Genomic DNA, 72,089 nt, shown 5'->3' with positions numbered 1-72,089 from the left:
CTACCTACATTGCTTTCCAATTGGCCATAAGCTTCATGGGAAGAACGTGAAGCCTCCCAACCAATGTCACTCAAATGCAAACAATGTGAAAGTGGAAACAAATAAGGCTGTGGAGACAGAAGCAAAATTTCTTCCAACAAGTGATGGACCAAGGCTCACAGCGGAGGAATATAACCAATTAATGGCTATGATTCGGAAAAACAATGGTGGTAATTCACAACATTTTGCAAATGCCACAGGTATAAATATGTCATCATCCAAAATTATTCTAGATTGCCCACACTCAAATATGTGTTGGATTATTGATAGTGGAGCCATGGATCATGTGACTTCCTCAACTGAATTATTAGATCTGAAAAATTTGCTTAGGACCACTACCATTAGTTTGCCAGATGGTGGTCAAGCACATATTGAGTCAATTGGTTCATTGCATGTTACCCCCCATATTAAACTTGATGACGTACTCAAAGTTCCACAATTTCAAGTTAATTTACTATCAGTTAGTAAACTAACGCGGGCATTACAATGTATAGTGATGTTCTTTTCTGATTTTTGTGTTGTGCAGGACGTTACTACGAGGAAGAAGATTGGCCTGGGCAAGCAACATAATGGCCTCTACTACCTTGTACAAGACCAAAATCCAGCCTTGGCTTACGCCATTCACAAACATTTTGTTCTTTGGCATCAACGTCTTGGGCACCCATCATCCGGTCCTCTTCAAGTTCTTGCTAAAATTAATCCTAAAATCTATTTTGATTCCAAGCATGTTTGTGAAATTTACCCTTTAGCCAAACAAACTCGTTTGTCATTTCCATCTAGTTTCATTTCTTCTCACGCACCTTTTGATTTGATACATTGTGATATTTGGGGACCACATCGAATAAATTCTTATTCTAGGGCTTGTTATTTCCTAACAATTGTTGATGATCATACTCGATATAATTGGATACATCTCATGAGTTTCAAATCTAAAACACAAGGGATATTGCAACCATTCATTTCTTGGGTGGAAACACAATTTAATCGTTGCATTAAAACTCTTCGAACTGATAGTGGGACTGAAATTTCCTCTATGAAACAGTATTTGGATACTAAGGGGATCAATTACCATCATTCATGTGCTTACACTCCCCAACAAAATGGGGTGGTTGAGAGGAAACATCGTCACCTTTTAAATATGGGAAAAACTCTTCGTTTTCAAGCAAAATTGCCGTTTAAATTTTGGGGGGAAAGTATTCAAATGACTTGCTATTTAATCAATCGCTTACCTACACCCCTTCTTTCTCACAAATCACCATACCAACTTCTCTATAACAAGCTACCTTCATATCATCATTTACAAACTTTTGGATGTCTTTGTTATGCCACCAATCTCTTACCCACACATAAATTTGATCAAAGAGCTTGTCGTTGCATATTTGTTGGTTATCCTCTTGGTCAAAAGGGTTATCGGGTTATGATCTTGAAACCAATAAATTCTTTTCTTCCTGAGATGTTGTCTTTCATGAACATATATTTTCGTTCCACACTAATCCACAAGAAGAACAACATGATGTGGTCGTTCTTCCTTTACCACAAACCTCATATGAACCCATAACCACAGAGACAACCAAACCCCAAGCCGATGATCAATCTTTGTCTCCACCACCCTTACTTTCATCTCTTGAGTCTACCTCTAATGAACGTACACTTGATCTTGACACCATTGTGTCACCTCCACCTCCTGCTACTCGTCGTTCTAACCGCATCAAGTAACCAAATGTCCAACTCCGGAATTTTCATCTCTACTACACAGCCAAGGTTGCTTCCAGCCAATCTTCTTCCTTGTTAGGTACATGTCACCCTTTGACTCGGTATATTTCCTATGCATAACTCTCACCAAAATATTGGAATTTTGTTTATGCCATCACCACTCTTGTGGAACCTACAACTTATGAACATGCAGTATTGGATCCAAAATGGCAAGAAGATATGGCTGCAGAACTCCATGCTCTTGAACAAAATCACACTTGGACACTCACACCTCTCCCTTCTGGTCATCATCTAATTGGGTGCAAATGGGTGTATAAGATCAAATATAACTCTGATGGCACAGTTGAGCGATACAAAGCTCGGTTGGTGGCGAAAGGCTTCACTCAACGCGAAAGGATTGACTATAAAGAGACCTTTTCTCATGTGGCTAAGTTAACTACAGTTCGATGTTTACTTACTATAGCCGCTGTTCGACACTGGTCACTTCACCAAATGGATGTTCAAAATGCCTTTCTCCATTGATTTGCTTGAAGAAGTCTATATGCAACTGTCGCCCGATTTTCGTCGACAGGGGGAGACACCTATGGTATGTCGACTCAACAAGTCATTATGTAGGTTTAAACAAGCCTCCCGTAGCTGGTTTTAGAAATTTTCTACCACCATTCAACAAGATGGTTTCCATCAATCAAGGGCTGATTATTCACTTTTCACAAAGATCTTTGGTAATTCTTTCATAGTTGTGCTCATCTATATAGACAACATGATCATCATTGGCAATGATGAGAATGTAATTGAAGCTCTTAAGGAGTCTTTCCACACCAAATTTCACATCAAGGACCTTAGTCAATTACTATATTTCCTTGGTATTGAAGTTGCTCGTTCTACTGATGGTTTTTTTATATCCCAATGAAAATACACTCTTGATATCTTAGATGAAGCAGGCTTGCTTAGGGCCAAACCATTGTCGACACCTATGGAAGAAAATAATAAACTCCTACCCACAATAGGAGATTTATTGAAGAATCCATCCACTTACAGAAGATTGGTCGGACAACTCATTTATCTTACCATTACAAGGCTAGAGATAAGTTATTCAGTTCACATTTTAAGCCAGTTTATGCAAGAACCAAGAAAGCCTCATTTGGATGCTGCTCATCATCTTCTGTGGTATCTTAAAGGTGCACCTGGACAAGGATTATATTTTCCTGCCAAAGGAAATTTGCTACTAAGAGGATTTTGTGATGCAGATTGGGCTCGATGTTCGATCACAAGACAATCTGTGGTTGGATATTGCATTTTTCTTGGAGGAGCTCTTATTTCATGGAAAACTAAGAAACAGACAACACTGTCAAGGTCATTAGTTGAATTAGAATATCGAGCAATGGCTTCCAATATGTGTGAACTTACATGGCTCAAGTATTTGTTGGATGACTTGCAGGTAGAACACTCGCAACGAGCCAAACTATTCTGTGATAGTAAAGCAGCACTCCATATTGCTTCTAATCCAGTTTACCATGAACGTACCAAGCATATAGAAATCAATTGCCATGTTGTTAGAGAACGAATTCAATCAGGTGCCGTAGTAACTGCTCAGGTTCCATCATCTTGCCAGCTTGCTGATTTGTTCACTAAGCCACTCAATTCATCAATTTTTCATTCCCTTCTCAACAAGTTTGGCCTTCTTGACATACACACTCCAACTTGAGGGGGAGTATTATGGGAAAAGAATCAAGGATCCCATAATTTGAGGATGAGATTTGATTGTATATAGAAGATTATTTTTGATTGATTGTAACTGATACGTTTGCACATAGATTCCTAGAATAGGCTAACCAATGCTTTGTATATATGCATCTTCTTCCCTTAAGTTGATTGATTAAATACACAACAGATTTCCAAACTTCCAAAATACTCTGTTTTGCTCTGTTTTCTTTCAAGTTGGGATGGAGATTTTCTTGGGGAGGACAATTAGACGTTAAACCCATCTCAATTTTTTTTATTTAAAAAACAATGAAGTTTAACCAACAAAGAATGTGGTATACGTAACTGATCTGATTCTCGTTTTGCACCGTGTATGCTCTCTGGAGAGTCCAGATATCTTCCAGAAAATTAATCCATGTAGGAACAACAACTCCTTTTACTCTACGTGAAGCAAGGGATCTTGACAGCTCATCTTCCTATGATTTAAACAATGTTATATAAGATAAATAGATATTAATGATGAAAGGGATCTATATTCTGCTATGAAATACTGGTGTTGACTATGATACATGTGTTAGTTCTGAATGTATTTAACTTGAATACCCTTGCTTTCAAGCGTACAACAATTTGATTACTAGCTTCAGCAAACTGTTCGCTTTCTAACCGCATTATGAAGGCGTGCTCGGGCAGCAGTCAATGATACATTGACCTACACCGCGTACCGAGTAGTAAAATTGATGATAAACACCTAATTTAGAAGAATGAAGTCTACTCTAAACAGCAAAGATGATAAACCGTAGTCAATCAAGCAAGTTATCTCACAAGTAACAGGAAAAAATACCTGTTCTGGAGTTTCAGTCTTGTCCCTGCCACTACATATCATATGAAAGCCACCCTGTCAAAAGAATCCTACATAAGTAATATGGGATTCCCTAAAAAGAACCACTTGATAAACACACTACAGAATGAAGTCTGAAAAAATACATTACACAAACGACCTGCAGTAATGTTGCTCCTGTACTTCTATATTTACATGACTCACCAGAGGAGCTTGAACTTGAAACCCTCTTTGTCTTTCATTGCCAACCTGAGGAAAGACTTGAATGCGACTGTTGCTGCTTCCCAACTGAACAAGCTTATTAGAAATCCATGTAATGTGTCCAAGGTTTCCCGCTTGTGGTGCCTTTCTTCCAGAAGCAGGTATAGTGGGCTGCATGATCAATATAAATTTCATTTTTTAGTAATATGCACAATGATGCAGTAGTCCCACAATCCAAAGGCAAATGTATACCTGAAGAAGATAATCCTCAAAGGTTTGAGGCCAGTTGAACTCTTGAAAGAAAGTAAGAGTTCACTAAAATGATTTAAGCGAAAAATGAGATCAGGAATCGAGAAAACTATAAATAGAGCACTAGCCAATTAAATAGGATACTTTTGATTCTTACCTTATCATTCCTGCATGAACTACGCCTGTCTTTGGATCTTCTTTAACTCTGAAGAGGTCCTTGATAATTTCTGATCGATGAGGCTGTGCAGAAACCAAGCCCCTGTATGTAACCACTGTTGGCCAGTCCATTGATGCCACCACTTATGATTTATATGATTAAATGATTCAATTGCTATAGAAATTTAAACTCATTTCTACATGATTATAAAACATACAAAAAAAACGTAAACATAAAAAATGTATACAAAAAACTTTTATATTTAAACACCAACAAGAAACAAGATGGCAATTAAGAAATCCAAACAGATGCCTAAAACCAAAAGAACCTTTCTTTGTAAGTGTGTAGTACTTCAATTGGCAAAGCATTCAAATTGATGGGTAGGAAGATTCATTTCTACAAAAACATCAACCATGAACAAAAAAGTTTCATGTCAAAACTTAAACCATTGCATGAAAATCAAAAATGCCATTGAAACTTCCTCTATCCCAAACCAAAAAAGCCTAAAAAGAAAAAAAAAAACAATATTTGCTGAAATTGGAAGGGGGGCCTTGTTAGCCGCGTTGCCCTTGTTGAAACTACAACATTTGCTACATCATTTGTTGCATTTGTTGCATGTATTGTTGCATCAACTCCATTTGTTCCTGTTGCTGTTGAATTTCTTTTGCATACTTTTTTTTTTTCATGTTCTTGATGCCTTTGTTTGAAATGCATCAATTCTTCGTGTGTATCCTTAAGCTTTGATGCAAGGGTCGCATTTGTCTCTCTTATACTTGTGGCTCTAAAGAATGATTTAGGAGTTGGACCAAACCCTAGACCATGTACACGACCATGTCTCTCCGGGCCCATTACTTGTGTGTATATGTCATTCACCAATAGTGGAGTGGATAACACAACTGTGGATGGGGTGGATGTTGAAGACTCCTTAGTGTGTGATTGCATATGAGCCACCAAAAGCTCATCAAACTTAGCCTACAAAGAATATTATGGAAGATTAATTGTTAAAACATATAATGAAAATGTACCATAAATTTTTATTCTATAAGAATTATTAAAAGATAACTAATTATTCACCATAATTTCATGAGACAGTTCATCAACTGGTGTTCCATTCTTACATGTAATCGTAAGCTTAAACATCTCTATTCGATTAGGTTGTATGCCATCCTCCCTCAATTGACCCTATCATCCTCAATTATTACAGTATAATAAACTTGTCATGATGAACACAATACATTATTAAAAAAGATTTGCTAAACTTGTTCATAGTGAAGTTGTGCGAAACTTTTGGATCCTAAGTTATGATTGATTTTCTATTTAATTCTATTTTCCTCGTTCCTTTTAGAAATGACTTACATTTGACTTGCATTTAAAACAAATACATTACATAATATATTGACATTCAATTTAACATTGTATCATATGAACATTTTAATTATCCGTGCCTTTTCTGAGCTCCAAAAATGGACAAGCCACTTCCAATCAGCATCAAAGACAAATGGTGGTTTATGCATCAACATCTCCTCACTCGTATGCCAAGGGTCATAGTATTATGAAAATGTCACTCTCTCCATTTTCATATCAAACTTAAAAGTTATTTATTGTAATTCACCACAAAAAAGGGCTTAAACTATATTTTTTAGTAGTTGAAACTTTCAAGCTAAGCATTTATATATATTTATGCCATAAAAACCATGAGAGTGAGATAAAAGAAGAATAAATATCCCCCTGAATGTTCAATATTTAAATCTACATAATGCAAATATTTACAACATAATTACTAAATTAATCAAGATAAAAAGTCTATGCTAGCATCATAAAATTTTCAGGTACAAGAAACATTAAAATATCTTATCCATGAACTTGGGTTAGATTATTTGTGATCCTCATGTGACTTGTTAATATTCTGCAACAACTGAGAACCAATATATAAATTGTAAACAAATCATAGAAGTCCTTAAGAAATTGGTTGTAAAGTAATAGACTTAAACTAACTCTTACAGTATGCATCCACTATCAACAACTTATTAGTGTGAGTCTCTAAGATGTTATTAGAGCTTTTTCAATCCTCATTATTATAGGTTTTCCTTTTTTTTTTTTTTTTCTTTTTTTGTGTGTTAGGTTGGAAATGGTCACATTTGGAAAGATATACTTAACTAATTTTTTTTCCCCACATATGTTGAAACAATATTAAAGTAATTAACTTTATCAATTTGGCTTGTAATTACTTATTAATGTTTGTAAGTATGATTTGTCACATAATCAACAATTCATTTTGTTTTCGAAAATAAAATAGAAAATGTGAACATAGATAACCCAATTAGGCATGATTTGACACATAATTAGTAATTAATTTTTAAAAAATAAAAATAGAAAATTTGAACAAAGACAATACAATTATTTTCTAGTAGACTATGTCATGCTCCTATGTTGACAAATAAGGTTATTGAGGCTTTCGGTATGCACATCAATTTGTGTGGAAAGAAGGGATTAAAGGGAAATGAAGAAAATACTCTTATATATCCTTTAGATGCAAATACAATGACATACATTAACTTTAGGAAATGATATCAGTAGCCATTATTGTTGCTGTCTTTCTCTAGGAATAGTCCTCCACTTCAATGTGTATTAAAGGTTTTCAAATTGGGTTCAAGTGCCTTCAACAATGGAAAGAATGGTGCTATTGATGCCTTACAGAAAAATGAAGGAGAAAAAGATTCAAGATAACAGAATTGACAAAATTGTTATGCCAATTCAATGGTACGTGCTTGTTTGTTCAACTTATTGTTTTAATGCACATGAGAATTAACAAAATCAATATTGCAAATAGAGTTTCACATTTTTTTAATTAATAAATAGATTAATAATTAATAAAAAAGATGTATGAATTATAAAACTATATAATGAAGATTACGATATAGATGGTAAAAAAAAGGGAGATCACAAGTTGATGATGTACTATAGCTTACTTTTTCCATTTGCATCAACACTCTATAACTTGTCAACATGTGCTTGCGGAATAGTGAATAATGCTCAACTAAGTACATGTTTAGTAAAACTTAATACTTATTGCTTAGTGACTTAAGTTGACTTTAAGTTAAATTGTTCTTAAGTTGTTGATTTAAACCTTATTACTTGTTTTTTACTTTAAGTATTAAGGTTGTTTAGTAAAATTAACTTAAAATTTATTTTAAATTATTAAATTGACATATTTATCCTCATAAATTTTAACTAATATTTATATTTTCACTAATTTTAAATAATAAATTTATTTATTAAATATTTATATTTAAAGTATTGTAAATACATAAGATAACTATAAAAATATTTACTATAAAAGATGAGTTGTGAATATAGAGTTATAACTGTAAAATATAGTTTCACTAAACATGGGTAAATGAGATAAAAGAAATTTGATATTAGGAATACGTTAACTATTTTTACTTAATATTTAAAGTTATTATTATTTTTTATACTTTAAATTATGATATTAGGTTATTTTACCAAACATGCTTAATATATTTAATGACTTAAATTAAGTAATTAAGTCTTATTAAGTCATTAAGTTGATTTACCATCTAATATAAATATTATCCTTTTGGTATTAGCCATGATATTGTATTCATTTTAGTATAATAATGGGTTGAGCCAAGTAATTTTGCAATCAATAGTAAATTATTACAATAATGATATTGAATAACATTATTTCTTTTAACAAAAAACCAAACAAACCATCTCCGCTTCAAAGTATATCCATCAAAATAATAAAGAAAGAAGCAAAAAGGTAGAATATTGCATTCGCTCATGCATGTGCAACCTATATGCATGATGAGTATTATCATAACAATACAACAATCATGGCAAGATGATTACAAAATAAAGCAACAAATGGGAAGGCAAAGGTTGACATTGCTAGTCTTACATATTTTGTGGAAGACATGCTTGAATTAAAGAATGTATGATCGTTCTCTACATATTAACCATCCATTTACCTATCAATACAAAAAGAGCATGGAGCAAACAAAAATGTCAACTTTGAAAATTATTGATAACAATTAAAGAAAAAAAAAACTATAGTAATGATGTCAAACTATGTCAAATGAACATTTTTGCATACTTCTAAACAACATGCATGTAAAACTTAACAATTTTCCTACAAAAAGTAGTGCAAATAGTAGCATAGTTATGAATTCCATTAAGGGGCCAAGGTTTAGAAGCTTTATTTAGGGGGCAATGAGGAATAAAATTACTTAATTGAACATAGTAGTAAAGGTTGATTTCTTCCTTACCTAAGATGAACTTAGGCCCAAATATTGTAATTTTCTAGAGTTGATGCCTATAAAGAAACACCACTCACAAGTGTAGTGAATGTCATTGAAGCTTGGCAAATAGATCAAATACATAAGGCATGCATCTCAAGTACCATCCAACTAAATTTCATAATTGAATTGCCGAATTAACCAAGAGTAACAATAAACCAATCATAGAATACTTTTGTTATGGTCAAGATTAGTAGTCCTTTCCACTTCAAAGTAAAACTTAATAAATATTAAATTAGTATAAATAATAGAAAATTTAACAGGGATTAAAACAAAAAGTTTATTAGTTTTAAACTTTTACCTATAACATAACTTCACATATCATATTTAAACAAAGAGTGAATTAGTAGCTGCACAACATTTCACAATTGCTTGAAGGTTTGCGAGTTGCAAGGGGTAATGTATTCATTGTAAACTTATTCCAGTAACCAAAGTGATTTAGTTTTAGCATTGAAGCTATTTGAATAAAATACTAATAGTTTAGAAAGTTGAATATAATCTAACATTTGAATCAAGCATGGGCTTGAACATAAATAGTAATAGGCTACATATTTCGCATAATAGTTGAAAAGATATTGAAGCCAATTACCCAGATAAAGTAACAACTATTTTATAACAACAATCAAATAATTGCTACAAGATTAGTTAATCACTTTCATTGAAATCCAACATGGCACCCAAGCACTAATGTGAAAATCATCAAACCCTAATAACATAAAAAGTTTCAATTACAAGGTGCTTGAAGATTAACAAACTTCGGAACATCAATTAGTAAATGTGTCTCATACACTTAGCATGTTGTTCTACTTCCTACAAGAATGAAAAAACAAGATTTGTAAACAAAGAATGGTAATTTTGTAGAAATTAGCTCCGATGTAATAAACCACAAGAAGTATTGAAAGTTCAAAAAAGAGATAAGAGTGATGGCTCGTCAGCAAGTGATGGCAACCAAAGAGATGTATTTGCATCTCAATAACATGTCAACAAGTGACTTGAGACATAGATATATTCAAAGAAAATTGTAATAAAATGTAACGAAATAAAAATATTGGTAATTTTTTAATTTTTGAATACAAAAATATTAAAATAAAATTTATTTAATATAAGAAGTCTAATTATTGAAAATTACATTTTTGACATTTTATTAAATAATAAGAAGACTTTTTTTTATTTTATTAAATTCAAAATGTCACAAAAGCAAAAATTTTAATTTTATAAAAATTAAATTCCATATAAGCATATAAATTTTTAATAATTAATTAAATTATTGATATTGTATATAATTTTTTTTAAACCCTAAGATCATATCTTTTCTTTCATCTGTCCTCTCTAGAATTGGATTCTCATAAAATATTCTCACTCTAATTTTCAACATCTCATATGCAACTTTAATTTTATTTGTTTTTTGTTTCTTGTTTTTTAAGAATTCTTATTTGTTTTGACTTGATTTTTTTAATCAAAATCACTTAATTTTTTCTATTTTAATTTATATGTTTGATTTTTTTTCTAAGTTTAATCAATATATTCTTGAAATTATTCCATTTTCATTTTTCTTTAATTTAGTATTTTGTTAGTAACTTTTAATTATTTATTTATTTATTTGATGATAATATTTAGAAATTACTTATCTAGGGGAGTATGGATGAGAACCATAAAGCGAATAGTAGATATGATAAAAAGTAATTTTCTTCAACATCTTTATTGGCCAAATAAATGGAAATTTTATTTCTAAGAAAGTTCCTAGGAAAACTAAACAACCATTGTAAAATCTATATGCTTAAGGCATAAGAGAAACTTTAAATAAAATAAAAAAAACATATAAAATATAAAATACAAACTCTTGATTATTGATTAAAAGATATTTAGAAGAGAAATTTTCACTTTCACCTTTGACATCGAAGAAACTACTTTGTTTTTATCATAATAAGTAAAAAAATAGTTCAATTGAAGGAAGCAAAAGAAGTGAAAGAGTCGGTCTAAGTAAAAAGGAATCTACATGTAAAAGAGAAAGGAAGTAATGTAATTTTTTTGGGGTCTTTATATATCTTATGTAACGCCCAAGTTTTTTAAAAAAAGGGTAATTTAGAAAATTCATAATAATGATATTAAATTAATTAATTAATTAATTTAATAAAATAGAAGAGGGGTGAAAAGGTAATTTTACGAATAATACCCTAGGTATAAATAAAAACTTCTCTTCTTCCTGTTCTTTTTTGAATTGCGTTCCTATTCGCAGAGAGTTTTCAGAGAACGTGAAGTTGAGATTAGATTTCAAGGTTTAAAGAACAAACCTCTATAGGTAAGATTCTTAACCCTGGATTATTATTTTAGATTCATTAGTTAATTTCAAGCACATTAGATATATTTTTTTTGGAAAACCCCAAATCTAGATTAGGGGTATTTTATTTTTTTAATTCATTTTAATATCAAAATAGTGAAAATTTAAGATTTTGATTTATTGTTGGAAATTGGAAATTCTTAAGTTTTTAGAAAAAAAAAAAATGACTCTTTGGAATATTTCGCTTTAGACTAGGGTTATTAAAAAAAAAAAATATATATGAAAGACGCGTGTGCACACTGGTGGAATTGGAGAATGAAATATATATATATATATGTGGGTGTGTGTATGGATGGAGGGTGTTTCTTAGTTAATATATATATATATATATATATGTCTATTATTTTGTTGGCAATAATGGAGTGTTGTTGGGAATAAAGTTATGTTTAAAAAAAATATATATATGAGAGAATAGAAGTTTTAAATAAAAAGGAAGTAAAGTTTTTTTTGATATTATAATTATGAGCGTAAGTTAATAAATAACATAGAAATTAATTATTGAAATAAATTATAGTTTAATTAAGTTGTGTCCCAAGAAATAAATTTTAAAATAAATAAATAAATTCAGTTTTATATGAATTAGAAATTTATTAATTTTTAAAATATGAATAGATTAAATTACCTTTCATAAATTAAAAAAAAATATTAATTTGAATACCTAAAATTTTAGGATTGTCAAACCTATAATTTTAGATAAATACTAATAATTATTCCTCTTATATTTTGTTAGGTGAAGAGTAGATTTTCAAGATTTTTCTCTCCAAAGTTTTTGAGGATTTATTTTGAGGTAAGGGAAATTAATGCAGTTGTTAAATTCTTTTTTGAAACAATTTTTTTTTTTATATATATACATTATTTGAAAACGTTTGAGTTATATTATGTTTTATGCATGGATCAAACTTGTTTTGCATGAAAAGTATGTTAGAATTTTATATTATGTTTTTGAAAAATAAATGTGGAGATATTATATGTTGTAAATTTGAATAAATGAAATAAATATTTGACTCTGGTTTGTTTGGCCCTTGTCAACGGGATATAATAGTTGACTTTTGGCCTTTGTCAATGGGATATAATAGTTGACCTTTACATTTCTTGGTAGGGAATGTAATTGATTTGAACCCCAACCTTTAGGGGTTTCGGTTAGAGGTTACCAGTACTAGTAGTATTTGGTTCTGTCCACCTCAAAGGAACAATTTGAGGCTAGCCACCCATTTGAAAAGTCCCACCTAACAGGGTACCCTTTGATGTTTGATGACTAGAGTAAATAAATTATTGGAATGTTTTGACTGAATTTGATATGAAATTGTTTGAATCAGAAATAAATGCATACCGTTAGAAATTTTGAATGTATTGGAAAAAAAAAAAAATTTACTCATAGCTTTATGAAAATGATTGATTAGAATATTTCCTATTTTCCAAGTGAGTTTGAAATGTTTGATCCATGGACTGCATTAATGTTCCTTATTGGGCTGTGAGCTCATTCCCATTTGTTGACTACTTTTCAGGTACCCTTAGTTCGGGTGAGGAGTGATGGCTAGGCTGAGGAATGGTCATCATTAGGATTTGACTTAGGATTTTATGTTGGATTTTGTTTAACTATTAGTTGTGTTCATTTGGATCTTTTGGTATTTGGAAGTTATTTGGATATTGATCCTTCAAATTTTATGTTAGATCAAAGTTGAGTTTTGGAGATTTCGAAATTTGTTCTAGTACTTGAATTGTTTAAGTTTGCAAATATTTGGACAATGGATTTTGGATAGTGGGTGTTTTAGTTTTGAAATTGAATTTTGAGGATTTTAGATTTTGTTCCGCTACTTTGAACAGGTATTTGGTAATTGGTAACTTCCGATTACAAGATAATTGTTTGGGTCAGGTTACACTCTAAGCCTTTGGGTTTGAAGTGTGAAATGACCGTCACGCCCTTGGAGTGGGTCTTGGGGCGTGACAGAGTGGTATCAGAGCATTAGGTTGTGATCTTGATGGGAACTTGTTTAGTTTACCTTTGGGAATAAATGAGTGATGCATTAGTTTAAGTTTCAACTTCATCTAGTCTGATTCCTTTTATTCCTTACAATTCTGATTTGCTTATTTGACTTCTTAGTGACTAATTTAGTTATACCTGTTGCTTTATAGGACACTATGCCACCAAGGAGACCTGCATCTTCCCAAAACAGTCAGGCTAATGATGATATACCTCCTCCACCTGAGGCTTTGCCCCCTATGAGTACTGAAGGGCTTTATAGATATTTAGGGACTTTGGCTGGCTTGGTTGAGCGTCAGGCTAGAGCTACTGGAAGTAATGGTCAAGGACAATCCTCATCTACTAGGGGTAGCTCCTTTGACGACTTTAAGAAGTTGGGCCCCCCTTACTTTTCTGGTACTTCAGATCCAACAGAGGCAGAGGCTTGGATTATGAAAATAGAGAAATTCTTTGATGTCATTGATTGTTCTGAGGAGCAAAAAACCTCATATGCAGCATTTATGCTTGACAAAGAGGCAGACCATTGGTGGCACATGACTAAGAGGCTTTTGGAGGATTAGTGGCCTATTGTTTGGAGTCAGTTTAGGGAGGCTTTTTATAAGAAGTACTTTCCTGACAGTGTTTGGTGACAAAAGGTGGAAGAGTTTGTCCGTTTGGAACAGGGGGATTTGACTGTGGCCCAATATGAGGCTAAGTTTACCGAACTATCACGTTTTGCCCCACAGTTGATTGCTACAGAGGAGGAAAAAACATTAAAGTTTCAGGATGGACTGAAGCCTTATCTGAAGAATAAGATATCAATTTTGAAGCTTAGTGTTTACTCAGAGGTGGTAGACAGAGCCCTTATTGTAGAGAAGGATAATGAAGAGCTTCACCAGTATAGGGAACAACAAAGGAAGAGGAATAGAAATGATGGTGCTCATGGTAACCAAGCATAGAAAAAGTTTGCTCTAAGTAGAAATAAGAATAAAGGAAAAACAGCACAAAATTTAGAGGGGATTTGTCCTACTTGTGGCAAGAAGCATGGGAGTAGGTCATGCTATAGAGAGACAGGAGCTTGCTTTGGTTGTGGAAAATAAGGACATATGGTTCGGGATTGTCTAGAGAGTAGGAAGTTTGTATTTGGGAAGCCTAAGGAGGAGAATAAAGATGATAGACAGAAACCCAGGGCTCAAGGGCGGGTATTTGCTATGACTCATAGAGATGCTCAGGCTACGTCTGATATAGTGACAGGTACTCTTCGAATTCACACCTTATTTGCTAGAGCCTTAATTGATCCTGGATCAACACACTCTTTTGTTTCCGTATCTTTTGCTGGTTTGTTGGGTATGCCTATTGATAATATGGACTTTGAATTATTTGTTGCTACTCCTTTAGGAGATTTTGTTGTGCTTAATAAAATAATTAGAGATTGTTGTGTGATGATTGGGTATAGAGAGATGACAGTTGACTTAGTAATTTTGGACCTTCAAGATTTTGATGTGATTTTGGGGATGGATTGGTGAGCTTCTTATCATGCTTCTGTTGATTGTTTTGGGAAAAGAGTGACTTTTAGCATTCCTGGTCAGCCTGATTTTAGTTTTGAGGGGAAACATGTGGACAAACCACTGCGTGTGATCTCAGCCTTACGAGCTAGTTCTTTGCTCAAGAAAGGCTGTCAAGGCTTTTTAGCTTATGTTGTGAATGGGGAAAATGGTTTAAAGTTGGAAGACATACCCATTGTAAGGGACTATCCTGATGTCTTTCCAGAGGATCTACCTGGCTTGCCACCAGAGAGGGAGGTGGAGAGCACCATTGATTTGGCACTAGAGACAACTCCTATCTCTAAGGCCCCTTATAGGATGGCACCTATGGAGCTTAAGGAGTTGAAGATTCAACTCCAGGAGTTGTTAGATAAGGGCTTCATTAGGCCTAGTGTTTCACCTTGGGGAGTTCCTGTTTTATTTGTAAAGAAAAAGGATGGATCTATGAGACTCTGCATTGATTATAGAGAGTTGAATAAGGTGACGGTGAGGAACAGGTATCCCCTTCCTCGGATTGATGATTTGTTTGATCAGCTTCAGGGTGCTTGTGTGTTCTCTAAGATTGATCTTCGGCCTGGTTATCATCAGTTAAGGGTTAGAGGTGAAGATGTACCTAAGACTGCTTTTCGAACTAGATATGGGCATTATGAGTTTTTGGTTATGCTTTTTGGTTTGACTAATGCACCTGCTGCTTTTATGGACTTAATGAATAGGGTATTCAAGCCCTATCTAGATCAGTTTGTGGTAGTTTTTATAGATGATATTTTGGTGTACTCAAAGAGTAGGGAGGAACATGAGAGTCATTTGAGTATTGTATTACAGACTCTCAGAGATAAGCGATTGTATGCTAAACTCAAGAAGTGTGAGTTCTGGTTAGACAAAGTTTCTTTCCTTGGGCATGTGGTGACCAAGGATGGCATCTCAGTTGATCCTGGAAAGGTAGATGCTGTGTCAAATTGGAGGAGACCTACTACTGTGATCGAGATTCGAAGTTTCTTGGGACTGGCTGGTTATTATAGGCGGTTTATTGAGGGGTTCTCTAAGATTGCCCTACCTTTAACCAGTTTGACTCAAAAAGGGCTTAAGTTTGAGTGGTCTGATGAATGTGAACGTAGTTTCCAAGAGTTAAAGAACAGATTGGTGACAGCTCCTATTTTGACTATCCCTTCAAGTTCAGGAGGGTTTGTGGTGTATAGTGATGCCTCTCATCAGGGTTTGGGTTGTGTTCTTATGCAACATGGGAAAGTTGTAGCTTATGCTTCTAGGCAATTGAAGCCTTATGAACGAAATTATCCTACTCATGATTTGGAGTTAGCTGCAGTGGTTTTTGCACTTACGATCTGGAGACATTTTCTTTTTGGTGAAACTTGTGAGATATTCACAGATCATAAGAGCTTGAAGTATTTATTTTCCTTAAAGGAGTTGAACATGAGACAGAGGAGGTGGATTGAACTACTTAAAGACTATGACTGCATTATTCAATATCACATAGGGAAAGCGAATGTTGTGGCTGACACCTTAAGCAGGAAATCCGTTGGTTCCTTAGCAGCTATTAGAGGTTGTCAGAGGCAATTATTGGGAGATTTGAGGAGTTTGCAAGTCCATATGAGAGTTTTGGACTCGAGAGCTCTTGTGGCGAACTTTAGAGTGCAACCAGACTTAGTTGGGAGAATTTAGGCCCTACAAAAGAATGATTTGAATTTAGTGCAACTTATGGAAGAGGTTAAAAAGGGTAGTAAGCCTGACTTTGTTTTATCAGATAATGGGATTTTGAAGTTTAGGACTAGACTTTGTGTCCCAAATGATAGAGACTTAAGGAGAGGGCTTTTGGAGGAAGCTCATTGTTCTAGGCTTGCAATCCACCCAAGAGGGACAAAGATGTACAAAGATTTGAGACAGAATTATTGGTGGTTAGGTATGAAGCGAGATATTGTGCAATTTGTGGCTCGGTGTTTGGTGTGTCAACAAGTGAAAGCTGAGCATCAACGACCAGCAGGGTTTTTGCAACCACTTTCTATTCCCGAGTGGAAATGGGAACATATTACTATGGATTTTGTGACTGGGTTACCAAGGATCTTAGGGGGCAATAATGCAATTTGGGTGATTGTTGATCGATTGATAAAGTCTGCTCTCTTTTTTGCCTATGAAAGTTAATTTTTTTATGGATCATTTGACTTCTCTTTATATTAAGGAGATTGTGAGAATGCATGGTGTACCTGTTTCTATAGTATCTGACAGAGATTCTCGTTTCACTTCCAGATTTTGGCATAGTTTACAGAAAGCATTAGGTACTAAGTTGAGTTTTAGTACTGCTTTTCATCCGCAGACTGATGGTCAATCAGAGAGGGTAATTCAGGTCTTGGAAGATTTGTTGAGAGCTTGTGCTTTGGACCTAAAAGGTAATTGGGATGATTATTTGCCCCTAGTGGAGTTTGCCTATAATAATAGCTTTCAAGCTAGCATCGGGATGACACCTTTTGAGGTGTTGTATGGTAGGAGATGTCGATCTCCTGTTTGTTGGGATGATGTTGGAGAGAAGAAACTTTTGGGGCCTGAACTTGTGCAGTTGACTGTTGAAAAGGTCTCTTTAATTAAGGAAAGATTGAAAGCAGCACAAAGTAGACAGAAGAGTTATGCTGATAATCGCAGACGAGATTTGGAGTTTGAGGTGGGTGATCATGTTTTCTTGAAAGTTTCACCTATGAAGTCTATAATGAGATTTGGAAGAAAAGGGAAACTTAGTCCTCGTTTTGTGGGACCATTTGAGGTATTAGAAAGAGTAGCCACTTTGGCTTATAAAGTGGCCTTGCCCCTAAGTCTATCTAAGATTCATAATGTATTCCATGTTTCGACCTTGAGGAAATATATTTATGATCCCTCTCATGTTGTGGAGTTGGAGCCTATTCAAATTTATGAGGACTTGACCTATGAAGAGGTACCCGTTCAAATTGTGGATGTGATGGATAAGGTACTACGACATGCTGTTGTCAAGTTGGTAAAGATCCAGTGTAGCAATCATAGTATTCAAGAGGCCACTTGGGAGTTAGAAGAAGAGATGAGAAAAAAGCATCCTCAATTATTTCAAGACTCAGGTATGTCAAGTTTATAGGACTAAACTTTTGTTAAGGAGGGGAGGATGTAACACACAAGTTTTTTTTTTTTAAAGGGTAATTTAGGAAATTCATAATAATGATATTAAATTAATTAATTAATTTAATAAAATGGAAGAGGGGTGAAAAGGTAATTTTATGAATAATACTCTAGGTATAAATAGAAAATTCTCTTCTTCCTATTCTTTTCTGAATCGCGTTCCTGTTCGCAGAGAGTTTCCAGAGAACGTGAAGTTGAGATCAGATTTCAAGGTTTGAAGAACAAACCTCGATAGGTAAGATTCTTAACCCTAGATTATTATTTTAGATTCATTAGTTAATTTCAAGCACATTAGATATATTTTTTTTGGAAAACCCCAAATCTAGATTAGGGTTAATTTATTTTTTTAATTCATTTTAATATCAAAATAGTGAAAATTTAAGATTTTGATTTATTGTTGGAAATTGGAAATTTTTAAGTTTTTAGAAAAAAAAAAATGACTCTTTGGAATATTTTGCTTTAGACTAGGGTTATTCAAAAAAAAAAAAAAAAACATGGAGGACGCGTGTGCACACTGGTGGAATTGGAGAATGAAATATATATATATATATGTGGGTGTGTGTACGGATGGAGGGTGTTTCTTAGTTAATATATATATATATATATATATATGTCTATTATTTTGTTGGCAATAATGGAGTATTGTTGGGAATAAAGTTATGTTTAAAAAAAAATATATGAGAGAATAGAAGTTTTAAATAAAAAGGAAGTAAAGTTTTTTTTGATATTATAATTATGAGCGTAAGTTAATAAATAACTTAGAAATTAATTATTGAAATAAATTATAGTTTAATTAAGTTGTGTCCCAAGAAATAAATTTTAAAATAAATAAATAAATAAATTCAGTTTTATATGAATTAGAAATTTATTAATTTTTAAAATATGAATAGATTAAATTACCTTTCATAAATAAAAAAAAAAAATTTGAATACCTAAAATTTTAGGATTGTCAAACCTATAATTTTAGATAAATAGTAATAATTATTCCTCTTATATTTTGTTAGGTGAAAAGTAGATTTTCAAGATTTTTCTCTCCAAAGTTTTTGAGGATTTATTTTGAGGTAAGGGAAATTAATGCAGTTGTTAAATTCTTTTTTGAAACAATTTTTTTTATATATATATATACATTATTTGAAAACGTTTGAGTTATATTATGTTTTATGCATGGATCAAACTTGTTTTGCATGAAAAGTATGTTAGAATTTTATATTATGTTTTTGAAAAATAAATGTGGAGATATTATATGTTGTAAATTTGAATAAATGAAATAAATATTTGACTCTGGTTTGTTTGGCCCTTGTCAACGGGATATAATAGTTGACTTTTGGCCATTGTCAATGGGATATAATAGTTGACCTCTACATTTCTTGGTGGGGAATGTAATTGATTTGAACCCCAGCCTCTAGGGGTTTCAGTTAGAGGTTACTAGTACTAGTAGTGTTTGGTTCCGTCCACCTTAAATAAACAATTCGAAGCTAGCCACCCATTTGAAAAGTCCCACCTAACAGGGCACCCTTTGATGTTTGATGATCAGAGTAAATAAATTATTGGAATGTTTTGACTGAATTTGATATGAAATTGTTTGAATCAGAAATAAATGCATACAGTTAGAAATTTTGAATGTATTGGAAAAAAAAAAATTTACTCATAGCTTTATGAAAATGATTGATTAGAATATTTCTTATTTTGCAAGTGAGTTTGAAATGTTTGATTCATGGACTGCATTAATGTTCCTTATTGGGCTGTGAGCTCATTCCCATTTGTTGACCACTTTTCATGTACCCTTAGTTCGGGTGAGGAGTGATGGCTAGGCTGAGGAATGGTCATCATTAGGATTTGACTTAGGATTTTATGTTGGATTTTGTTTAACTGTTAGTTGTGTTCATTTGGATCTTTTGGTATTTGGAAGTTATTTGGATATTGATCCTTCAAATTTTATGTTAGATCAAAGTTGAGTTTTGGAGATTTCGAAATTTGTTCTAGTACTTGAATTGTTTAAGTTTGCAAATATTTGGACAATGGATTTTGGATAGTGGGTGTTTTAGTTTTGAAATTGAAGTTTGAGGATTTTAGATTTTGTTCCGCTACTCTGAACAGGTATTTGGTAATTGGTAACTTTCGATTACAAGATAATTGTTTGGGTCAGGTTAAACTGTAAGCCTTCGGGTTTGAAGTGTGACATGACCGTCACGCCCTTGGAGTGGGTCTTGGGGCGTGACATCTTAATTCAAATGAGAACAGTTAAAATAGACTGGGAAACAAGATATAACTCTCTTAGAAGATTGATTGTAAAATTACAAAAAAAATATTAAAGCCAACAAAATAGGAGAGGTTATTGGATTGCAAACCTGAAACATATTGTAGATGGAATGCTTGGATTAAGGAGAGCAAGAGAAGTCCATAAACCACTCTTGGGTGCTAGTCGTCGCTTTTCCTTTTCAGCATTTCTCCAAGGGAGTGTTCATGAGTGCAACTATTCTAGCAGTGAATTCAATTTGGGGCAGTCAGCAATAAAATTGTAAAACCAGAACAGTTGATACTTCTTAGAATTTCCAAAATGGTAACATGTTCAGACCCCAACTATTTAGACCACTTCTGAAGCTTGAAGGGCAGTGAGGTGCTGAGCCACTGGAGACAAACATTTTGCTACTACAATTCTGAAGCGACGACTGAAGTCTGGCAGCCAATGAGAGACACCTTGGTCTATGACAATCCTTGCTTTCTTATTTCTTCAGATGAGAAGGGTATCGTAGCCACATCACTGTCCACGTTTGCTTTGACCCGGCAAGAATTACATTTGCTATAAAATAATAGTTGACTTCATAAATTTTCTAAACATATAAAATGAAATATGAAGCAATAAGATCATTTTGACAAACAATTATTTATAAGCAATCATAATCATCAAAGTTCGTACAAAACACTGGCAATTCATATATGCTAAAATACAAGATTCAAGCTTTACTAATCTAAGAATTTTGTAAAACTGGTGATGCAAACAAAAAATAATCTAACTAATTTATCCAAAAGCTGCTAGTTAAATGTTTGCACTCTTATAGATGTTCAATTGTACTACTTGGTGTGTTAACCCATATGATAATTAGAAAAAAATTTATAAAAAACAGCGTATAAGCTCTTAACACATCCGTAGTAAAATAAAAATGATGCAATGTTCAAAATTAACCATCAAAGTCTTTTTTGCTTTATATGCTAATGCAAACTAGAATTATAAAAACCGAATGTAAAACAAAGCATATTGATAAAATGAAACCATAACAAATGAGATGAAAGGCTGGGATTTCATACCTTAAATAGCTTTCTATATGTTGTGCCAATGGAAGCTTTAATGCAAACAATATTAGTTCAAAGTCCAATTCCCACCAAATATCAATATTTTGGAGATGGGCAATCTTGGCTGATTTTCACCCCCATTTCGCTTTGACATTCATCTTTCCAATAAACATGGACAACAAGAGACAATAAGAGATTACGAGTGTCTGTAGGGATCTAAAGGAACAAATTTCTTTTGGCAATGATATCAATTCAGGGCAGTCATGAATTGGAAGCTCTGTAAGTTATTTAAGGCTACCTGTCGAGTCTATAAATGTTGTCAACCTAGAACAATCCCCAACAATGAGTGTTCATATTGTGCTGAGGAGACACATGTCTTCCAACAGTGATGTTGGTTATTTGAAGGTGTTTGTAAGGGGAGGCTGTCTATTTAGTCTGATAATACTACCAAACCACGACAGTCCTGAATTGTGTGTCTATAAATTGCTGAGCGAACATGTCTTGTGGCAGTGATGTCAGTAGAGGGAAAGGATGAAATTTATGCTTTGTTAATGACGTGAGGCTGCCTATCAAGTGTGCTAATGTTGCAAAACGCGAACACGTCATAACTGAGAGAGTTTGAAGCCTGGTAACTTGTCAAAGCAGATCAATCAGAAAAGATATCATATTATTTAGACAGCTTCCAAGGCTTCAAGGTTAATAAGGCGTCACTTATGACAGAGACATTAGGCTACTGCCACACCTCTAAACTTTCGATAATTTGAGAGAAACTAGGTGTGACAGCCATCTAGAGAAATATGAACCAAAGACAATTCTCACTTTTTAAGTACTTTAGAGAAGAGAGATTTTGAAGCCAGATCACTATCCCATATTGCTTTGACTTGGCAACAATTATACCTGCAATAAAATAATTAACCTAATAAATTTTCCCTACATGTATAATGCAAGTATGAAGTAAGAAGATCTGAATATTATTAGTTGATCATAACCATCAAAGTAAAAGCACTGGCAATTGGTTTCTTTAAAGATACAACTTCAAATTATATTTTTATAAGGATTTTATAAAAATGATAAGTTTTCAAAAGCAAAAAGAATATTGGAATTGAAGACCTAAAATATATTGCAGACAACACATCTGAATTAAATAGGGACCAAAAGTTCTGAACACTATTAGGTGCCTTAGCCATCCAGCAGATATGAATAATCACAAGCTTCTTAAGCAAGGTATAATCTGCAAGAAAATATTAAAATCAACCTAAGCATTTTCCCAAACTCGAGATTGCATTAGTGAAAAAGGATTGCATTATATATAGACACATGTAAAAGGGAAGCAAAGTAATGTAAAACTTTTCTCATCATATGTGCTAATGCCTAATGCATGAGAATCAAGTAAACAGTATATGACATTCTTAGAATGCTGACTGCAAAGTAATATAAAAAAATGAATCCACTAACAGGAAGAGAGGTTGGATCATGAACCTCTACATTGTAGATGGCATGATCAAAGGGCCCATGTGTCCTTGAATTATCCATCCATTTCTGGTAAATACCAAAATCAGAAACATGAGTGTTGAGAAGCTTATGCTTCTGGCAGTGATCTCAATTCAGGGCAAACAACAATTTGTAACTCATTAATAGTGATTTCAATCTAGAGTTGTAACATGTTGAAGCCTCCAATGGTAGAGATAGCAAAACAAGCTTCTAAAGTCTTTGGGATTTACATGCCAACCTCATCCTCATTATCTAGAAAATGAAACTCTCTACGACATTTATTTTGAGGTCTCAAGAATGATAAAAAGCGGTATCTGTTATCTCTTTTGTATTGATTTGAGAACATTACATCTTCAATAAAATCATTAATCTAAGATACCTTCCAACATGAATAATGCAAACACAAAGGAAATTAAACAAGATAGATATTATGCTACCAACTGTTTAGCTAGTAACAAGCATGATTTCTAGGCAAAAACCCCAGCTAAATTATAGTACATAACAACAGAGAGAACCCACATAATAAGTTTTTTGTTAGAGTGATATTCTAAAAAATAATGACGAGCACAACAATGGACTTCTGTTTTGTTCATTCTCATGCACACACAACATATACAAGGAAACAGAGAGGAAAATTTCTACTTTACATATTGCTAACTTGCTCAATCTGGTTACCGTGTTATTGCATATGAAAATTAACATCTATAATTACAACTTGAATGACACTCTTGACAGACTGATAGCAAAATGAAAGATGATGTAGTTACCAATACTAGGTAAAGGGTTACATAAAATAGATGGCAAAGAGACTGAAAGAGTAGGTCTAAATTGAAAGAAGAGCAGAAGTCCTTTCAAACATTTGTCAATCATGAGAAATTGCAAAGAGTAGATCTAATGGGATGAATTTTGAGCCATGAGAAAATTTTAAGCCAATCAAACATTTGTCAAAAATTTTAGAATGAAAAACTTAACATAATAGTTTCAGCATTTCATCAAATGGATAAAGTGTGAACATAAATAAGAAAGTCACTTTTGCTTTATATGTTACTAATACAATCTAGGATTATAAAAACAGAATTCATGTCCTTATAGGATATTGAATAAAAATGAAGCTAGAAAAAGGGTGGATTTCATTCCTGAAATAGCTGTGTATGGATGAAATTTTCACCAGGTATAAATTTGTGGGATATGAGCAATTTTGGGATACGAATTTGTGCAGACAATGAAAGATTTTGAGGGTATTCGGGTACATCTCTTCTGGTGGTGATGTCAATCCAGTGCAATCGCGAATATGAAGGTGCACAAAATCCAAAACAGCATTCAATGTTGGGAGTTACGATCATGGAAACACGTCGTTGAAGTGGCTCCAATGGAAGAGATATAATATCATCTATACTTCCAGTAGACACAAGTTGCAATGAAGAAGGGGAGACATCAACAATTGGTTTGAAGAAGCAAAATTTTTAGAACTTACTGATCTAATATTTAATCAAACACATAGGGTGCAAATATAAAGAATTACCAAAACAAAATGAAAACAGAGCACTTTGATTATAAGATTATGAAAATGAGAAGAAATGTCTAGGATTTTGGACCTGGAACAATATTATGTATCTGTTGCATCTCCATCCCTATCTCACAACAATGTCTGGGATATGAGAAATCTTGGGCCAGTCTTTCCCTGTTTCCTTTCGGCATCTTTCCTCCAGGTGTGGGCAATGGGAGATATAAAGCATCTGCAGGTTTTTGAGGGAACGCATCTCTTCGGGTAGTGATGCCAATTGATGACAACAAGTTAAATCAAGCACTTCAAGTGAAGTGAGGCTGCCTATGGAGTGTGGTAATGTTGCCAAAGCAGTGCAGCAATAAATTTTGAGTATCTAGAGAGAATGTATTTCTTCTGGTAATGATGTCAATTCACGGCACTTATATATATGAAGCTCTGCAAGTGAGGTGAGGCTGCCTATCCAGTGTGGCAATGTTGCCAAACCAGAACAGTCTCAAATTTCGAGCATCTGGAGGGTTTTGAGAGAAGGCATTTCTTGTGGCAGTGATGTCATCAATTCAGGGCAGTCCCACATGTTGAGAGTTTGGAGAGTGGAAACATGTTGAAGCAGCTGCTCTGAGAGAGATATACAGGTTGTATCATCTATGTTGCTAAGAGACAAAGACTTCAATGAAGAAGAAAAAGCAGAGACAAACATTATCGGACTCTCGAGAGAGATAGGTGCTCAAGACAAGATAATGAAACCACTTTTAAGGATGTCAGGCAAGGGCAAGGGCAAGGGCAAGGGCAAGGACAACGACTAATCTCTAACTGAGAGAGACAAGGAGATGAAAGTAGTTCCACGGATGTCAAGTTAAGGCAATCTTGGATTACTAATTGAGAAAGACAAGGAGATGAAGGCAATTCCAAAGATGTTAGGTCATGGCAATGCCTTATTTTTAATGTAGAAAGAGAAAGAGAAGAAGATGAATGCAATTGCTTGGATATGAGCTTATGACAATAAAATATGGTTAACGTAGAAAGAGAAGGAGATGAGTGCAATTCAAAGGATGTCAAGTTAGAGCATTCATTGACTTCTAGTTCAAAAAGAGAAGGAGATGACGACAATTGTATTGATGTCAAATTAGAGCACCGACTTACATATAATTCAGAAAGATGACGAAATGAGGGACATTGCTTTGCTTTTGACTCCATCCTCCACAATCCCTTCAACTTTGGCATCCAGTTGATTTTGAGGGATTGAAGAGATGGGAAAAACAGCGCTGCTGATGGACCCTCCTCCATCTCCTCCACCTCTTCCATATTATAAAGATCTAGAGACCGGAGAGAAGGGAGTTGAGAAAAGGGTGGTAGAATTTGGCATCTTGAACATCCCCAACTTTGAATTTTAATTAGGTTAGGAAGCAGGGAACCCAACCTATCATTCAACATCCAACTTGGAAACCTTCTATCCCCATAACCTTGTATAAATAGATCACTAACTCACCATTCTCATCCCACTGTTCCCATTCTAATCTCAAAGATCGAAGGTATTGTTTTCCTTTCAAAATTTCTCCTCTGGATACTGGTACAACATCCCTTACGTTTTCAAGATTTCTAATCCGTAACTCTCCTCTCAATTGGTTAACTCTTTTCAATTTACTTAAGCCACCAATTTTATGATCCCCCGCTTGCCCAGTCCCAACAATAAATAATGGTAGGCTTTGAATTAAAGTTAGCTCTCCTATTCCATGTGGCATATGAGTTGATTTTACACGCCAGTCATTATCTAAGTGCCTAAGATTCATTGATTCCCTTGTAAATTCTGGAAATCGTATCAAATTCAGACAACCCTTCACTTTTAGTGTCTGCAAATTCTTCAACTTTATAATAGAATTAGGAAGTACCTTAAAATTGTTGAAGGAAAGATTAAGATACCTTAAATGACTCAATTTTCCTAAACACTTTGGCACCTCCTTTAAACCGAAAGAAACTAAGCTCAATACACGTAAACACTTAAAACTTGGAATAAATGGATTTACAATTGAATCATCTTTAGAAAAATCTTCATAGAGCTTCAAAGAGGTCCTTATGGGTTTTGTTTTTAAAGTCTTTATCATAGGATTCAACGGTTCATACAGTGACACATGATGAACTTTTTCTGTAATGCTCATGTTACCCTCTCTCAAAATGAGCATCTCAAATCCTACTAGATGTGATTAATGATTGGTTGAACTTAAACATACTTTCTATAATTTCATGTATGCGAAACTTTAGTCTATTTATAGAAAACTTCAGTACATATAAATCTTTGCATTTTCTTTAAAGTATGTATTTCATCAAACATGAAATTGTACTTTTACTAATTAAAGCCTGTGGATTTGTGTATTTTAAGAAAGAATTTTGCAAAAAAAATAAATAAAAGGATAGGAAGTTAATGAATTGTAATAGAGAAGCAACCCAGTACTTGAAAAAGACAAAAAAAAAAAGAGAGGAAATAAGAAGTGTAAGGTAGACTTAAGAGAAAATATTGAAAAAAAAACTAAAGAACAAGAAGTTACATGAATTCTAATGTAGAAGTAAAAAAGAATATTAAAAAAAAAAAGAACAAAGAAAAAAACTAAAAGTGTGGTAAAAGGCAATGATATTCCTAGGGGGCTAATATAAAAAAAGAGTATTAACATTGCAACTTAACTTTCTAAACAAAAAGGTTTGAACTCACAATGATTTTTGATTAGGAAAATGAGAAACATGTCTTCGTAGCTATTTATATTGAGTTAATAATACATATGTTTCAAAGAACATAAAATGTTAATTTATAGCTTAAACAATGGGTATGACAATAGTATTATAGAGAACTAAGAAAGAAGAGACAATTTAGAAATTTATGTTGCATTTGGTTTGGGATATGTTATTATCATGTTATTATTATATATATTAAATTTGTTTTTTTTTTTTGTTTTTTATTATATTTTTATTTTAAAATAGTTTAGTAAAATATTTAAATATACTTATAATTAAGAAAATGGTTTATTTTAATATAAAAATATATTCACTTATGATAATTCATAGTATAATAAATTGTTGAGTCAATGGATGCTCTAATATTGAAATATATTAATGGAAGAACACAAAATAAAACAAATGCTTAGATTTTAATGTGGTACACCTAACCATGCTTACTTCCATATTTGAAAGATAATATTTCACTATACAATAAAAAATATTGTAAATACAAAAATAGATACAACCATTTCCCTACACTTTGTATGACTACCTTGAATTATTAGTCCTCTTACTCCATTGAGTGTCTCTCACTCTTTTTCACATTTCTATCCACAAAATATAGTTCTCACAAACCCATGTTCCTCTCATAATAGACCAAAATTATTACGTGATATGTTATAGAACTTTTTTTTTTTTTACCTTGGACCGACCATCCTAACATTTGCATACCGTGCCTATTTATTAGATCTTATGTTCACCCTATAGATTTTAATGTTTTTTAGGTAAGGACTCCTATGTACCTGTTAAGGAGGTAGGTCAACTTCAAAGAGCCAATCATTGGGCACCTAGCTCCAATGTTTTTCAGAGAGGGCATCAGAACTCAATGGAAATGATGCCAATTTTCTTCATGCTGATGATATTAGGAGGAATTAGATATCCTGTTGCATGTGCTGCTCTTGGGTCCCTATACATTATCAGTTTATATTTCTATTTCACTGGCTATTCCACAGGCGATCCCCAAAACTGCTTGAAGATCGGGTTTGTTTTCCTTATAATTTAATACTGTGTTTTCAATGGAAATCGTTTGTTTAGAATACTCCAGAGTTATGTTGTTTGGAACAAACTGAATTCATGCTGAAACAAAGATGGTAGACAGCTTGAGAGGCCTTGCTTTAGTTTGAGTCCCACCATTTGTTATGTCACACATTTATTAGGGGAAGATCTTCCTAACATTGTATACATAGTAGACTTCTCTTAATAGTATAGATGAGTTTTAAAACCGTTAGAGCCCATTGGATTTAGACCAAATAATATCTATACAATTAGAGGTTGGTCATTATAAATGGTACCAAAGGGTCTCACAATCCCATGTGATGTAATAAAAATTGCATCTGTATGAATGTGAATGTGATATCCCACACTAGTTAGAAGAAGTTTTTGGTACTAGCTATATGACCATGTTTGGTACATGAGACTAGAGGATGGAAATGAATATTTTATTTTCATTTATATTTTTATTTCTTGAATTTGAATGAATTTAGTGATATCAATTATTGTCATTGGATTAGGAATATTGTAAGGTTTGATTGATTATTTGTTTTCATTTCAATGTTAGGTAAGAATGGAAATGATAATGGAAAAAGAAATAAATTTAGAATAATATATGTACACATAATTTAAAATAATTTTTATTTTTATTTTTTAAAAAAACTCTCAAATCAAACATGGTTTAAAATATTATTTTTATTTTTATTTAGAAAAAAAAACATCCTTTGAGAGGTCTTTTATAAATAATAAAAGTTTCTTTGATAGTATGATAAGTAAATTAAACAAAAAAAATAATATATTTGATTCATTAATAAGTCTAATAGTTTTAAAAATTAATTTAAAAATCAAATAATAAACTAATAAATACAAAAAAATCTATGGATAAACATTAGTTTAAAATGATTCTATTGTTTTTTGTTTCCACAAAATAATATTTTTTTCAAATTTTTCACTAAAGAGATGAATTTCAAATTAAGTTAAACTTTGTATTGAATTTATTAATGAGTTTAATAAAATTTAAATATATATATATAATCACAACAAAATAATAGACTATTAAATGAATCAATATAAAATAAAAGATTCATTAAATGTAAAGTCATGACCTTACTATTTCCTCTATACATAAAACTATATTTTATGAATTTTCTCACTAGATAAATAAATTTTAAATTAAGTTAAACATAATAAACACTTTCAATTCTTTTATGAATATTTTAATTTTTAAGACAATTTAGAATTCCAAAAAATTTATTAATTAGTTATAGACTAGATAAAAAACTTTAGAATACACTATTACCGATTAAGTATTAAATGTGTATATATAATGAAAAACTTATGTATACCTTAAAAAATTAAAATTTATTTATTTTTAAATCCATTTAAAATAAAATCGTAGTAGTAATTATTATCTTATTATTATTATTGTTATTATTATTATTAATTTTTTTATAAAATAAATTAATTATGCTTTTATAAGGATAAGGATATTAATATCCATATTTTTAAAATATTTATAAAAAGTGAACTAGGCCTAGTGCCCAAATCTTTCTCTTCCTAAAAACGTGCTAAGGAATATAAATATATGATTTTATTAGAACATTAATATTAATATTTTATTAAAAATTATTCCCTGGTCTGGATGTTGGCCACTCATAGTGACAATACAAGAGGATCAGAATTGAAAATCAAGGCTAAGAAATGAGAACTAACAATTGAATAAATGAAATACAAGTTTACGAATAAACTACCTTACTTAAAACCAACCTTCATCTCCTTTGTATAAAGTCATTTCCACACTAACTCCACAAGCGGGTAGGAAGCAAAATTAGAAATTGAAGTAAGGAGCACAACTTAATGGTGGGGTTGGTGGAAGCTTTTCTCAACTTTACCAAGCAATTGCAATAGCTGTCAATCTCTCTTTGGCATGGAAAATACTTGGCAAGGAGGCTAAGGTAGCTGGAGCATGTGGCAACCCATAGTTGTATAAGGTAACAACTATTAGTTGGATGATGTAACAACTATGGAGTGGAAAATTAGCAACTAATACATGAAAGTATACTAGCTAGCAAAAATGTGATATAAACATACCAAAAACAAAGGAAAATATTAAAAAAAAAAATACATTAAACCCAAAATTAAGGACTTAGGAAGAAGGACTTAGGAATAAAATTGAGTAAAGGGATGAAACTAGAATTGGATATTAAATATGAATGCCTAATTTTAGGCACACAAAATGTAATTATTTGGTTCCAATCATTGATTGTTGTTATCATGGTAGCCAAGTGTCATACTTTTGACTAAAAATCATATGTTACATGAGAGAACCAAACATTTTGATGTTAGAATGCATTTTATTAGAGATGTGATTGAACAAGGTACTAATGTAATGAAAAAGATCCTTATAGTTGATAATTTAAATATATGATGACTAAACTTATTTCTATGATTAAGTTCATGCATTGCTCAAACTTAATTGGTATTGACATTACTTGAAGTCCCCTTAAGGGTGTATAAGAGCAAAGTAACATGGAAGACTTTTGAATTTATTTGAATATTGGGAATTTAAGCCAATGTGGAGATTGTTGAAAAATATTTCAAATTGTTTTGAGTCAATTTATAAGTCTTTAATATTTTCCTATTATGATATATTTATATAAGAGAATTTTCTTTTATTTTAAAGGAAATATCATATTATAAGATTTTTCTTTCAGGAATAGTTATCTTTGATAATTACATAATTAATTCTCTATGGAATATTCTTATATAATCAAGAAAATAAAGGAAGAGATTTTGATTTAAAAAAAGTCCTTTTTTAGCATAATTATGGGATTTGAGAGCTTTAGGATTGTAATCTCCTGTAATAATAGTGGAAGTTCTTCTTCATTTTCACAGATAAATGTAAGTTTTAGGCCGACCCACATAAATCATCCTACTTTATAAGTTTTCTATTTTTGTTCTTTTATTTCTTCTCCTTATTATTGTTATTTGTAGTGGTTTTTCCATAACATATTAAGATAGCAATTAAAATAGTAGTGAAAGTATGTGCAAAGAGAAACATTTTTTAACTTTTAGCTAGGATGTACTTGTTAAGAGTGATCCACCAGTAAAGTTGTAATGCAATATGATAATAAATACACTTCTCATCAATATCATCATTTTAGGTTAATAAAAGCATAAGAAATTTTCATAATATGTTTCTATAGAAACATGCTTTCATCATCATCATCATGTTTTCTTAGAAGTATGCATCTAGTAAGTGATTACAAAGGAAACACCATAAAAAAAGGAAAAATAATATAAAAAATTATAAAATTAAAATACAAACGCCTTACATTGGATTCAAGTATTGAAAATAGAAACAAAGCCATTGGAAGACCAAAAAACAATAGAAAGGATTAAAAAATATAATTGACAAAAAGCTTGGAAACAAAAATTGATGAGCTGATATTAAAGGGAAAATATGTTGTGTATGACTTATAGAGACTGAAACCAAGTCGCATTGGTTCATAAAACAAATACATTTCAAGGACATGCTAAACTCACTTGTTCAGCCTTTTAAGAGAAAATTAAAGAGCACCAACAATGGAAATTATGGAGAATTTTGAATTCACCATTCCTCTCTCAATCAACAATCTTAATTTTTATTGAAATAATACAATGCGGGGTTTTGATATATGAGGTTGTCTTCTAGTTTGCAAGTGTAACAAGTTAAATACACTTGTTCTTCTTACCCTTCATTTAGAGAAATTTCTCCTACATGGGCTACACCTATTGAAATAAGAGAAAAAAATAAACTTAAGATGATTTGAGCCTTCAAAAATAAAAAGAATAAAACAGTCCCTAGAGAATATAAAATGATTAAATAAAACATGGGGAACTTACTTTTCAACGTAATAATCATCTCTGAGATTCGCATTGCACTTGTTGCATTCTAATCTATCAATAGTACATATGATGAGATTATCATATCAGAATTTAAATTTGGACATAATATAATAGTACTAAAAGAACTAGAAAATCATTATCCATCATAAAGGCAATTGTAACCATCTTTAAAAGTATAGGAGCAGCATCCCTATATTGTGAAAGTGATCTACTCTATATTCTTTCACATCAAACATAGAAGTTGTTTATTTTTCTAACAAATAATCAAATGAGAATTTATTATTTGAAATCCACTATAGAAAATGATTAACATTGGGCTTAAATAATAATTTTCAATAGTTGAAACCTTCAAACAAATAATTTATATCAATGTTAGAAATATCATTACAATATGCTAGAAAGAGGATAAATATGCCCATAAATGTTTAAATAAATCTATAGAACTCTTATATAGATACTTGCAATATAAGTGCTAAATTAATCAAGGTAAACGTCCTTATTAGTGTCATAAAAAAATTTCAGGTATAAGTATAAAAACTACTAAAATACCAGACCCATGAACTCCAATCGCAAAACTTGTGATGCTTTTGTAGCTTGATGATGCTTTGGTACAAATAAAAGCAATATATACATTAAAAACAAATTGTAGAAGTCATTAAAAAATTGGTTGTAAAGAATAGATGATAACAAATATATATGATGGACAATGCATATAAAATTAAGATATCAAAGATAGAAAGAATGATAAACTCAAGTTAACTCCTATACTATACATCCACAATCTATAACATTCAATATGAATCTCCAAAACATAACTGGTGCTTTGCAATCCTCATTGTTATAGCTTTTCACACTGGCTTGGTAGTGATAGCATCTAGAAAATATACTTCTTAATCTTCTTTTGTTTTTGTTTTCAAAACATGCTGAATCAATTGTAGAATAACTTTATCAATTTAGCATATAAGTACTTGTTAAGATTGCAAACATGATTCGACACACAATTGTCAACTCAATTTTTTAAAAAATAAAGATAAAAATGTGAATAGTGGTAACACAATTACTTTATGAAAGAGTTGTAAAATGATACATAGCGTCAAGTTGTTAGATTATTAAGTTTAGTAACCACTAACATATTGAAGCTCCTTTTAAAGAGACTTCACCCACCATTTACAACTTGTCAATATGAGTCTCCAAGACATAATTTAATCTTTGAAATCCTCATTGTTATAGCTTTTCACATTGGCTTGGTAGTGATTACATCTAGAAAGATATACTTATTAATCTTTTCTTTTGTTTTTGTTTTCTAACTATGTTGAAATAATTGTAAAATAACTTTATCAATTTAGCATATAAGTACCTATTAATGATTGTAAGCATGATTTGACACACAATTACCAATTCAATTTTTTTTTAAATAAAGATAGAAAATGTGGATAGAGGTAACACAATTACTTTATGAAAGAGTTGCAAAATAATATATAGTGACAAATTGTTAGGTTAAGTTAGGTAACTGCTAACATGTTGAAGCTCCTTGTAAAGAGACTTCACCTTTGAGATAAGGTTCATATACTTCATTTGATATTGTAAAAATTATAAATATATAGAACCTACACATATGTGAATACTCTAAGACTTTATGCTAAAAAATTCAATTGATTATGACATGCATATATATGCTAGCAAAAATATTGGGCTTTGAATGTTTTCAATGTGCATAAATTTATGGTCAAAAGAAGGGAGGAAAATGGAAATGAAGAAGATTTTTTTTTTCATTATAAATCCTTTAGATGCAATTGCAATGACATAGATGTCAATCGAGGATATGATATCAGTAACCCAATTGATGTTACTTATTTTGTGAATGGTCCTCCACTTTAACATGTCTTAAAGTTTTTCAAATTGGGTTCAAGTACCTTTAGAAATAGAAAGAATGATACTTTGATTACCTTGAACAAAAATGGAGAAAAAAAAAAGGATTTGAGAAGAGAATTGACTGAACGGTTATGCCAATTAAGTAGTATATGCTTCTTATTCAACTTATTATTCTATTGCACATGAGAATAAAAAAAATCATTATTGCAAATAAAGTTGAAATTCTTTTTAATAACTCAATTCAAAAAATATAAACAATAAAGGGATGAAAAAAAAAGATAGGAATTATAAACTTGGTTAATGAAGGTTGTATATAAGCTTGAGCTTGTAAGTTGGTGATGCAGTTGAGCCAACTTTAATTTTCCCATAAAAACTCGTGAGCATTTGTCTCTAGAATAGTGAATAATGGTTAATTAACCAAGACTAAATATTATTCTCTTGGTATTAGCCATAGTACTAAATTGAATTCAATATGATAATTGTTTAAGCCAAGTATCTTTATAATCAATAATTTATTATTGCAAGCATGATACTAAATAGCATTACTAATATTTGATTTCTTTTAATAAAAAAACCCAATTAGCTATTCACTTCTAAGTATATCCATCAATATAATAAAGAAAGAGTAAAAATGAAAGAGTAGAGAGAATACTATTCATGCAAGCATGTTCACCATTGTGGCATGACAAGTAAGAAATTCTTCCTAGTTGGTTACAAAAAAATAAACATGAAGCAACAAATGGAAAGAGAGCAAACTCGAAATATTTTGCAAAAGACTCACCTCAATTAAAGAAGACTTGATTCCTCTACACAATACCTAGTACAAAGACAAATTTTTCTTAATTAATCAATTTCTTTATGTGCATTTTCTAATATCTTCCATACTTTCTTGGTAGTGCATGGTTGCATTTGGAAAATTTCCAAATATGCCTTAATCTATTGCTTGATAGGTAAGGGTAAGAGCTTTCTTCCTTCTTTTTTTTTCCTTATACCTTTCAAAAAATTACTTTGATTTTAGAATAGTGTTTTTATGTCACGACTCCTTGTTTATGGCCTTCCTCTACAACCTTTTCATACATCTTGTGAATCAAGTAAAGTCTTCCTCTTCATAATCCAATTATTGTAAGTTTTCTTATTGAGCTAAAGAACTTATAAAAAATATATCATACTTGTAATCTTTTTCTTACAACCCAATTTATTCAAGTGATAGAGTTGATAACATATAAACAAATCCATAGAGAGAAATAAGTAATGGAGAAAAATCAAGAAACTGACATTATTTTCCACCACTCTTGTTCAACTATCACACTAACTCCTTTTTTTTTTTTTATGGACACCTTTACCTAACAAATAGAGATTCCTAATAACAAAAAGTAAAAAAAAAATAACTTGTAGGACTTATGTATAAACATATAATTAAATCAACCACTCAAATTTGTAAATATTCTAGTTGACTTTTAGAAAACTAACTCAAATCCTAATAATTGGGAACTTCCTAAACTCAAGGTTCCTTTCTAACCGGTTTTGAATGTGAATAAAGATAATAAAAAATATGCCATGGAGCCAAGTAATTGTATTTATTGGGTTGGATGGTGGGAAATATGGAAAGGGAATGTTGAAGTGTTCCAAAAATCAATTTCAATTGATGATGAAACCAATTCCTATTTCAATTTTAGATAAGAAATTGACTTGAAAAATGTTAGGAAATAAACCTCCCAATAGACCAAATTAATGAAGCGAACAAAAAAAAACATGGAAATAATAATAAAATGGAGCAAACAAAACAACACACAAAATTTATTGGTTCACCTAAAACAAGCTACGTCCACAAAATTGTTGTAGATCTTCACTATAAGGAAAAAAATAACTACAAGTGTATACAAGCATTGAATCCTCAGATCCCAAATCCCGATTACACTCGAGAGAATAATAATTCTCTAATTCTCAAGAGAAGCTCAGTTTTCACTCAAAGAATTAGACCACTCTTTTTCTTTCAATTATGGGATAAATAGAATGAGGAGATGAGACCTCTATTTATAAGCTCCTAGTAGATCTTCACGTTTCGTTCTTTGCCATGGCTTTCCATTTCCTGAAAACATCACAAACTTCTAATTTCATTTTTAGAAAATAAACCCATACTTTCCTAGTAGAGTCGTTAATGAAGCTGATGTAGTACAATGAGCCTCCAATAGATGAAACTGATGATGACCCCCACATGTCTATGTGAACCAGCTCTAACTTCTCTACTTTGGATGGCTTGCCAATCTTTGAGAAATTAAACAATTTCTATTTGCTGAATTTACAATCCTCGCATAGACCGACATATACTAATTTTAGATTTGATAGCTTCGTCTTTGAAACAAAAACCTTCATTCCTTTCTTGCTTATATGATTGAGTCTCTAGTGCCAGATTTTTTACTTCTCATCTGATTCTACAACAGTAACAATATTCTCCATGCTAGAAGTAACATAGAGAGTATCGTTCTTCTTTCCATGAGCTATGACCATAGCTCCCTTGGTGATATTTCATTCGCTCCTTATCAAGTTAATCCACAAAGATTATTTATTTTTTTAAAACTAGGAATAAATATCACGTTTTTCAACTTCCACATAGTCCCATTTGGTAGCTTCACTTGAACATCGTTTTTTCTCGTAATCTTCAAGGTCTCAACATCAGCTAGGTCAACCTTCCCAAAATCACCACTAATGTAGTTCTCCATGATTTCGTAATAAGAGGTGCAGTGATACAACGCCCCAGAATCCAAAATCTAGGATTCAACTAAACTATTGACACTTAGGATTAGAGCATCGCCAATATCTTCAGCCATGTTCACGGATTCTTTTCATCACCATTGTTCTTTTTCGGTGCTCTATAATCTCTCTTCCAGTGATCATTCTTACCGCAGTTCCAACAACTATTTTCTTTCTTCCTAGATCTAGACTTGCTCCGTCTTGATTTTAATCTGCTTTGATTTGAGTTCCTGTCTACCTCTAGATTCAATGTTTAAGGTAGAACTTGATGTTTCTCCTAGCTAGTTCTCTTTGGTGTATTTCTTTACTTAGAATTGGATCTCAAACATCCTTAAATACCATCTTCTTCCTCATAGAAGAATTGCTCACTGTTGTCACCATCGCGTTCCAACTTTTCAGTAGAGAAGATACAAAGATTAAAGCTCGAACTTCATCGTCAAACTCGATTTCCACCAAACTTAGTTGTGTTGTGATTGTACTAAATTCATAGATGTGAGTTGCTACAGACGCGCCTTCCATCATTCACAAATTGAATAACAACCTCATCAAGTGCACTTTATTTTAAGCGAATGGCTTCTCATACATGTCAAAGAGAGTCGCCATAGGACCCATCGTGGTCTTTTTCTTTGCTATGTTGAAAGCGACATTATGAGATAACGTTAATCGGATAACTCCAAGTGCCTGCCTATAGAGTAGAGCCCACTCTTCATTCTTCATATTGGTTGGCTTTTCTCCTAAAAAAATGCAAACGCACATCTTTCTGATACATATATTCTTCAATTTGCATTTTCTAGAAGCTAAAATATTCACCATTGAACTTCTCAATTATGATGCTCTTTCCTTCGTTTGCTACCATCAATCCCACTCAAATCTGGTTCTTTAGGACTTCTCTGCAAAAATTATACCTTTTACAGTACCTATGTACTTGCAAAAAATTATAGAGAAACTTCCACCCAAAGCTTTAAACTAGTAAAAAAGTTCTCAGGAAAGACCGGAAGGATCACAACAATCCCACTTAAAACCTAGTCTCCTTAGACATAAATAAAAGTTCCTAAGAAAGACTAGAGGGGTCACAATTGTCCTCTTAAATTCCAACCTCCTTAGACTACCACTAAGCTCCTAAAACACCGTAGGATGTGCCGCTTTGATACCAGTTGTTAGGAAATAAACTTCCCAAAAGACTAGAGTAATGAAGGGAATAAAAAAAAGAAGTAGAAATAATAAAAAAAAATAGAGCAGACAAAACAAAACACAAAATTTATGTGGTTCACCCAAAACAGGCTACATCCATAAAGTTGTTATAGATCTTCATTATAAGGAAAAAAAAATAACCACAAGTGTTTATAAGTACTCATTCATCACAATCCATATCCTGATTACACCGAAGAGAATAATAATCCTCTAATTCTCAAGAGAACCTCACTTTTTCACTTAAAAGGTTAGACCACTCTTTTTCTTTCAATTCTGGGATAAATAGAATGAGGATTGCAAAGCACCAGTTATGTTTTGGAGATTCATATTGAATGTTGTAGATTGTGGATGTATAGTATAGGAGTTAACTTGAGTTTATCATTCTTTCTATCTTTGATATCTTAATTTTATATGCATTGTCCATCATATATATTTGTTATTATCTATTCTTTACAACCAATTTTTTAATGACTTCTACAATTTGTTTTTAATGTATATATTGCTTTTATTTGTACCAAAGCATCATCAAGATACAAAAGCATCACGAGTTTTGCTATTGGAGTTCATGGGTCGGGTATTTTAGTAGTTTTTGTACTTATACCTGAAATTTTTTTATGACACTAATAGGACGTTTACCTTGATTAATTTAGCACTTATATTGCAAATATCTATATAAGAGTTCTATAGATTTATTTAAACATTTATGGGCATATTTATCCTCTTTCTAGCATATTGTAATGATATTTTTAACATTGATATAAATTATTTGTTTGAAGGTTTCAACTATTGAAAATTATTATTCAAGCCCAATGTTAATCATTTTCTATAGTGGATTCTAATAATAAATTCTCATTTGATTATTTGTTGGAAAAATAAACAACTTCTATGTTTGATGTGAAAGAATATAGAGTAGATCACTTTCACAATATAGGGATGCTACTCCTATACTTTTAAAGATGGTTACAATTGCCTTTATGATGGATAATGATTTTCTAGTTCTTTTAATACTATTATATTATGTCCAAATTTTAATTCTGATATGATAATCTCATCATATGTACTATTGATAGAATAGAATGCAACAAGTGCAATGTGAATCTCAGAGATGATTATTACGTTGAAAAGTAAGTTCCCCATGTTTTATTTAATCATTTTATATTCTCTAGGGACTGTTTTATTCTTTTTATTTTTGAAGGCTCAAATCATCTTAAGTTTATTTTTTTTCTCTTATTTCAATAGGTGTAGCCCATGTAGGAGAAATTTCTCTAAATGAAGGGTAAAGAAGAACAAGTGTATTTAACTTGTTACACTTGCAAACTAGAAGACAACCTCATATTTCGAAACCCCGCATTGCATTATTTCAATAAAAATTAAGATTGTTGATTGAGAGAGGAATGGCGAATTCAAAATTCTCCATAATTTCCATTGTTGGTGCTCTTGAATTTTCTCTTAAAAGGCTGAACAGTGAGTTTAGGATGTCCTTTATTTATAGGCTCCTTCTACCATCGGGTTTCTATGTAAATCACATGCTATTGCCAAAATATAAGTGATTCAAATTTGGCCATATCCACAACTTTATATATATATATCATACATGCACACACACAACTATGAGATTTGTCATGTGCATTCCGTGTCCTTAAATCAAAGACTCCACCTCCAATAAAAAATGATTTGGAGTTCTTAGTCCAACGATAGAAATTGAAATTTCCAATTTATAGAAAAGAGAGAAATTGGAGTTTTGATTTGATAGGAAAAAAGAGAAAAAAAAACATATTTTGATTAAAATCAATTTAAAAATCAATTTGAAGTTTAAGTTTAAGCACCATTTCGATTTTTCATAGTAAAAATTGAGGTCATGCTTTGAAAACAGTTTTATATTATCTAGAATATAAAAAAAATAAGAAAGTAAGTTTGACAACTAGAAACAGGAAAAAAAAAAAAAAAAAAAAGCTTTTAAATAGAAAATACAATGTTTCGAAAGAACATCTTTTAGTTATTTTTGTTTCTTTTTACTTCTTTGTAGAGTTGTTTTAAAAATCATTATACAATTATGGAGAATGATTAAAAATAAAGCAATACATATGAAAATTATTTTTCAAATATATTTTTAAAAAATGGGAAACAAGTTAAGAACATTTTAGGTTCTCAAACAAACTTATGTACTATAAAATATTAGAGAATAATTTTCAAAAGCTATTATCAAGAAATGTTTTTCCAAACTATTTTCTAAAACACTTCTAAAAAGAGAGTAAAATTTTGGATTTGGTCCCTCTAAAATTGATTTGAAAGAGAAAACATATCACTCTAAGTCTCATCTACTTGCACATTATCTGGGGCTCTCCAAATTACACACACCAAAGACAATCTTTTAATACTTGGAGAATGTACTTTATTATTTGTCCAAAATAAGTGTAGTTTCTCCTATATAGTTATTAGATTTTGATAATTTTTTTATCAATGGATTTTTGTCATTTATCGTATCAAAATAAAATTTATAACATAATTAAACTATGTTAAGGTAGATTATATACGATATTTTACAATTAATTCCTTATAGAAATAGGTTTGCCTATAAAATAAGAAAAGTTGTTAGGATTATCTCTATACATATTTTAATCAGGTCATGAGGAGAAAAAAGTAATTAGATAAAAATAGACATGAGAAGTTTATAAGTAGGTAGAAATCTGAAAAAGAATATGAGACATTTTGTGGGGTGAAAGTCCATGGATCAGAGTGTAAATACAAAAACCGGAAAAATATAAGATGTTTTTAGGATCTTAAATAGTTTTATATATATTTTTTTTGGGACAATTGTGTTTTCAACCCATATAGGTTTGATAATTAAGGAAAGGTCCTTCAACCACCCATAATTGATTATAAGGACATGAGTTAGTAATTGACAAAAAAACTCACTTGACTCATTTTTGTCTTTATTCTACTACTCTTCACATGCCACTATTCTTTCTTATTTAACCATTTTTTTTATTTTTCATTATTTTTTTAAATTCTTTTATAAATAATTGAAAAATCAACATTATTTTTTATTTTTAAATTATAAATAAACAAAAATTATATTAATGATTCAAAGACCATTTTGGAAAATACTTTCTAAAAAAATATTAATTTAAATAAATAAAAATTATCTTTTACATTTATTTTTATCTTTTACATTTTAAAAGTAAATAATTCAATGATTAAAATACTATTTAAAATAAATATATTCACTATTTAATTTTTTTTTTTATACTAAAAAGTATTTTAAAGTTTTTTTACTATTATAAAATAAAAAGTTTATTTTTTTTAAATCTTCTTTCTTCCTTATTTTAATAACTTTTTGAACACGACTTTTAGTCATAAGTTATATGAAATGTTACAAATTTGTTTATTAAGGATTTTTTTTAATGATTTGAATTAAATGAAAATTTATTAAAATAAGAAAAAGAAAAAGAAAGAAAGAGGATGGATGAAGAGTTTTTATTTTAAGTACTCAATTAAAATGTTTTCATATGACCTAATTTTAGAAGTGGATTATATCAATATATAGTAGAGATTGAATTTTTCTTATATAAAAGGGTTGAAATGTATATTTACTTATTTTAGATGAAAACAAGTAGTTAAAAATTATATAAATTATATTTGAGTTTAGTTTTAAAATATTTTTTTAGTTTTTATTTTTTATTTTTAAAAATAATTTTTATTTTCTATATTGTCTCTTTTTGAAAATATGTTTAATTAAAAAATGAAAACTATTTTTAAAAATGAAAATTGAAAACTTTGTTTAGTACTATTTTTTTATATAAAATAAAAATAATAATAAATTTTATTTATTCATTTATTGCACCACTGTACAATTATATTACATTAACTGTATAAGGGAAATGTACTAAGAATACAAAGGTGTATAAGGCTACCCTTTGTAAAATATTATAATCGATTATGAGTTATTCCTTTATTTTTCTTATCACTCACGAATTGTACACATATGTCATGCACTTTATTTAATTCTAGCATGGAAATTCCAATATTTTCCCCAATAATAATATTTGGAGAAAAAAAAAATTTGACCTTAAATCATCTACCATCTTCTCAACTAAATCATTAGAAATATGGTTAAACACTTCTACGTGGACACATAAATTAGGAGGAATATAAAATTTGTGTTATTGTACAAGGGAAACGTACTAATTGTACAAAGGTGTACAAAATTACCCTTTGTGAATGATTTTAATTGATTTTAAACTACTTTTTTATTTTCCTTGCCACCCAAGGATTGTACACCTATGTCATGTACTTTATTTAACTTTCACATGAAAGTTATCCACCATTTTCTCAACCAAACCATTGAAAATATGATTAATACACCTACATGGACATATAACTTAGGAGATATATGAAATTTGTGTCATTGTACAAGGGTATTACACTAATTGTACAAGGAAAATGTGCTAAGTGTACAAGGGTGTACAAGGTTTCTAATAAGTTTTATATGATTTTTAAACAACTTGAGTTTGATATTAAGACAATTATTGATAGGTTTTTTTTTTTTTTTTTTTTTTTTTTTTTTTTTTTTTTTTTTTTTTTTTTTTTTACCAAACTATGCCATTAAGACATTCCCTACAAAAATTAATACATAGGAAATCAAATTAAAATCAATCATGTTTGAATTATTCATTATAAGTAAACTAAATGAAATATATATTTTTACTATTTTGCCTTTTTAAATATAATTTCATTGTTATCAATAGAGATTAAAAAAATCATATTTGAATGGAATTAAAAATAAACAAAAATTATTTTTATAACATTTTTATTTTTTTAAATCATTAATTTAAATTATGAAATTAGTCTTAAAATTAAAAATATTTTTTGTAATTATAGTTTTGAAGATTTCATGATTTTTATCTTATTAATTTGAAAAAACTGCTTTAATAAGAAAGTATTTGTTTTAATGGTTTTAAATATTTAAATCTTTATTAAAAAAATATTTAGATTAGTGTGGAGAGCAATTAGGTAATTTTGGAATGGAGAAATTTTGAATATTTTTGAAGATTTTAATTCGACCAATTACCCTATTTACACTTTCAAAATTATTGGAAGATTGGTAAATTAGTCTTAGAAATATTGTCTTCTTGATTAATATTATATATATATATATATGCATGTGAGTGATTACATTATTTTCGAAAAAATAATAAACACCATATGTCTAATTTGCAAGTTAGAAAAAAAATTAATAATATTTTATGAGGTATTTGAAAAGTATTTATTATATGTTCTATAAATTTGAAAAAATATAATATTTGATGATATCTAATTTACAAGTTAGAGTAAACAAATAATACTAATATTTTATGAGGTGTTTAAAAATTATTTAATATATATGAGAAATAATATAAGTTTGAAATAAAAAATGATATTTATTATATATTGTGTAAGTTTGAAAAAAAGAATAATATTTGATGAGACAATTAAAAGTTATTCACTTCAAAAATACATTTGGTAATAATAATTTTTAACCATCTTTCATATTTGACTAACAAAAATAATTCAAGCTGGTTCCACTATTAAATAGGTGAGAGAAGGGCAAAAGAGTCAAAGAGAGAATGGGAAAGGTGAGGTGATTGATTAGTTTTTTTCATTTAATAGTCAATGGTATTTTAGGGATTTTTTAAAGACAATATTTTTACTCTCAATTTCCACTCTTTCATTGGGTGTTGGGCTTAAATATGGAACTTATATGGAGACCATACATTAATTTTTGGGCCCAACTGCGCCCAAAACACAATTTCCCCTTCTTTTTTTCTATCCTCTCAAACAATAAATCGTATGAACGAATTAATATCTTCATGTCCTTGCACTAATATGTTGGTGTTCAAGCTTCCAACTACCCAAAAAGCATTATCAACTCTCCGCTAACGCTACAGCTTCCACATGCCAGCTTAAAGGGGCATGATAAAACTAATATTACTCAGTCATCTCCAAACAACAAACACATGACAGAAAACCATTCAAGATCCATTATGTTGCAGTTTCCAAGAGCATTTCTTCTTTACATATAATTCAAATCCCAAAATACGCTCCTTGAGACAATTACAACTTCAATATTTTCTCAGTTCTTGCCATTTATTATTTTTGTCTTTATCATTCTTAGTTTTTCTTGAAGTCATTAGTACATTAGTTTGATTACCAACCATCAAGCATTTCCAACACACCAGATACCAATCTATAGTTTTTTCTTGGTTGTAGTAATCCAAAGATAAAATTTCAAATAATACACTCCAAAGGAATTTTAATTCACTTGACTGCATTTTCTCATCCAAACTGTATTAACGTTAAATAATTTACATTAACATTATTCTTTGGGGCTTCAATTTGTACTATAGCAGCTCACTCCTCCAAACTTGGATGCCTATGTAAAAAAAAGACTAAATAGACATTTGTTTTTTCTTATGAGATCAAACTGCACATACCGTCCATAATAGCCGAGTATCGTATCATTGTTTGTTCATTGTAGTTTATTCACCAATAAAATAGCAGACGCATAAGCATGAAGAGGTAGCTATATAATAGCAGTACAATTTGTTCAGACTTTGGAAGAAGATTAAGCATCTTAAGCACAAGTCCTTGACAGTTGCTTGCCCAGTAGATTTGGCTTAATGTTCTTGCATTGTGACATGGCAGGGCCTTTATTTCCGCTGTATTTCAAGTTGATGTCACCAAGCTTGACGTCTTGGCATGGTACTCCCTGGCTGCAAACAAGCTTGACAGCAACCTGAGTTGAGGTAGTGCCCTGGATGTTTCTGAAGCTAACATTGCTGAGCTTACTGCGTGATGGACTCTGAAAACAACGGAAAGTTAAGTTCCAAGCCAATAAAAATAAAGGGAAAAAGAGGGAAAATAAGCAATAAAAATGGGAATTTCCATTTCCTTTAGAAGTACCTTTAAGTTGCATTGGTTATGGGGGCAGTACTTTTGATATGTGATTATGGGATTGTCAACATTATTCATGACAATATCTTCAAGATGCATTTCAGAGGCAGTGCCTTGATGAGAGAAGCAGGCCATGTCTTCACTCTCACGCCATTCTGGGTGTTGGTGAAGGTGCAGCTCTTGACACTAATGCCAACCACAGGTTCTTCATTAGGGTACTTTCCTAAACTTCCCACACAGATGCCATGGCCTAGTCCGTTGGTTACTCTTTGGATATTAATTTGCTCACTGCCATCACCAATCGAGAAACAATCATCTCCGATTTCTATGGTTGAATCGGTGATATGGATCCCTGAGGAACGTCCAATGTGAATTCCATCTGTGTTAAGGCTATCTTCTGGTGCACTAATTGCAACGTTGTAGAAAGTCAAATTCCTGCATCCCAAAAGATTAATATGAAACTGTTTGCTGTCTCTTAAAGTTATATCCTTAACCATGCTATTGGTGATGAAGTTGAACCTCAGATTCTGCTATAGATATTTCAAGTTAAAAAAAGAGACACCAAAGCTTATACTGTTAGTGTCCTCATTATGCACACAAACTGAAAGAATTACATAAGATATATATATATATATATATACATGAACTTACAATGGGAAGTGGGTTGCAATATGCAGAACTGGGGCATTTTCTGCCCCATACGGTTTTTCCTTGGCCTTCAAAAACTCCACCACCAGACAATATGAACTGGTCGATTTGTTGGAAAGCAATCCAGCCAGCTTCAGCCTTGAACCTGCTGGTATCCACCGAGGCTTTCACAGTGCCTTGGACAATGAAATTGATAAGAGTCTTGCAAGGGCCTCCAATGGTTATTTACCCCAGGGCATATGTCCCATCTGGAATCATAACTGTACTCGCCACAGGCAACGCACAAGCATCTCCCCAAGCTTTAAGTAAGGCCTAGGAAAACATTCCATAGGGAACCCATTAAGCAAAAAATCAAGTTTGACGTCTTACAAATATTATTATTGCATTACCCTCACCTGGGTAATATCAATGTTTCCATCAACCTTGTCACCATATTTGGTAACATCAAAAATGGTATCACCAGACGCTTCTGCAGCAGATGCTAGCAATAGTAGAAGAGACGTTGCTGTGATATTCAATTTTAGGCCTATGTTTGCCTCGTCCCTCTCTTCTGCTTTGTTTGGTAAAACTTGTAAGCAATTAACAATGGTGAAACCTCATACTTCTCAAGCCATTTTATTGTGTAATTGGAGAAGCTCAAGACCAATAAAACCTTTAATCAATTGTTAGCTAATCATGTTTTATAGTTTCAATTAGGTTGTGATGTTTTAACTTCCCTCCTATTATTAGCCTTCACCTTTTTAAACTTTATGTGGCAAACTCTTATTACTTTAAATCCTTTATTCAGTTTTTCTTTTTCTTTTTTTAAACCAAACACAACCTCTCGATGCATGACTAAGTAAAAAGATATAAGTGCAAAGAAGATTTCCTCATTATAGAGAAAATTATCTTATCAGCAGCTTACAAGTAATTGTGAAGGTAGAGAAGCATGCTCCTTTAGACTTGTGGTGGGTACTGTATAATGGTGCTTTTGTAGCTTCGTGATGTTCTAGTACAAATAAAAACAAATATATAAATTATAAACATATCATAGAAGTCCTTAAAAAATTGGTTTTAAAGAATAAATGATAACTAACATATCAAAGATAGAATGATAAACTCAAGCTAACTCCTATACTATACATCCACGATCTAAAACTTTCAATATGAAACTCCAAAACATAACTGAAGCTTATATCCTCATTGCTATAGCTTTTCACATAGGCATGGTAGTGATTACATCTAGAAAGATATGCTTTTTAATTTTTTTATGTTTTTTTGTTTTTTGAATTTGTTGAAACAATTGTAAAATAACTTTATCAATTTAGCATATAAGTACCTATTAATGATTGTAAGCATGATTTGTTGAAGCTCAAGACCAATAAAACCTTTAACCAATTGTTAGCTAATCATCTTTTATAGTTTCAATTAGGTTGTGATGTTTTAACTTCCCTCCTATTATTAGCCTTCACCTTCTTAAACTTTACGTGGCAAACTCTTATTACTCTAAATCATTTATTCAGTTTTTCTTTTTCTTTTTTAACCAAACTCCTCTCAATGCATGACTAAGTAAAAAGATATAAGTGCAAAGAAGATTTCTTGATTATAGAGAAAATTATCTTATCAACAGCTTACAAGTAATTGTGAAGGTTGAGAAGCATGCTCCTTTAGACTTGTGGTGGGTACTCTATAATGGTGCTTTTGTAGCTTCGTGATGTTCTGGTACAAATAAAAACAAATATATAAATTATAAACAAAATCATAGAATTCCTTAAAAAAATTGGTTGTAGATAATAAATGATAACTAACACATAAAAGATATCAAAGAATGATAAACTCAAGCTAACTCCTATACTATACATCCACGATCTACAACTTCCAACATGAATCTCCAAGACATAACTGAAGCTTATATCCTCATTGCTATAGCTTTCCACATGGGCTTGGTAGTGATTATATCTAGAAAGATATGTTTATTAATATATATATATATATATATTTTTTGTTTTTGTTTTACGAATATGTTGAAACAATTATAAAATAACTTTATCAATTTAGCATATAAGTACCTATTAATGATTGTAAGCATGATTTGACATACAATTACTAATTTAGTTTTTTTTTTTTTTTTAAATAAGGATAGAAAATTTGAATAGAGGTAACACAATTACTTTATGGAAGAGTTGCAAAATGATATATAGTACCAAATTGTTAGATTATTAAGTCAGGTAACTACTAACATGTTGAAGCCCATTTTAAAGAGACTTCACCTTTGGGATAAGGTTCATATACTTCATTTGATGTTGTAAAAAGTATAAATATATAGAACCTATAGATATGTGAATACTCTTAGACCTTATGCTAAAAAATTCAATATATTATGACATGCATATATATGCTAGCAAATATATTGGGCTATGAATACTTTCAATATGCACATAAATTATGATAAAAAATGGAGGAAAATGGAAATGAAGAAGATATTTATTTTCATCATAAATCCTTTAGATGCAAATGCAATGGCATAGATGTCAATCGAGGATATGATATCAATAACTGAACTATAGTTATTACTTGTTTTGGGAATGGTTCTCCACTTTAACCTGTCTTAAAGTTTTTCAAGCTGGGTACAAGTACCTTTAGAAATAGAAATAATGATACTTTGATTACCTTGAACAAAAATTGAGAAAAAAGAAATTGAGAAGAGAATTGACTAAACGGTGATATCAATTAAGTAGTGTATGCTTCTTATTCAACTTATTATTCTATTGCACGAAAGAATAAAAAAAAATCAGTATCGCAAATAAGGTTTAATTTATTTTTTTTTAACAAATCAACTCAAAAATTATAAACAATAAAGAGATGAAAAAAAAATGAGATAAGAATTATAAATCTGAACAATAAAGGTTATATTTATGGATGCTATAAGGAGCTTGTAAGTTGGTGATGCAGTTAAGCCAACCTTTCCCATATCCTTCAAAGATGCAAAATTTGTGAGCACTTGTATCTAAAATAATGAATAATGGTCAACCGAAACTAAATATTATCCTTTTGGCATTAGCCATAGTACTGAATTGATTTCAATATAATAATTGATAAAGCCAAGTATCTTTACAATCAATAATTGATTATTACAAGTCGCCACTGTGGCATGACAAGTAAGAAACTCTTGCTTGGTTGATTACAAAAAGTAGATATGAAGCAACAAATGGAAAGAAAACAAACCTAAAATATTTTGCTAAAGGCTCACCTCAATTAAAGAAGGCTTGATTCGTCTACACAATACCAATGCATTACCTTCTAATATAAAAGGAGTATGAGATAAACAAAAATGTCAACTTTGGAAAATTATTGATAACTAATTTAAAAAGATAGGAGCAAGATGTCCAAACCATGTCAAATTAAATACTTCTTCCAACTTTCTAGACAAATATAGAACTTAACAATTTCCCCTGCAAATAATAGTGAAGCCATGAATTCCATTTAAGGGCGTATTTTAAAAACAATATTTTGGGAGACCAATAGTGAATAAAATTACATAATGGAGGAAAAGGTTGATTTTTTTTCTTACTGAAATTGAACTTAGGCTTCAACAATAGTTTTGAAGAGTTGAAACTCATAGACAAACACCACTCACAAGTCTACTAAATGTCATTGAAGCTTGGAAAATAGACTATATACATAAGGCATGAATCTCAAGTAAAGTCCAACTAAACTTCATAATTAAATTGTCAAATTACTCAAGAAAGCAATATCATACCAATGATACTTATGTTGTTGTCAAGATTAATGGTCATTTCTCACATTCAAAAAAGAAATTTGAAAACATTAAATTATATAAAATAATGAAACATTTTATAAATATGAATACATGAAGTATATTAGTGGTAGCATTAGAGGTATGTTATTGAAATACTAACAATAATAGGTTGGACATTTCACGCATGATATAATTGTTAAAAAGTCATTGAAGTCAATTACCAAGATAAAATAGGAATGATTATCATAGTTATTATAACAATCAAATAATCATAATAAGATTAATTAATCACCTGAATTGAAATCCAACAAAGCACCTAAGCACCAAAGTGAGAATCATCAAACCCTATTAACATCAAATGTTTCAGCTCCAAGGTACTTAAAGATTACCTCATAGCTAAACATCTATTATGAATTGTATGTCATGCAATTAGCATGTTCTTCTTTTGTCTATAAGAACAAAAAGATAAGATTTATAATTAGTGTACACCAGTTTCTTAGAAATTGATTGCCATGTAATATACCATAAAAAGACAAAAGGTTAAAAAGTGGTTGGAAATGAAAAGTTGAATGATAAAGACATATTATATATGAACCTTGGATGATGACTAAAGAAGGCAAAGAAAAGAGAGTATGATACAAGTGCATTAAGTGTTTCCCTTGGCACTAGCCCTCGATAGTTTGTCAACAAATAAACTAAGCATAGACTATATTTAGCATACTCACCATCACCATCTGTGCATTAACTTGAAAACTATCATATCTGTCATTTAAGTACTTAGTTTAAAATTTTTCCAAATATATAGAAAGCATGCATGGACCAAGAAGATCATTTAAGAAAACATGTCTAATTTCTCTACCTATTTTCAAGAATGGGAATGAGGATGCTACAAATTGCCTTCTAATGAAAATAAAGATGATGAGAAAGACTCATTACCATCATTTTTGTTTGTGTACTCCAAGGTGTTTTAATTCAAACATGAAGAAGCTTGAGATTAGGAAGGCGAATAGATTGACAAATGATTTAGTAAGATGTGCTCCTCACTCAATTTGTTGGTATCCTATTACATATGAAAAAAAAAATATCATCTCCAAATAGACTAACAATTTTTAACAAATTAAATAGAAAGTAATCAATTAAAAATCAAAAGTTTTTAACACATGTACATATAAGCATATAGTATATGTAAAGCAAACAATGTGATTTTTTTCTTGATATGTCTTAATTCATTTGAGAATCAAGAAATAGAATTGTACAAAAGGAAGAACATCAATAGAAGATTGATTGTAAAATAATTCAAAAAAATAAAGCCAACAAAAACAAGAGAAAGATAGGATTACTAACATGAAACATATAATAAATGACACTTGAATTAAGAAGACCATGAGTGGTTTATTAATCAACCATGCTTAGGCCAATCTTCACTTTTTTCCTTTTGGCATTCTTAATAAGTGGTAAGAGCAGTAGATTATGAGTTTCTATAAAGTGATTGTGGGTCCCTTCTAGTAGTGATTTCAATTCAGGGCATTCAGGAATTTTAAGTTGCCTATCCAATCTAACAAATTTGCAAAACCATAGTACTTACACACTTCTTAGAATTTCCAAAATGGTTACATGTTGAAACTCCAATTGTATTGATAGCTTCTAAAGCTTTAAGGGCAGTGAGACACTAAAGCACTTGAGCCAGAGACATTATGCTACCACACTTCTAAATTTTCAACAACTTAGAGAGAAGTTAGGTGTAGCAGCAATTGAGAAAGACATTGATCCATGAAAAATCGTCATTTTCCACTTTTACTTTAACTTGGCAACAAGTACATTTGTAGTGAAATAATTCAATACATATGATAAGTAAGAAAACAATATTATAGAAAATAGAATATAATGCTCTTAACACATTGATAGTAAAATAAAAATCTAGCATTCAGAAATTAGAAAAAAGACTGAAATTGCAAGCAACACACCTAATTTGAAAGAGAGCAGAAATTTTGAATGCTACTAGATTCTTGAGCCATGTAGTAGATATGAATTTCTCAGACACCGAGAAATGTTTGTGCCAAGGGATAATCATAAGATTCTTGAGCAAGGTCAAATCTGTTATGAAATAATAGTTTAATCGACCCTAACATTTTTCCCGAACTCTTACAATCCAAGATTTAAAGTAATATGATCAGATTGGTCTTTAATTACTAATTAATTGAAGATGCAAACTTTTTTTTTTTTTTTGATAAATAAAGAGATTGTATTAAAAAAACCACCAAAGCAGTGGCTAAAAATACAAGAAAGAAAAACGCCCCTTGGACCCTAGCTGAACGCCAAGGCCCGAGGAGCAGCCCAACCCATACCCTTAATGGGTAGCCACCCAACCAAAAAAATCAACTAAGGTCGAGGGACCATCTTTTATAGAAATTGAAGATGCAAACTTTTCAAATTAATCATTTAAGTCCTTTTTGATCTATATGGTAAGACATACCAGAATTACCAAATAGAATGTAAATAGAGCATATTGATAAAAACAAAACCATAACAAATGAGAAGAAAGGTTGGGATTTCAAACTTGAACTAACTCTACATTAATCCAATCTTCATGAAAATATCAATATCTAGGATTGAAGATTATTGGGCCAATCTTCACCTATTTCCCTTCGAAGTCTTTCTAATAGACATTGACAATAAAAGATCATGAATCTTTGTTGGGATGTGAGTGAACCAAACTCTTCTAACAGTGATGTGAATTTGGGGTAGCTATTAATTTCAGGGTATGTAAGTGAAGTGACGATGCTTATCAAGTTTGGTAATGTTGCCAAAATAGAGAAGCCCTGAATTGTGAGTGTCAATTGAGGTTTAGGTGAACCATCTAGCCTGAAAGTGATGTCAATTCAGGGTAGCCATAAATTTGAAGCTCTGTAAGTGGTGTAAGGTTACCTATCAAGTCTATTGAATGTTTCCAAACCATAACAGTCTCCAATTGTGAGTGCCCATAGGGTGCTGAGGACACACATGTCTTTCAATAGTGATGCTAGTTTAGGACAACTATAAATTTGAAGGTGTTTGTAAGTGAAGATAGGTTGCCTATCAAGTCCAATAATGTTGCCAAACCAGAATTGTCCCAAACTATAGCTATCTGTAGAGTGCTGAGTGAACTCATCTTGTGGCAGTGATGTCAGTAAACAACAAAGATGAATTTTATGTTGTGTGTGTAAGTTGAGGCTGCCTGTCCAGTGTACTAATGTTGCCAAACCTAAACAAGACATAATTGAGAGAGTTTGAAGCATAGTAACATGTTGAAACAGCTCAACTGGGAAAGATGCTACGTTATTTATGTCAATTCAAGGAAGCAACCTGAAAGCCCAATGTGACATCAAGTACTACCATAGAGAGAGTTCCTTCCTTTCCGGTTACTTCTGAGAAGTTGTTGAAACCACATCACTATTCGGCTTTGCTTTGACTTGACAACAATTATATCTTCAATAAAATAATTAGCTTAATAAAGCTCTTAAATGTATAGAATGCAAGCAAGAAGTAACTAAGGCACACATTGATTATAACCATTAAAGTAAAAACACCAGCAATTTATGTAGTCTTTAAGAGGAGTAAGGGGGTTAGAATTGCAAACAACATACCTAAATTTAATAGAAACCAGATGTTTTGAGCACAATCAGAAGTCTTAGTCATCTTGCAAATATGAATAATCAAAAGCTTTTTAAGCAAGGTGAAATCTACAAGAAAATATTAAAATCAAATTCAGTAATTTCCCAAACCCGAGAATGAAAAAACTTTAAAGAAACAGTGGAAAAGGTTCACATTATATGCACAAACATATATAAACACAGATAAGAGGGAAGCAAAGCAGTGAAAAACTAAAATGAAGTTATCAAAAGCAAGAAGAGGGGTTGGGGCATGAACCTGAAGTACATTATGGATGGCATAATCAAAGAGCCCATCGGTTCTTCATGAATTAGAAGTCCATTTCTACTTCATATCAAGAACATGAGAATGCTTAAGGGCACATCCTTCCAACAGTGATTTAGATTCAAGGTAGACAAGGATTTGCAACAAATTAATAAATCTAAAGGCCCCTTGGAAGAGACAACAACTCAAGCTTTTAAGTCCTTAGGATTTACATGCCAACCTCATCCTTACTATGTAGCAAATGAAGCTTTCTGCAATATTTATTCTAACGTCTCAAGAGTGATAAAATGTAGAATTTGTTGATATAGAGACCTAGTTTAAAAAATCCTCCATTCAACTTCTCAAGGAAGTTAGTGCCCAAGCCCCACAATCATCCCTTTCTGTATTGATTTGAGAACATTATATTTGCAATAAAATTGCTAGTCTAACAAGATTTTGAAACATGAAGAATGCCAACACAAAATAACTTGAACAATATAGTTATTAGGCTACCTACTGATTAACACAATGACAAGCATGATTTCTAAAAAAAAAAAAAAAAACAAAAATCAACTAAATTATTATATATAACAATAATAAGTTTGTTGTTAGTGATGTTTAAAAAAATAATTAAAAGCATAGTTGATACACACAAAGCAAATACAAGGGAAATAGTATAGAAATTTTTTGCTCTACAAGTTGCATATTTCTCAATCCAGTTACTGTCTTATAACATCAAAAAAAAAAAAAAAAAAAAAGAAATATAATGACATCTTGTATGATCCTCTCAACAAATAGATAGCATGGAGATTACTTAAAATATAAGGCAAAGGTCTTTTTTGCTTTAACGATCTAGTAGATATGAATTTTTGGGTCATGACAAAATTTTAGGTCAATCTAAAACTTTTTGTAGTGATAGAGGAATGGAAGAATGTAGGCACTCATTTTAAGATGGGCTAGAGAATAATCACTAACTTTTAAAGTGAGGTGAAATTTGCAAAAATAAAAAAATAAAAAAATAATTAATGCGACTTTTGAATGTAAAATTTAAATCAATTTGATTAGTTTGGCCTTCAATTATCAAATGATTTGAAGAGAAAAAATTTCAAACTACTTGTTTAAGCATTTTATTAAATGCGTAAGGTGTAAATATAAATAAATAAATAAATCTGTTTTGCTTTATATGCTAAATGCAATAAAATTTTGCTCAACGGCATGGATGCTATTATTTTAGGAACAGTGTGCTTAATGGCTGTCAAGAATTTTTGGCCCTTACTTGTAAATAGAACACTAATGTCCTATTTTCATTTAATCTAGTTCTTTATTCTATTCTCTACAAGAATTTTTAGCCCTTGTTAATAGATGACTGGAATATTGCATGGATGTAGAAAAAAATAAAATTAGTTGCATCGATCTTGTGGAAACCAAAAAGTTATGAACCTTAAGATCACCCGAGACACTAGTATCCTAGGGAATTCCGTTTTAATCATCTTGACAAATAAGGTGCACTAGTAATAGTATAAAAACACTGATAGGAAAAACACAAAAATCTAAAATTTGACCTTTCCTTTGATATATTATGATATATTGAGAATGTTGCATTAGTTTCTTTTCACCTTGTCATGTGTGAGTGGTTCTAGGCGTTGCCTAGGAGGTGGAAGCAAATCAATGAGAAAGGATTTCAAGTGCTTAAATATTTCCTTGGGCTTCTCTATAATAAAAGTATGCTCTGTGTTATTGATGATCACAAGTTGGGCCTCCTCACCTAAAATGCATGCATGCAGTAACAATCTCAATAGTGAGAAAGACATAAGTTGGTGTTTGTATTGTTGTAGGCATGTAGGAAGGTGATATAAGTTTACCTTTTCAATTCGTAAGCTAGTTCTATTGGGAATACCGTATCTTGGTCTCCCCAAATTATTAAGGTGGGCTGCATAACAAGTAAAGGCGAATTGTAACATAACAAAGATGACATAAGTAGAATTAGTGGATTGTAAACTGGATGAATCCAAATTCAACCTGTGGGATCTTGGGCGGCTTTGAAAGTTTTCGGTCTTTAGGAATATATCTTGGATCAAATCTTTCTTCTCTTCTACAAACTCTATGCACATTACCTGTCAGTCTTATGTTATGTCTGTATTAGAAAACGAATATATCCAATAACTAATAATAATAATAATAATAATAAACTTGAATTTTAATCGCTCCACTGTGATTAAATTTTGTGAACAGTTAAAAAGGATATTTTGAATTATTCTAAAAAGAAAAAAAAAACACCAAAGAAAATGTGATATCCAAACAACTTACTTCAATGAAATTATTAAGTAAGCAAGAAAATCTGATATCAATAGAAAATGAACGTAAATAATATCAAATGGATATTGAATAAAAATGAAGTCATCAGAAAATGAGAAGAATGGAGGATTTCGTACCTGAAATGGTTCTCCTTATTGATGAAACCTTCACCAAGTATGGCCCTCTGTATTCTTGGGCAAGTATTCACTTGTTTCCCTTTGGAATCTTGCAAGTAGGTGCATATAATGAAAGATTTTCCGTCCGTAACATATCTCTTCCAAAGTGATGTTAATTTAGTGCGGTCACCAATAGGAAGGTCTATAAGTGAGGCGAAGTTGCCTTTCCAATGTAGTAATGTTGCAAAACAAGAGTAGTGTTCAATTTGAGTTTGCATCATATCATATGTGCATCCAATAGACAGAGACTTCAATAAAAAAGTAAAGACAAAACATTAACTGAGATAGCACCTCAGCTCAATAAGAGATGTGAGGTTGTCTATTTAATTTGATGAAGTTGCTAAAGTAAAACATTTAGGTTATGTTTGGTTCCAGAAAAGTACTAAGAAAAAAATGCTAAGGAAAATGATTTTATCATGTTTGGTTGTCCTATGAAAAATATCAAAGAAAATAAAATATAAATAAGATTAATTAGAAATTTATACATTTTCAAATTATTTTATCTTTATATCAAAGAGTTAAAATAAGTGAAATAAATTTGAAGTAAAATATAAAAATAATTTATTGACTTCCACTTTTTTTTTCCTTCCACTTTTCCTTTCTATTTTTTCCCTCACATTTTCCCTCAAATTTTCAAAAAACCAAAGAGCCTTAATGATTTTTTAAAGAATATTTGGAATGGAAACATGATAAACCCAACCTCATACTCATTATCTAACAAAAGCTACTAAACTACAACATAGATGAAGTACCGAATTCATTAACACCATTCTCTATTTTGCATTTATTTGGCAATTATTTCTCTAATAAAACAGCTGTTAGACTTTATAAATTGCAAAATTGAAACTAGTTTTTGTATCTGGCATCTAGTAAATATAAATGTTTGGACCATGTGAAATCTTCAAGCCAATCCAAAGTTGTTTCCTTTCGGGATCCTTTGGGCATTAGGCCAATGGTAAGCTTCTTAGGAAAGGTGGATTCTTCACCAATACTATTTATATTAGAGCTCAGTATTTCTTCAAACTCTTAGGATGTAAAACACTCAAGTAAAATTCTAACTTACTGAAGTAAGCATTTAATCAAACAAGTAAGGTGCAAATACAAAGAACCACCAAAACAAATGATAACAGAGCATTTTAAATGTAAGATTATACAAATGAAGTAACAAAAAATGAGAAGAAAAGTTAGGGATTTCAGACCTGAAAGACATTCTGTATCAGTTCAATCTTCATGGATGTATGATATCAATTTGTGCGATATGAGCAATCTTGGGTTAGTCTTCACCTTTCCTTTCGGCATCTTTCCTCTTAAGTGTGAACAGATGCAGATTGTTAAGTGTCTGCAGGTTTTTGAGGGAACATATCTTCTGGCAGTGATGTCAATTCAGGGCAGCCATGAATTCCAAGCTCTGTAAGTGAGGTGAGGGTATCTATCAAGTGTAGTAATATTCCAAACACAAAACAACATTTAAGATTGAGAGTTATCATACCAGACCTCAGTATTTCCTCAAACTCTTAGAGTGTACAACTCCAAGTAAAATGATTAGTTTAGTGCACAGCATCAGAAAATGTTGTGAAGCTGGAAAATTTTTCAAAAAGTTATTGATGTGAGCATTTAAATAAACATATGAGGTACCAACACAAAAGAATTACCAGAGACAAAATGAAAATATATCATTCTGATTCTAAAATAATAAAAATGGGAAGAAAGGTTAGGGATTTCGGACCTACCTGAAATTTCATATCGAAATCACACTTGAAACGAACATGTGGGATATGAGCAATCTTGGCCCGGTCTTTGCCTGTTTCCTTGTTGTATCTTTCCTCTAGGTGTGGATAATCACAGAAATAAAATTTCTGCAGTTTTTTAAGGGAATAGATCTCTTCTGGCAGTGATGTCAATTCAGAGCAGTCATAAATAATAAGTTCCGTAAGCGAGGAAAGGCTGCCCATCCAGTGTAGTAATGTTGCCAAACCAGAGCACTTAACAATGTAGAGAGTTTCGAGAGTAGAAACATATTGAAGCGACTCCTCTGGGAGAGATATCATACCATCAATCTCCCGTATACGCAGAGACTTCAATGAAGAAGCAGAGACAAACATGAACTGCCTCAGTACCTCTGCTCTGACTCCACGCAGGCTTAGTTCCTCAGGACGAGGTAATGATGCCACATTGAAGGATGCCAAGTTAGGGCATTTTATGATCTTTAATTTAGAAAGACGATGGGATGACGGCAGTTCCATGGATGTCAAGTTTGGGCAATCATATTGCAGAGAGGAGAAGCCTATCAATGAAGAGAGAGAAAATAAAAAACCCAAACAACATCACCAAATGAAGGAAAAAAAATAAACTACTTGACTGAGATAATGAGTTTTTGGTCTATGTCATGTTTAGTTGGAGTGATATTTAAAAAAACAATGAAACTCACAGTGACACATATTGCTAACTTGTTCAATCTGTTTACCAGTTTTGTGCATGTGAAAGTTAACAAATATAGTCACAACTTGAATTGACACTCTTGACAGAAATTGATAGCAAAATGAAGGATGATGTACAAATTAATAGCAGGCAGCAGATTACCTGCAATATATGGCAAAGAGTAGACCTGAATTCTAAAGAAAGCAGGACCTTCATCCATTAGCCATCTGGTAGATAAGAATTTATGGGCCATGAGAAATTTTTTGGCAATTCAAAACTTTTGCCATGTGATTTTGAGCTGGGAAATGGAAGAATGTAGGCAGTGATTTCAAGTTGAGCCAATAAGAAATAATCACACGCGTCTTATGCAAGAGAAAATCTGCAACAAAATGATAATTAAATCAACCTGGCATCTTCCCAAACTTCAAATACCAATTCATGGCAAAATTTTAAAACTTGCTTGTTTAAGCATTTCATCAAATGAATAAGGTGTGGACATAAATAACAAAATCATTTATGATATATATGCTAATACATACTGGGATTACAGATACAGAATTCATGTAATTATAGGATATTAAATAAAAATGAAGCCATAAGAAAACTAGAAGAGTGGATTTCAAACCTGAAATGTCTCTCTATATTGATGGAATCTGTACCAAGCATGGCTCACTGTATTCTTGAACCTGAAATGTTTCCTTTTGGCATCTTCAACTAGGTTCCAACAATGAAAGTTTTTGAGTGTCAGCAGGCTTTTGAGGGAATGCATCTCTTCCGACCGTGATGTCAATTCAGCGCAGTCACAAATATGCAGGTCCATAAGTGAGGTGAAGTGGCCTATCCAGGGCTGCAATATTGCAAAACCAGAGCAAAATTCAATTTGAGAGTTTGGATCCTGGAAACATGTTGAGGCAGCTCCCCTGGGAGACATCATAGCATCTGAGCATCCAACAGACAGAGACTTCAATGAAGAAGTGGAGAGAAACATTAACTGACACAGCACCTCAGCCCTCATTAAGACTTCAATGCAGATTTTGAGCATCTGCAAGTTTTTGAAGGAACATACCTTCTGACAGCCATGAATTACAAGTTCTGTAACTGAGGGGAGGCTGCCTATCCAGTGTTGTAATGTTGCAAAAACAGAGCAATGTCTAATGGTGAGAGCTTAGATCATGGAAACATGTTGAAGCAGCTCCTCTGGGAGAGATATCATATCAGATTTCAATATTTCCTCAAACCCTTAGAATGTAGAACTCCAAGTAAAATGATCAGTTTAGTGCATAACATCATCGAGCAAATAGAGTCTGCAAAAAAACAAAAAAAAAAAAATTATTGATGTGAGCATTTTAACAAACATATGAAGTGTCAATATAAAAGAATTACCAAGACAAAATGAAAATATAGCATTCTGATTCTAAAATAATAAAAATGGGAAGAAAGGTTAGGGATTTCGGACCTACCTTCACTCGCATAATGTAATCACTGTTGAAACGAACATGTGGGATATGAGCAATCTTGGCCCGGTCTTTACCTGTTTCCTTGTTGTATCTTTCCTCTAGGTGTGGATAATCACAGAAATAAAATGTCTGCAGTTTTTTAAGGGAATAGATCTCTTCTGGCAGTGATGTCAATTCAGAGCAGTCATCAATAATAAGTTCCGTAAGCGAGGAAAGGCTGCCCATCCAGTGTAGTAATGTTGCCAAACCAGAGCACTCAACAATGTAGAGAGTTTCGAGAGTGGAAACATATTGAAGCGGCTCCTCTGGGAGAGATATCATACCATCAATCTCCCATATACCCAGAGACTTCAATGAAGAAGAAGCAGAGACAAACATTAATTGCCTCAGTACCTCTGCTCTGACTCCACGCAGGCTTAGTTCCTCAAGACGAGGTAATGATGCCACATTGAAGGATGCCAAGTTAGGGCATTCTACGATCTTTAATTTAGAAAGACAATGGGATGACGGCAGTTCCATGGATTGCAAGTTAGGACACTCACGGATCTCTAACGTTACCAAGCCAGAAATATGTTGAAGTAGCTCCTTCGGGAGAGATATCATATCATCTATGCTTTTAATATACAGACACCGCAACGAAGAAGAAGCAGAGACAGACATTATCTGCCATATCACACCATATCTAACTGTGAACAGAGATAGTGTCTCAAGAGAAGGTAATGGAGCCACTTTGAAGGATGCCAAGTTAGGGCATTTACTGATTTCTAAATCAGAAAGACAAAGAGATGACGGCAGTTCCATGGATGTCAAGTTTGGGCAATCATCGATCGTTAATCCAGAAAGAGAAGGAGATGACGGCAGTTCCAAGGATGCCAAGTTATGGCACCTACGGATCCATAACGTTACCAAGCCAGAAACATGTTGAAGTAGCTCCTTCGGGAGAGATATCATATCATCTATGCTTTCAATATACAGAGACTTCAACGAAGAAGAAGCAGAGACAGACATTATCTGCCATATCACACCATATCTAACTGTGAACAGAGATAGTGTCTCAAGAGAAGGTAATGGAGCCACTTTGAAGGATGCCAAGTTAGGGCATTTTCTGATTTCTAATCGAGAAAGAGAAGGAGATGACGGCAGTTCCATGGATGTCAAGTTTGGGCAATCATGGATCGTTAATCCAGAAAGAGAAGGAGATGAATGCAGTTCCAAGGATGCCAAGTTATCGCAAAGTCTGATATCTAATTGAGAAAGAGAAGGAGAATGCAGTTCCAAGGATGCCAAACCAGAGCATGCATAAATATATAACTTCGAAAGATGAGAAAATGAAGGACCTTCCTCTGCTAGTAAGTCCATCCTCCACAATTCCTTCAACTTTGGCATGTAAGAGAGTTCGAGCGATTCAAGAGATGGGAAGAGTGGCGTTGTTAATGAACCCTCCTTTAACTCCACCGCTTCTTTCATATCATCAAGCGTCAAAGACTTGAGAGAAGGGAGTTGAGAAAAGGGTGGCAGAATTTTGCATCTTGAACATCCCGAAATTTCAATTTCAATTAGGTAGGGAAACAGGGAACCCAACCCATCATTCATCATCCAAGTTGGAAACTCCGTACCTCCATAACCTTCTATAAAGATACCCTTTAGGTGTTGGTGTGGTTGAAGGCCTTCCATCACTGACTTATGACCCTCATCCCCCCCATCTTGGCCCCGCCGATTCCATTCCAATCTCAAGGACTGAAGATATTGTTTTCCTTTCAAAAATTTTCCCCTGGATACCAGTTCAACATCCCTCACATTTTGAAGATTACTTATGCATAACCCTCCTCTTAGTTGCTTCAGGCTTTCCAACTCAATCAAGCTACCAATTTTGTGATTCCTTAACCCTACGTCATTCCCAACCACAAACAATGGTAGACTTTGAAGTAAAGTCAACTTGCCGATTCCATGTGGCATATGAGTCAAGTCATGACATCTACTATTCTCCAAGTGTCTAAGATTGATCAATTCTCCTATATTGTCTGGAATTCTTTTTAATCTTTGACAGCTTGCGAGTTTTAGTGTTTGCAAATTCTTTAACTTTGTAATAGCATTTGGAAGTACCTCAAAATCATTGTAGGAAAGATCAAGATACCTTAAATGACTCAATTTGCCTAAACACTTTGGCACCTTCTCTACACCCATATGACTTAAACTCAATGCACGTAAACACATAAAACTCGGAAAAATTGAATTTACAATTGTACTATCCTTAAAAGAATGTTCACCAAGGTTTAGAAAGGTCCTTATGGGTTTCCGAGCTTTTATCATAGGATTTACCTCTTCAAACAATGATACATGATGAACTTCTTCTGAAATGTTATTTACATCACTTCTTAAAATAAGGATCTCAGATCCTACAATTGATTGTGCAAGATCATGTATAAGGTCATGCATTTTACAAATTAATGTATTAGTAAAACGATTGGTTCTCACCTTCTCCAACAATGACCTTGACAATAATTCCTCAAAATATTGATCCCCTATATCCTCTAATTGCTTATTATTATCATTTGAAGATTGAATATAACCTTGTGCTATCCATAGTTGTACCACCAACTTTTTCTCAATCTCATAGTCTTTTGGAAATAAAGCACAATATGTAAAACATTGTCTCAAATGAGTTGGCAAATTATCATAACTTAATTTCAGCACCCCTAGAACATTCTCATTTTCATCTCCGAGTGACAGCAAATTTTTATTGTTTCTAATAGACAACCACTGCCCCGGTTCTCTTTTAGACCCCAATATCATTGCTAAAGACTTAATAATGAGAGGAACTCCCTTACACATTTTTGCAATTTCTTTTCCAGTTTGGGTGATGTTTGTATGCACATCCTCCTCTCCATCTTTAAATGCGATTTTTGAAAACAACCTCCAAGAATCGTTTTCATCAAGACCTTTCAAATTAATCGGAAAATTATCTCCCATGAGTGATGCAACTCTAGGTTTTCTGGTGGTTACTACAATTTTACTACCTATGGCACCAACCATTAATAAAGTTCTCACGTGATCCCATTGTTGAGGATTTTGATTCCAAACATCATCGAGGACTAGCAAGTACCTCTTTTGACTTATTTTTTCATGAAGCTTAGTTTTCATAGTCTCCAGACTTTCAGCACCCCCATCATTCAGAGATTTTAAAATTTTTTTGATCCACATATTAACATCAAAACCATCACCAGAATCATCAGAAAGGCAAGCCCATATCTTAAACTCAAAATGATTGACCACTCTTTCATCATTGTATACCAATTGAGCAAGGGTGGTCTTACCCAACCCCCCAATGCCTACAATGGCAACAACCGAAAGCTTTTCTTCACCCTTGGACGACAACAACTTCCCTATTATCTCCTCTTTGTTTTCTTCTCTTCCTACCATTTCAGATTTTAACACGAATGAATGGGTGTCTCTCCCACTATTCTCCACCCGTGTGTGTAGTACTATGTCCCGTGGAGTCAGATTTAACATGGGGATTTCTTTTGCAATATCATCTATCCTTTCTTTGATATCCTTGAGTCTATGACTCATGTTTAAACGAAAAGCAACTTGATTTTCAGATGAGAAGAAGTCACTGACCTGCTTTGCCAATCCTCCTCGCTGAAGATAATGGGTTGCATAGTCATCCAGCAAGTCATCTGCGTCATAAACAACACCTCTAAACCTCCGGACCCAATCTTTGACTGCATGATTGCTCTGCTGCTGCTTCTCCTCAGCATCCAAAAGCACAGCCTTGATGGTGCCCAGTTTCCCATTGAGCTTGGTCATCTCCTTTGGAACACCATACATGGATCCAATTTCTTGAAACGCCTTGGACCCCAACTTGGTCACAATGTGCTCCACAACACCGAATGGAATTTGGTCAGCCATTTTGGAACAACTCAAAGTAGCAGAAAGCCAAGAAAATACAGCACGTACAAGATGAGAAACTGAGGGAATTGTGAGAGAATAGGGAACAAAGTAAGAGATATCTTTATAGGGGGTGGATGGGATGGGATGGGATGGGCCAAGTCACATGGGTACTGGCTGATATTATGGATTCGGTGGACAAGTCAACACGGTAGTCAATATAAAATTGATGTACCATTTATGCTCCTGTACTTCATTCATTTTATTTTTTTTCGTAACATTCGGTTACTTTTGGATCCGAAATTTGGAAAAATGCTAAGGTTAGGTTTGGTTCTTAGGGAAAATAAATAAATAATAAAAAAGGTTTTTTCCCTATAAATTTGTTTTAAAAAATTAAATATAATTAAAATTAATTAAAAACTTATGTATTTTAAAATTATTTAATATTTATATAATGAAATAAATTAAGTGAAATAAATTTGGAGAAACATATAAAAATAATTTATTATTTTTTAATTTATTTTTTTATTTTTCTTTAATTTTATTTTTTCTCTTTATTTTTTTTCTCTCAAATTTTTCAAAAACCGAACTTAACCTAAAAAAAAGGGGAATAAATTTATTATTTTTAAATACTATGAAAAAAGACAAGGGAAAACAACATTAACAAAAATAGAAGGAAAATACTAAGGATGTGTTTGGTTCTCTCGTAAATTTAATAGAAAATGTGAAGAAAAAAATGAATAAAAATTAAAGATAGTTTTTAATTTAATAAATTATTTGGTATGTTCTTTAAACTCATTTGATTTATTTTAACTTTTCAAAATAAAAAATAAATAATTTAAAAATACGAAAAATTTTAACTAATTTTAATTATATTCGATATCTTCAATATAAAAATCAGACATTAGAGAATAATATCTTTTATATATATTTTATTGTCATTTTCCAATAATCAAATATAACAAAAAAGATTTGAGGAAAGTTTGGGAATTGAAACTACGTTGCAAAATAATAAGACAATTTAATTTTCTTTTTCTTATTTATTCCATACACATAATTTTCATGTCATAACCCTTATAATGGTAAAAAGATTTGTAGCACGTTAAAGATGAAAAGTTGTGAAATATAGGAGTAATATTTTAAAAATGAAAAACCAAAAATTAAATTGGTTATGTTATTTTTATTACTTAAATGTTAAGTAAAAAAAAAATTTAATTTTTAGGTTTTTTTTTTCAAATTTAAAAGATGAATTTAGTTGTAAGGGTGCATTCATCTTGTGTATTACATACATGGATAATATTTTCATAAAATATGTACGGGAAGCCAAGATAAATAAATATAATTATTAATTAATTTATAAAATAAAGCACAATCATGTAAAAATCAGAACAAAAAAAAAAAAAAAAGAATTAGAAGATTTTATTATTTAAATGAGGTTAGTGATCTATCCAATATTTTATAGTATTATACAGTATGTAAAGTTTCCAAATTAATGAGGTAACATGTTCACTTTAAACTATTCAAAGTCCTATGTGGCCTCGTAGAAAAATATGGACATTTATTATTCATTAGATGAAGAACTTAAATTAATGGGTGAAGATTTCAAATCTATTAAAATATGGACATTTATTATTGCTCATGATCAGGTCACATGTGTACTGATATGAAAAAAAAATTAAAAAATGTGAATTATTATTATGGATACAACATGATTAAGGGTTGTTGAAGGGGTGTGGCTCCACTGATTTATATTCCAACTTTATATAAAATGTATACTATCTTTTGTGCTTTTTGCATTTTATTTTTCTCTAAGTTCTCTCTGTCTCTCTTTCTTTTCTTTTTTGTTCGTCCTGGGTGTTTGGTTGATTAGAAAAGGTCCATATTTTATGGGATATTTCTAAAAAGCAACAAACAAATATGGAAGATATATAGAAAAAAAAAACTAAGAAAAATTATTTTCTAGTATTTGATTTATAATAGAAAAATCAAATCAAAATAATGATATATTTTTAAATTATTTAATTTATATAAATAAAAAAATAAATGAAATGAGTTTGAGAAACAAATTAAAAATAATTTATTAATTTTATTTTTTATTTTTTTAACTTTCCTATACTTTTTTATATTTTATTTTTATTTTTATTTTTTTCTCTTGTATTTTTTTGAAAAGTTTCTAAAAATAAAACTCAACCTTATAAAAGTAACACAAAATTACAATAAAAAGTAAAAAAAAAAAAAAAAACAGGGAAACTTCACATATATCAAAATTCAAGCTAATGTGGATGTGGTTTTTGATGACGCATCCGTGGCATGAATTTTATAATACAATTGGTGGAGAAGTGGAAAACATCATGCTTTCTACTACTGATATTAAGATAAAAAAATTCAACCACTAATATCACTCAAATGTATAAGAAAATTAAGAAAGACTAATTGTATGGTTTGTTTTTTTATTTAATTTTAAATAGAATTTTAATGTTTAATAGTATTAAATATTAGGTTGTTTGTTTTTTTTTAGTATTTTATTTCTATTAAGTATTAAAAAGTATAAAAAAAAATTAATATATTATTTTTTCTATTTAGAAAAAACTGCATATTTTATCTTTTTTTTTTCTTATTTAATAAAAAATTTATAATAATTATGAAAAAGTAAAAAATCAAACTACCTAAATTCTGAAAACAAATTATTTTTAACAAAAAAACCAAAAAAATAAACATTATCTAACAAATTTAAAATATTTACTTGTTTGAGAATTGTGCATGATTTTTTTTTTATACTGAAAATGTGATAATTTTATATATACAAAATTTTATAGTTATTATTAATGTTTTTATAATCAAAGAGCACAATGCATGAATCCAAAAAATTATTTGATCGGTAGGATCCATGATCCAATTACCATTAGTTATAAAATTAAATATTATTAAAGTTAGTGACAAAACCATTTCCTTTTAAGTTAATTTCTTTTAGATATTTTGTTCAAATAATTTTTTTTTAATGAAATTTCAAGTCTAAATAACAGTTTTCCATCATTTTCTATTTAGATTTCAAACAAAATAAGACTTCAAATGAAAAAAAAAAATCACCAAAGTAAAATTTTGCCGGATCACACAACCCATTTTAAAATGTTTGGATTCTTAAAAAGAAATATGATATGAAAGAGTGATAGTCATTGGTGACTGGGCTGTCCACGAAAGAAAAAAAATATGACAAAGAATCTGCAGAATATATAGGTGATATATATATATCCATCCAGTGGACTTGACTTGTGAGGCAACAATCTGCAGAATATGATTGACATTACAAATAATTTAACTGCCAAAAAGGTCACAATGCATTATGATGCTTTAGGTGAAAAAGTAAGATATGAGTCCTCTAATATGAAACCTTTTTCACACCATTCCAAAAGGTTTAGATTTTTCAAGATTCTCATTTAAAGAGAATGACCCAACAATACCCTTGGCCACTATTAGAGATTGACATTACATATAGTTTTTCTGTCAAAAAAGTTAGAATGCATTATAATGCTTTAGGTGGAAAAGTAAGACATGGGTCCCCTAATATGAAACCTTCTTCATACCCTTCTAAAAGGGTTGGATTTTTAAAGATTCTCATTTAAAGAGAATGACCCCACAATACCCTTTATGGCCACTGTTAGAGATTAATGTTACAAATAGTTTTCCTACCCAGACAAAGTGGCATTGAATCACCTTTAGGAAAGGGTCCATCAAGTAGCGGGGGTTATAAATCCCTCATGTTTAAAAAGAGATTAGGATGCAGTTATGGATTTAATTTTTTTTTTTATATATATATCTGGATGACAAAGATGAATGTGATTCAGAGTGTCCAAACATAATTGAAATCAAATTGATTAAATTATAAATTTATATATTTTTTAAAATACTATCTGGATAATCATAGTTTGGTTGGGTCATTTATTTTGTATTTTAAGTTATGTATATAAAACACAACCTTAAACCTTGGGCACTAGAAAGAAAGAAAAAGAAAGGAGCCCAAAATCTTGATTTTCATCCACAAAGTTGTGTGGATTCTACCTTTTCATGTTATTGATTTGTGTACAAGTCTATAAATAAGAATTATGTAGCCTTAGTCTTTTCTTTTAAAGAAAACTCTATATCAATAGCTAGAAGTCCTGGTCTTCCCTATAAAGTAGTTCGAGCTTTTAAAGCACAAACGTGTCTAGTGGATTAGATTGAGAGACAAAAACTTAAGGTTGAAAAACTTCATTGTATACAAATGTTGTTTCCAAGTAAAAATAATTTTTACTTTCAAAGGGAGAAAGTTTTGTTGTTGAATTGTTTGTTTTGTACTTGCATCAATATATGAATCTTAACATTTATCATGTATATTTTACGATTTTTCATTTTCTTTTTTCAGAACATATGCATATATATATCGTACATGAAGTTACATTGACGAACAAAATTTTTCTGAAGTTCTAAGTCATCTATCTAAATACATATTGGTTTCCAAATAAAAGTAATTGTTATAAGGTAGCAAGGAATGTTGCTAAGATATAAATAGCATAATAGGATGGAAGCTTTGAAAATATTAGATATAGGAAAATAGTACAACAATAAAAAAATGTATGATAAAAGTTTTGTTAAAGAGCATTTGAAAAAAAATATATATGTTATTTGAGAGAAAATATACATCAAATATATGCATATAATCTAGACTTTCATTACAAAACCATATGAAACTTCCTTATGTTATTACCCTACATAGAAGGCAATTAGTCTGGCCTTCATATCATGAGGGCAAAAGTCTAGTCTTATCCATGGAAAGTGTGGCCCATTAGATGAATTAGGTACACAAAGACTTAGAATAAAGAAAGCAAATACTGTTGGTCTTGGCCTTCATATCACAAGGCCAAAAGTCTAGTCTTATCCATAAAAAGTATGATCAATTTGGATGGCTTAGATATGCAGAAGACTTGGAATAGAGAAAGCAATTAGTCTTTGTTTTAGCCTTCGATCACACAAGGGGCAAAAGTCTAGTCTTCTCTACAAAAAGTATAGAAGTATGACCCATTGAATGAATTAGATATGCAGATGGAGGCCTACATTGAGTGAAGTTTAGGTCCCCATGCCCTTAATTCTTTATTGTTATGTTTAGGGTTAATTAATTTGGTTGTTAGGAGGCTTTCTCAAATTTCCATCCATTGAATTAGTTTTAAAAGCAATTCCATGATTTTTAATTTTCTCTTTTTATCACTATCTTTTTTAAAATAAAATTTCTTTCCATTCAAATCTTCATAATTACTTAATGATTGCCTATAATATTGTGTTGTAAGTTCTTTGAAGAACTTCCAATTTTCTAATCAAGTATCTTGATTCAAATTAATGATGAAAACTTACATTTGAGAAAGTTTGATCCAAATGCTGGCTTATATTCCAATAGTGTTATCATAATTGCATTTAAAACATATATTTTTTTTAATCTTAATCCCTAAGAATTACCATCAAATTCAAGTATAAGTCACATTGTGTAAGTTCTCACTCCTCTTGTAGATTTAGCTTTTAGGATATGTAACGATAAGATATATTATGTTAATTAGGGATCAAGAAATGCCAAGAATCTCTAGTAGCTCTACAAAGTTCTATTGTGCCTTCTCAAAATCAGATCTACATAAAGAGTTTATTATTCAATTTTTTTACTCAAACAATTATTAGAATTCATTTTAGGTACCTATATTTTACCCATTATTCCTCTCTAATCGTAAACCTAGACTTTCATGTACAACCCAAGATAACTACCTCATGGGTGAGTTGTCACACAATATCTATTGAAAAAGCTAATTAGGTATATTGAATCAGCAAAACTTTAGATCCAAGACTCTTAAAACCCTAAAACTAAGTAAGTTTATATATTACAATCAAAACCATGAAATGTGGCCAATCCTAATTGACCACTTTAAATTTACATCAAAATGTCTAAAAAAAACCCCTAAAAAATTACAAATTCCAAATGTTGCAAGTAATTTTGAGTTAGGTATGTAGAGTGTTGAAGAAGTGAATTCAAAATTATGGGTTAAATTTTGAAATCATTTCAAATTCAGAAGTTGAATTCAAAATCAACTTATATTCTGTGGATGAAGAAGCTTATTTTTTTCTTTGATTTCTCTAGGCAAGGTTCTAATTTCCACTACCCTCTAAGTAGCAAAATAGGATAATAAAAATTATTTTATTATTGTTGTTGTTTATTGTTATTTGTTTATAATTACCTTGTCTTGCCCTCTATTACTTGCAAGGTAATAAATTCCCTAATATTTCACTTTTATCCATGAACCTTTTCAAGTGATGGTTGTCTACCATGAACATCTCCTTGAACTTTAGATATTTAATGATCATTGTCCCATTCAAAAAGACTTATGTAACCTCATATGGTCTTGTCTACTTTATTTTCAATTTCCTAGATAAGGCATGCAATGGGAATTGAACAATACTTTGACTTAGACAAAATTCCTTACGTAAAATTAACTTTTCATGGAATAGCTTTGTCATCTTCTTAAAAATTCTTTCATGTTCAAATCATTCACATATTAACTCTTAAATTTCATCAAGCTCTAGTCTCCTTTCTTTTTTGGTGTACTTGTTTCTCAAATTAACCATCCAGAAGAACACATGAACTTAAATAAGCATACCGTAAGGTTAAAATACATAAATTCTTGCAAGACAATGATCCAACACTATGTTATACAATCCTTTTTTTTTTTAAGAAAACTTACAATTTTAGGATTTTAATCCATAATGTATATCATGTACTTCGATAAAGATTCTAATTCTGTCATATTTGGGAAAGGCTCAATGTGACTGTGGACTAAATTTAATCTATTTTTTGCGTCTTTGATGAAAAGGAGAATTTGATTCACCATGCCCATACGTATTTGAGCTCATGTTGATTTAATCATATATTCATTCATATCATTTTAATATATAAACAAGATATAAGAGTCATACAATCCTCGTAATAACCCACCAACATGTTGAGTGTTGTAGGGAAACACCAAATATATATTTCTAAAGCTGACCATAGCATCCAAGAGGCCTTTAATATGGATGTGTTGCAATTAGAAAGGAAATGACAATGGACTTCTAGAAAAACATTAGTTTACAAAGTGTTCACTTCTAAGGAAAAAAGAAGGAAACATTTCTCTCTAATTAATCATTCATTAGTGTTTGATTTTTTAAAATTAATAGGAAATCATTGTTAACAAGAGTTTTTAATTTAAAGGAGAATGAGAGCGCCAATAAATTGTTTTTAGATCATTTTAGTAATTGAAGTATTTATATTTTTAAATATAAGAAATAATATTTCTAACATTTTTTTTTAATAAACCTTATATAAAATTCTGTTTTAAGTTTATAAATGTGTTATTAAATATGCTTGTTCATCATTTATTTTTATTCTAAAAAATGTATAACAAAAAAAAAAAATCCTCTTTTTTTTCCATAATTCTTTTTTGCAAAAGAAAAGGATCACATTTCCATTATAGAAACTTTGTAGGCATCAATATGCTTATTTCCATTTCCCACTCACATGAAAACCAAACTTAGAAGAGAGATTTGTAAAGGAACTATGTTAGAACTTAAAAATCATTGGTTCATGCATGCGCCCAAGCAAAAGATTCTTACATTAAATTTGTATACTTTATATCATAATAAGTTTATCAACTTATTTCTCTAAACGAATGCACAATCTACTAAATTAAAAAATGAGTTATATATATAACATGTTATGAGATTTTATGACAAGTAGGTATTGTTAAAGCAATTCATAATATAACATAAAAAAACAACAAATTCACAACTAATAATATTACAAATATAAATTCATTTTATTAATTTATTTCTAAAGAAACTTATAAAGTAAAATATCATTTTGTTTTACTATCAAATTAACAAATTTATTATAGTAGAATTACAAAGTAGGTAATTTTTTGATAGATCAATAAGAGAATCAATTGCAATGCTTATTGGAGAAGCACTTCATGAGTGATTCTCCCAAAAACACTTGTAAAGAAAAATACTTCCACTAAAATCCTTTTAAATAAAAACACTATTAAATACACTCTTATTAAAGATTATATAAAACTATTTTTTACCGTTGTTATTCAAAACACTTCCCCAACAAACTATTTTACTCAAAACTAGAGATCATATAACTACATTTAGATATTCCCTTTTGAGTTTTTTTAATGAAAACTATAGATCATATAACTACAGCTAGATATTCAAAGTTAGTGGCAAAACCATTTTCTTTTTTAAGTTAAATTTTATTTTTACATATTTTGTTTAAGTAAAATTTTTTATATGAAATCTAAAGTATAAATAATAGTTTTTTGCCATTTTCTATTTGGATTCAAACATAATAAGACTTCAAGTTACACCAAAGTATACTTTTGTCCAATCACACATACATAATCTATTTTAGTAAAATAATATGAAAAAGGATGCTTATCGGTCCTGTGGACTTGACTTGTGAGGCTACAATGTGAAGGCAGTAGCATTTAGTGAAAAAGGGAAAAAGGGAGGGAGGGAAGGAGGGAGGGAGAGAGAGAGAGAGAGAGAGAGAGAGAGAGAGAGAGAGAGAGAGCAGTTTTCCTACCAAAAAAAAGTTTGAATGCATAATGATGCTTTGGTGGAAAAGTAACGAATAAGCCTCTT

At 31.3% G+C, this 72,089-nt stretch overlaps 1 protein-coding gene and 1 pseudogene across 29 annotated transcripts; both read right to left on the bottom strand.

Annotated features, from left to right (window-relative positions):
• Nucleotides 1–44,239: 44,239 nt before the first annotated feature.
• On the bottom strand, nucleotides 44,240–57,878 carry LOC117908334 (annotated as a pseudogene).
• LOC117909307 (putative disease resistance protein RGA4) lies at nucleotides 46,384–63,496 on the bottom strand. Of its 29 annotated transcripts, none has more exons than XM_034823277.1 (15): nucleotides 59,514–63,496; nucleotides 58,679–59,357; nucleotides 58,216–58,432; nucleotides 57,366–57,919; nucleotides 57,130–57,213; nucleotides 56,835–57,043; nucleotides 55,597–55,798; nucleotides 55,184–55,278; nucleotides 55,027–55,094; nucleotides 53,180–53,245; nucleotides 52,897–52,992; nucleotides 50,210–50,333; nucleotides 49,566–49,618; nucleotides 47,149–48,965; nucleotides 46,384–46,522 (listed from the first exon to the last, which is right to left on the bottom strand). In XM_034823277.1, the coding sequence occupies exons 1-2, from the start codon at nucleotides 63,417–63,419 to the stop codon at nucleotides 59,340–59,342; spliced, it is 3,924 nt and encodes a 1,307-aa protein (XP_034679168.1). In that variant the 5' UTR covers nucleotides 63,420–63,496; the 3' UTR covers nucleotides 46,384–46,522; nucleotides 47,149–48,965; nucleotides 49,566–49,618; nucleotides 50,210–50,333; nucleotides 52,897–52,992; nucleotides 53,180–53,245; nucleotides 55,027–55,094; nucleotides 55,184–55,278; nucleotides 55,597–55,798; nucleotides 56,835–57,043; nucleotides 57,130–57,213; nucleotides 57,366–57,919; nucleotides 58,216–58,432; nucleotides 58,679–59,339. The 29 variants fall into 29 exon arrangements, with proteins under 29 accessions (XP_034679168.1, XP_034679169.1, XP_034679173.1 ...); XM_034823278.1 differs by lacking the exon at nucleotides 53,180–53,245 and adding an exon at nucleotides 52,616–52,738; XM_034823282.1 differs by lacking the exon at nucleotides 53,180–53,245 and adding an exon at nucleotides 52,646–52,738.
• Between the last annotated feature and the right edge of the window lie 8,593 nt (nucleotides 63,497–72,089).

The sequence above is a fragment of the Vitis riparia genome, chromosome 19, assembly GCF_004353265.1.
Source record: "Vitis riparia cultivar Riparia Gloire de Montpellier isolate 1030 chromosome 19, EGFV_Vit.rip_1.0, whole genome shotgun sequence".
NCBI classification, from domain to species: Eukaryota; Viridiplantae; Streptophyta; class Magnoliopsida; order Vitales; family Vitaceae; genus Vitis; species Vitis riparia.
Note: the sequence above shows the minus strand (reverse complement) of the source record. Positions and strands in the feature narration are given on the sequence as shown.

Bases quoted from the DNA above. Each gene is read 5' to 3' on its own strand.
- LOC117909307 (XM_034823280.1), bottom strand. From the start codon at position 63,419: ATGGCTGACCAAATTCCATTCGGTGTTGTGGAGCACATTGTGACCAAG.